We start from the raw sequence: 72,089 nt of genomic DNA, 5'->3' as shown, positions 1-72,089 counted from the left end.
TTCTGTCCGAAACCTGCCGACTCATATTGTCGCAAAGCACTGGCTTGTCGTAAAATTCGTTTTGGACAACCACAAAACGTGCAAATTTTGTCGTAAATGATCTTCTGCACATGCGTATTGCGTTGCCGGGAATTACACCATGGCGACCATGCCACCAAAACACGTGAGCATAAAAGTTCAGAAAAAATTGTTGTAGACTAGTACGCAATTGACGTCGGCCAGGGAGATGTAACGTTTACACAGCATATACGAGAGATTGGTAGTGGCAACCGAGTTTCGCCCAGAGTAATTTGCTTGCACACACAGTCAGCAAGATACATGTACATAATTTTCTGCATCCAAATTTTTGTTGACTCTCTGTTGGTGTTTTTTTTTTCAAGACTGAGCCTCTTATGATTTGTTACATAGTTGAAGTATCACTTTAAAAGCTGTAGTTTGAATGTCAAAGAAGTTAATTTCCAGGTTGCTGTTGACAAACTTATTGTTCATTTTTAATTCAATTATTTGTTTCAATACAACACAGTAAGTTTTTCTATATTATTGTGTTGATGTGTATGCTTTTGGAATAGCTAACGTCTGCCTTATTCTCTTGCCTTTTCAAAATCAAAGATGATGATACCTGTGACAGTAATACAGAACGAGATGTGTACATCAACATGTGCCTCCTACAAATAAAGACTTCTTGTTGTTTTTTTGATACACTGTGTTCTGTGGTTCAATTCGTAATACCAGCTCCGTAGTTCTGTGGTTTTAGCAGGATTTATTTTTTGGCAGGATATTTTTTACCTCGCCCTCTCGCATTAGTTTTGGGGTCTTCAGAGAATGTCATTCATAAAATTAAATCAGTGTGGTCTAAGTTCAGCTGTGTATCCAAGCAACCAGTGGTGTGAATGGGAATGGATAGTGAAATGAAAACATGGTATGAAGAGGTCAATCAGATTCGCATGGTAGTTGGATGATCTCACAACGCATAGTTTCATTGTCTTGATCACCACGACAACGTGAATGCAAACATAATTCATCAGAGAGCTCGACACTTTCAGAGGGAGTGTTCAACTGTGTCAAATTTTACAATGTCGTCAGTACCAGTGTGATTGAATTTGATTCATTCGAGCTAACCTGTGTTGTCAACTTTGTAGATATCAACAGTAACAGTTACAAACATTGACACCACAGTAAGTCATTATTTGTTGATCAAAATCTTTGTCAATGTCAAAAAATCGACCGTATGTGATAAATAAATAATTTTGCTCATTGACAGTCAACGACTTGTGTAACGAAACGCATCTTTCCTGGACCATGCACCCTGACCTCCCAAAGATTGAACGTACTGGCATCAGTGTGAAGCTCAAATGCCACAATAAATGGTGTGTATATTCAGTTTGTGAAATCAATGCAAGTCAGAGGGGCTACCATTTGTCATGGTGATCAAGACAATGGAACTATCCATGGGTAGTGAGATCATCTATCATACCTTACACTCTGCTTCAACTCTTACAGAAGGTTCGACCTGATGCTGTTTCACAACGGATGTCCTACTAATGTCACTTGTAAAACCAATCAATCATTAATTTCATTGTTGCATGTTGCTGTACTCATTATCAGGGCTGGTTACGTGCTCTTATACACGCTTCTAAAAACCGGTTTGAGAAGTGATATTAAAAATAGTAAAAACCAAAGATCACATCGACGAATTGAACTTTAAAATAAAACAAATTGATGTAATAATTTTGGCATGAATACAACGCAATATCACTCTGAAAACATGTTTAAACTTGCTTTTGTTATCCAGCAGACACACAAACACACACGTTTGAAGAGGTAAAGAGAGAACTTTTTCTATTATGTCAATCCTCGTGAATTGTAACTAGTAACTATGATATCCTAATTGTTGTGGGTAAGACTAATACTAGTAGAGGTACAGACAGAAAAGTAAGTTGAAGTGTGGAGTGAAAACATTCTCCATCAAGCGAAGCAATAACTACCATGTTAAATAAACACTGACCACTTCACACCAGACATCTAAATCATCAAAGCTTTCTGAACCACTGAGGAGATCGTAAATTTTACATAACAATACTTAACGCGTACCCAAAGATTTGGACTAGCTGTGGCGGTATTGTTTTATATTTTGCGTGTGTTTTGTTTAAAATGTTGTTGCCATGCCGTGAATATAGTGCCCATACCGTGGATATACATTACCACACTATGCCCTTATGTAGTGATGAAAACACATAAATAATCATATCCAATGTTCATTAGTAAATATATAAAATGAGTAAATCATATAAAATGGGAAATTCAGGCCTCGAAGTTCACGACATTGGCCCAGTTGGACCGGTAAAAAAATGCAAAATAAAATTTTGTTTCACACAAAAAATGTGTTTGTTCTTTTGTAAAATCAAAAACAGTTCAATCCCAGGATTGTTATGTGCTTATTTTGAAAAACAACGCTTGATAAGTCTTGCTATCGCAAAGTTCTGAATATATAAATCATTCCGCATTCATCAATCTGAACTTTCAACCTTCATGTAAGTAAATAGTATTATGTACGCCTGTGCGTAATAATATATTCGCGTGTGCGACCACCTTTCAGTGACTCATTCATTGTTATGTTGAGAGCTTATGTTAATTCATAAAACGTCATTAGTTTATTGAAATTTACAAAAGCGGGTAAAAAGGTGAGAAAGGTCTGTGTTGACGATAATGTATCAACTTGTGTGCAAAAAGGTGATGAACACTGCTCCACTAGTGGAAAAGACATTTAGGTGACTATAATTAAACATTTGGGTTGCTCAGGTAAAATATTTTGTGGGCAGGGTACCTATACCCAGAGTATAACAATAAACTTCGAGGCCTGTAACATAGTGTCGGCCTCATAGTGGCATCCATATTACCTTTTCAGTTAATTAATTGGATTTCACCATGGTTCGCTGACTCCCTTGCACAACTGGAATTGCAAAATGAATTCTGAACACGTAATGGAAACTTATAACATATAGAAAAGCACATAGTGTGCCGAATAGGTGACAACATCTATGCTTAGAAACAGAAACAACGTCATCATATAATTAAAGTGTTTGTGAACTTACCTTTGGTATGGCACATGGTTTCATTGTCATAGAAATAAGAAAAACAGTTGAATAACTTTCAGTGTACTTTTAGTTCTGCTTTAACGCGTTTCCAGACTTGAATTGGGCCAAACCAATAATTTAAATATGAATGAGAGGCTTGACGATACCAGCTAGTCACCACACGTGTTTATGCTCAGATGACATTGTATGAGTGAGAGCTTTCATTTGTTGTGTAGACTGTCGACAGTGCTTGAATAATACCAGCGAGACAGGTGTAGTCGACTTTTCAGAGAGTCTCAGAGGCCGAGGACAGTACTCCCACTTTTCCTCATGTACAAGACAAATGTCATATGGAGGTGCTGCAGGTGGATTCTTATTAAATTGCACACCTCATTTGTAGCATTCATCTTTCAAACTATCTTTCATAAGGCACACAATAAAAGGATTATCATTGTGCCAAATTTGTTGGAACTGAACACAAGTGGAAGTTGCCTGTGGTGATGGTGTAGGTCTATAAGGATACTTGCTCTGTGTGTCTTTCTTGCCATGTTTAGACGTATCAACAGGTTCTACCAGTTTAGTTGTGTTTAAATTAAACAATAACCATTTCAGATGACTTCGACTTTATCAGCCAGACAGATAGAATATGCACATATTTTCTCAGCTTTGTAATGGTATCACCCACAGGTAACATGATCACTGTATTCATGACATATGTAGAAGTTAGATTTCACGCTGCGTGATGCAACACACCACTCACTGCAGTGCTACTTTCGTTTGTACAGCCCCTGCATTGTTAAGAAGATCCTCAGCTGCTTTGCAAACCATTTCAGAAACCTTGACATTGACGTCAATGAACTTGTGGAGATACTCTTTGACATCAACAGTGAGGCTCAACTATTCATACTCTGGCTCTGGTAAAAGGAGTTCAATCTGCTTCTTTGAGTAAACATCATTGAGGCTCATTTGGTTGAACTGGGATACGTAATCTTTCCTTTGCTCTTCATTCCAGTCGAACCAATCAGATTGGTTGACACCAAGATGCTCAGCTATGTCGGCCAACTCATATTCATCGCTTAGACCAATCAGTGCCATCATGAGCTCATGTTGCTGGCGTTTAACAACTGATTCAAACACTTCTGTTGTTACTTCCATTTTTTCTTAGTTTTAATCACTGCTTGGTAAGAAGTAAATTAGTAGTTTCAGACTGATTAGTGTAACATCGCAGTGGAACACCACCATCATCTATCGGCTTCCCTGCCTTCATTCGAGCTGATCTAATCATAGAATGTTTAATCATCTCGTGTGTTTATCCAAGTATATCCAATACTGAGACTGATAACCATCAACATTCAGCTTCAGAATCTCCTTCTCCGTTTCAGCCATTGGGACTTTCAACTCTTTAAGTCTTCGTTTGAAATTCTTCTTATCCACAGCATCCACTATACCTCTTCGGGACTGTCCTTTCTTCCAAATGTCTTCACGAGAAAGAAACTCTGGTCAGCAACATCTTTGATTCCGATTTTTTTAGAAACATATTGCAGTTTGCACGGAAATGGAGAAAACACCTCAAGCCAACAGCCTTTGGAAACTATTCTGCCAGTTCCTGTACTAAGTCTTTCTCTCCATCTGTTAGATAACTTCTCAGTTTTTCTCTCAGCTCTCTTATGAAGAATGTGATACAGCATACAATTTTCTGAAAGGTGGTATAATCTTTGCAGTGGTGTAGTCCAACAGGTCCTAGAAACACTGGTGGTTGGCCCGAAATCTTGATTTTTAACAGCAAGTGCCTGTAAGTGAAGGGGCGAGATTCACATTTCCCAATCATGAATGTTGGATCAACTCAAAGTGGATAGCTTAAAATCTCCTCACTACAAAATCGTTTCATATCAAAAATTTGCTGTTTTGTACCAAGTACCCACATGTCACAAGGATACGTCTTATGCCCCAACACAACAGGATCACCATTTTCATGTTTTACTCATATTCATATTCTTTCAAGTCTTTCACATAGTCACTTGATGTTACATTTTTCACTTTAACCTTCATTTCTCTCAGGGTCTTCCTATTGAGCAATCACCAGGATGTGTTGCTTGAAGTGCTCCTTCAGTTTCATCACGCAGCATCTTATGCACAACAGCAGTGGAGGTCCCTTGTGACAATTATTCCTTTGCCTTAGCAGAAGTGGCCTTTCGTTTACTGTGAAATGTTTTTTTCCCTTTCCCTCCATATGTAGGCACCTCAAAATCTACTGATGTTTCTCCATTATAAATGTGGCATTGTAGAAGTGCGACTGAATTTACAGGTTTTTTATCTTGTCTGTCATATAAAAGGATGACTTTACCAAATGAAATTTCTTTTTGAATTTATGTGAATCGAAATTCATTATCCTTAACAGGGCTGATTTTCGTGTTTGCACTTAGGATATACACTTACAACTCTGTATCAACCTCTTCACACTCCTCCAATCTACAGCCTATAAGCTGGGTATGTATAAATGTCCCATTCATGTCACTTCTTATGTCATCTATACAAGTGAAAGAATTGAGATTCATAAGAAATGCAGCATTCTCTCGACATGTTGGGGGTACCTGCTTACACTTAGATTGTTGATGATTTACTTTCTTTAAAATTTGAACTGCTTCTGTTGGCGTGTACCTCCGACTTTTACCCGTGGAATAGCAGGGAAATTTACTGTCACTATTGCAGTATTTCTGAGAACCAATATCATCATCATCACTGTCGGAGATCAAAATTGCTCCAAAATCTGAAATGAAACATAGCAACAAAATGATTTTTGTAGTTTTAATCACAGCGTGTTCAAAAGCCTACAGACTAAATTCAGACTTGCATTTTGAAGCATTGTTAACCCCTTGGCAGACACTATCAACTTTTGACACCATTGACAAAATAGTTATTTTCATGGCCTGCTCGTTTCCGTGTCAAACCTTTTGATCAAAAAAATAATACTAATGTCAGAATATATCTGCCCGGTCCAAATTACAGAAAATGTGAAAATATTTGCAGCAAATTTTAGTTGGAAAGAATATTTTGCTGTCAAGGGTTAAAGACTCAAATGTCTGCCACATAAACGCCATTGTATTCATTTCTTATATTACTAGTAGGGTACTATAAACTGTCTTAGAAACTAGTCATTGTGAAATAAGCATTCATATTAGGATAGTTAGGATACTCCTGTTGAAAATATTCCAGAAATGCTCATTGGCATATGCTGAGTTTTGTAGGATAAAACCACAGTACCCATAGGTTAACAATTCTAATTACCATATTATCAGCTGATAAAATACAATATTTATCGATATGCATATGTATAGAAGTTAATTGCTACAGGCATGCTCAAGATGTTTGTCAAAAACTGTCAGTCGGCCATCTTTGATCTGATTGTGAAACAAATTGTAATGGACAAGTATATTGACATGCATACCTCATGTACCAAATTTGAATGAAAACTGACAAAGCATATCATGTTTTCAAAAAAACAAGATGGCCTCCAGTCGGCCATCTTCGATCCAATCATTAAATCATTGCATCTGCACAAGTCCCAGATAAGGTACTATGTATGTACAAAGTTTGAAACGAATCAGTCCAGGGATATTCAAGATACAGTTTCGGACGAATAGACGCATGCACAGACAGATGCCCCGTTTTGGACTTCATCCACTAGTCTGGAATAGCATTCATTAAAATTCAAAATGGCCAGCAGTCAGCCATATTTTTTTCATATCAGTAAGTAATTTGGCATGCATATCATCCATTTCCTCGTTTGAAAAAAATTCTCTTTTTACAGTGGCTGGTGCATTTATCTACAAAAAGCAACAAAAATAAAAAAAAATAATTATGTCAATGATTCCATTACTACTTGAATGAGCTAGAGTTTTTGAGCTAGAAATGCTGATCATGAAAGTACTGCCTGTTTCTGACTTTGTCCGAATAGGGAAAATCACACAACATTGATACAAACCTGAGATGCAGGATTTCCTGTGATTTCCAGACCATTATCGGGAGAAAAAGTCAGGTCAATCACTGTACTGTCCAGGTCTTTCCTTCGTTTCATGTCAGTTGACTCTGATTTAATTGTCATTGGTGCGGATGGGTGCATTAAACTAAAGTGCTTAGATATTTCTGACTCACAATCAACATCTTTCTGACATATTGGACACTTCATGTATTTTGAAGGAGAATGCAACAATGCCACATGTGTCATCAGCGTATTCTCATCTCAGAATGATGAACTGCTACAACCTTTCATAGGACATGGATACATCTAAAAACAAAAAAACTCAACAACATACAAGTTTGACATTTAATGATCCTTTAAATTACTTATACATTAGTCAGAACCTACGCATCAAATTTATCACTGCATAAATACTAGTCTTACAATGATTTGTTTGGTTATTTTTTCCTGCCATCAATGTATTGTGCAAAATTGGACTAGACTGTGTATGTAATATATACTTCCAGATCAGAAGAAATTTATAATTATATTCATATGACTGAATAAATGCAGAAAAACATTGAAATCTAAGTTGGCAATACAGTTACCATAGCAACCAGCATCAATTGATCTGAACAAATGGGGAAACCCTTTTATTTATAGTGCTACATAGGTAAAAGTATATCTGGACATAGTCTTCTCTTCATGCGGTAAATGAAAGTACCTGATATGTACACAAGGAAATTAACAAATGACCATGCTTTGTGGCGCTACCACAGGATTATTTATTGGACAGTTTGCCAAACATACGGACAAGTCCTACCTTTAGAAGTATATATGCTTATTTTACAGTGTTAGGGAATCAAAATATACATCAAGCAAAGTACGTTTTTCAAATCGAACGTGAAAGAGCATGTCGATTTTTCAACTCCAATTGGAGCATGTGGCAAAAAAATATTGACGAACATGCTTGTCTTGCATGCATTAATATATTCTTGTCGGATCAGCATCAAAATATACACTGGTATTCAGGGAGGCTGGCATAAATAGTGACACTATAAAATTGGCTTACCTTGAACTTCTTGATGTACCTCTATGTGTGTGTCGGCTCATATGAACGTCTTCTGCTCAAACAGCAAAAAGACGCGCAACGCGCGCATTGATTTACCGGGAAATAATTGTGAGTATCGTCGTCGTCTCGAAGACTCAAAAGTGTCACGACACAGTGGCGAGAGATGTCAGGCTTTTAAAAATCACACATGAAATGACATCCAGCTGAAATGTATGCAGCAAGTATCTAATGATACACAAAATCGCTGCACAATGCAAGAACTACTTTACGTGACCATAGTACATTCACCAAATACGCCCGATACGATCGTTCATATACAAAAATACATTTTACCCACATTTTATTGTTCAAGTCAGTAGATCATTAAGACGTGGATTATGATGTTTCAAATATTTAAAATTATAATATTAATTATATATTATTCTTTGATACTCAGTTTCTGAGGCTCTGAGCCCTGACGTCTGAGGCTCTGAGCCTATGAGGCCCTGACCTCTGAAAAGTCAACCACACCAAGCGAGACACTATCGCAAACTACACAGATGGGAGAGATGTACTTGTCAGCGTGCCGTGTTAGCATTCCTCTTCTAAAAAAGAACTCGTTTCGAGACCAGGACATTCAGTTGTAATTCCCTTAGAGTAAAATGTCTGAGCCTTTCCAATGACTCTTGCTTAATTTGTTGAAATTTCTTCCTGAATGTTTTTATGCAGAGTCGACGCTCTCAGATCACATATTCCGCACGCATACGAACTGACAAGATGTAGATCGATCATCTATGTCACAACAAATTCGATTTCTTCGCATGTCGTAGTTCTGTTGATCCCGCGAAACAGTCTCTTCCAGGTTTCTATATTTTCATTTTGACTGCCACAAACAATACACGATGTTTCCTTGGTTCAAGGCGATTTAATATTTTGCTTTGCTATTTTGGTTGGAGTGACTGTATTCATTGTGTTCATAACGTGAACAACCAACGCGGGTCATTTAGAATAAATTTCCATACATTATGTTAATATAATTTATTTTGTGACGTCAGCATCAACTATGAATTATTCATATCAACTAGAACCCTGCAGACGTGGACAGTCTCTCGGGACTAAAGTCCCTTGCGTGAAATGGTTCGCATTTCTCACAACACGCTTTCGGCGTTCAAATGTCTAGGAAACACAATTACATTAGGCCCGAGGACTTTCGACAGTCTATTCGTTGTGCAAAAATACATCATAAAATGATTGTAATTTGTACACGCTACCGAGTAAAAAATGGTTCTTCATTGTCGTTGTCACTACTACAACTACTGAGTAGCGGCACGTTTCTCTTCTTAGACATCATTTTCCTATTATTATTTGTTATGGCGTTCAAAGCATAATTATCGTGATACTGACGCGTGTACTCGGTTGTACGTACCGCAATGTGAACAGATTAAAACAGCATGACATCCAACGAAAATAACTATCGAAATTATCAGCCCGAAAAGTCCGTATATCAACCAGTCGGCAACCAGTCCGCAACGACTGATGCTGACACTATCATACTCCCCATGAATGCTATGGAATATGTTAGGTTATAACCACTGCGAAATATCGAATACGCGGTAAGTGAGGCCCGAATTAGAGACGATTTTTAAAGGTGTTATTTGATAGCCGTCACGTTGTCGGTCTTGCTGGTGATCACGATATTACGGAACGTGATGTTTTTACACCAGTCACAAACACCGGGACCCCTTCTAGACGATAGTAAAAATGCTGCATATTACGTAAATTAGATACACATTCACGGTTATCGAAAATTAAATTGCTAAGTTCTAAATTACCCGACGTTATCACAATCACATCCAGTAACGTTGGCGAATTATGGGTCACTGTAGACTGGACCCCCTCGTGTATGAGTAGTTCATGAGCTTTCATAATTACAAGATTTGTAAACTTATGATATGGAGGCAGTAAAGCAGGGAATTTCGTAACAAAGTCTAACGGTGCATTGTGTATGCGGCGATCACATCGCAGGATGTCTTCGTTAACCAGAAACAAGTTCAACTGTTGAACAATTGGGGCATGTTTACGATCGCGTATTCGGAGAGAATGTACGACGTCCCTATAATTAGAGCGTTGTAGGTCAGTGGTTCATCTCTTCTCGGCAGACAGTTGCACGTTGTTATAGTTTGGTGACCTCTTTAATTTGTTTACAAATCAAAGTACGTATGCGGTTATTCGTAGTAATTTATCCAGTTTGTTATAGTTATTTATATCCACAACGTATGCCAATATCGTCCAAAACTGGGTCAGAACCAGTATTATTGTCGCCCGTAACAATATTCCGATACGAGGGAATATAATCCAAGCGTAAAATGACTACTTAAGCCCTCCATGGCTCATTTACGGCGGTGTCAAAAGCGTAATGCAATACGAAAAGTGGTTGTTGCAGAATCCTTTTTAACGGCGCGGTGCGGTAAATAGTGTCCGATATCTGGATCGGGGTAATTGACCTCAGAAATGGAACCGCATTGTTTCTGTTCGCTAATAATGTCATCGTATTTTGCGATAAGTTTCGGGGTGAGTTGACGAATCATACTCCGTGTGCGGCGTGTTGTCACGTCATAGTTTGTCGGTAATGGTGGGTGATCTTTTTTCCAAGGTAATTTGGCAGTGTATTTCCCATTATCGATCGAAAGATACGAGTCTGTGTAGGTTTCCAAACAGTTCATCGACTTCCGGGTTGTCTTTTGTTTCAATAAGCTCTCGATCCCACACATTTCGGATATTTGCTTCGTTCTTAGGGTGAATGTCAGGAAGTGTCCCTCTGTTTTGCGATTGAAATCAGGAATAAGAGAACACTTTGGAGGCTCTGAAATATGATTCTCTGTGGTCATGACGTGTAGAATACGAACAACAGTCCACGACTCGGCTCACACCAGACGGGCCGGATAACAAGTCGCCGAATTTTGATGAAACTGCGGTTGGACCAGTCTTGCCATGAATTACTTGTGAACCAACGTATGACAAATATAAGTCGGCCCAAAACATAAAATATGATGAAACTTCATTCTATCATAGCCCAACTAGACTTTTTTTAGATTTTTGAAATCTCATAAAATGTATTTAATAAAGGCGTACAAGAAGCGTGGTGTATTAGAGCTAATCACGTCTGGGGGTACATCACTCTTCAAGCCACAACTGTTTGTCGTTGATGGCAGTATCATGATGCGTGAGTAATTGTACTTAACGAGCAATTTAAAAACAAGCTATATAGGAATTCGGACTTTTTTATATTTTTGCAACTCTTATAGCTAATGCACATTTTAAATTGTAAACGGTTATACACACCATGTACGGATAAATATTATGAGGCAGTTCCCGGAAAACATCAAAATAAATGTAATTTACAATGGGCGTACTCTGCGTACATGACGTGGAAGAACACAAAAATACGCCGCAAACGTAAGTTGGTGTATATTTCTGCATTTACGTTTCTTCCGTCCAACTTAATCAGCGGTTATTTAGAAGTATACGTTATAAACGTTGAAGGAAAATCTGCGTGTTTTTTTTTCAGAAATTGTCGTTGATTTACGTTCAACTGAATGGACAACAAATGTATCATTTCCGGCTGACGGTTACGCTCAGGGCGTAATATGAAGTCAGATGACGCGCCCGGTCACATGATCACATCACTCACGTGACCAATGTTAAAGCAAGTATTGGTCTGGGGAGCTCAAATAACCAGAATATTTTTATATATTTTAATTGTATATATATCAAGTATAAAAGGGAATAGATGTTTTGTCTTAACGTATATATTGATTAATTACGACACCGCGATTATCTGGACTACTACATTTATTTTGTATATCGGTCTTATCAAAGAACCACAAAATGTCAGTACAAAGGATTGGTTCTGCTATTCTAATTAGTCCACCACTGTTCTATCTCCCTTTGTTCTATGTCAAAAATTAACGCTGTTTCGTTAGTCATTACTTTGCACAAAATAACGACAAATGCGCAACCATATCAAGTACGAAGTCTCAGCAAGTAGTGTGAATAGATCTGGTGTCGTGGCCTGGGGTGCGAAAATGAAAGTAGCTTCCCAAGGAAGTAGTTTACACGAACCAGCTCCCTGCACGCACCTAAATCGGGAAAGTAGTGTCACGTGAGTGTATTGGTCGATTGCAAACTCATTTATTTTAGTAAAAACACATCCAGTTGCGTTTTATGTTTGAAAATATTACTCAAACACCTTTTTACCTATCGATTTCTTCGTTCGTTATTTTTTCAAAAAATCTACCCATGCTCGCTGCTAGAATACCCCATTCAGAATTTCCGACCAGAATAAAAAATGCCGACCGGCGCTATGCTATTTGTTCGCAACATAAATGCAAGCAATAGTGCACCATCAAGTAAAGTCTATTGCAAGTACACTAAAACACTTCTTGATACAATTCAAGACAAACAAACTAAACAAGGACAAATGAAGTTGAAATTGTTGGGTCCCACAAGGAAAATAACTCTTAAAGTGATTTAACACAGTATAAGTAAAGAACAGACAACTAAAACAATTTTATTGCTACATACTATAAAGATTTAGACATGCAAATGATTTATTTATAGAATTTAACAATTTTCAAACTTTGGAAAATTTACAATTGTTTGCATACTGGAAAATATTTTCAGTATCACATACAAACATGCCAGTCTTTTGTACCCTAAGCCAAACCTACATATCAAATGAAAATACGAACAACTGGTAGCCTGATTTGGAATCCGTTTATGAATTCTAACAATTATTTTGTTGTCCGTTGCCATGTTAATGGTAAGAATGGATTTGTTGATAACTTTTCCCACATGTAGATGTGAAGAATCTATCAAGTTTGAATAAAGTCGGTTGAGGCTAGCATTTCCAATTACAATGAACTAAAACTTGTATGAAAGCTATTTGAAAACTATTGTTGCATTTTTTACATTTTAAAAGAAATTGCATCAAATTCGCGTTTGTATTCTGTTTAATTTTGAAAAAAAAAACGTATGAAATATGACCAGAATTATCAAGTAGTGTTCTAAAACCGTCACGCATTTTTTAAATCACATTTACAGTCATGAAGTATATTGTGAGTTAAATAATTTGGCTTAAATGAGCCACACAATGTATGCGTTGTCAATGATAATTGCTTAACATAGCCGCAGTCTGTGACAGGTCTTAGGCTATCAAGAATGATCAATATGAAATTACAGATTATTTATTTTCCATATTAAACTTGTTATCCTGCTATCTACTTTAACTTCACTGTTGTCAATTTCAAAGCTATTGACATAAACAAATATTACACTCAATCAATGTTAAGGTAGCGAGAAGGGAAATTTTCACTTTTTTCTTGATTTTTCAAAAATTGATAAAACGGTTACTTTAGACCTTGATACATCACCCCAGGTATACAAAAGATCGAAATTGCAAAATAAGGTTGCTCAAATTAGTGTTTTAAAACACTAGCAGAAAAGACTACAACTGCCGTTTCGTGGATATTTGCATAGTGTTTATCTTTGAAAGGGTTTAAATGATAACACCTTATCTGTATACTCTGTTGTTACACTCGATCAATGTTAATAATACTTCTCGGGGCAAACATTTGAGAGTAGAAGATTTATCTCTTCTTTTACCACGTGTTCAGGCATATGCACAGTCTGCTTCGCAAAGGAGGAATAGTTAAGTTCCCAAACATCAATAAATGTCAACCACAACTCGGATTTAAAGACATTTTTCAATATATCATTGACGCCTCTCAACAAAAAATCGCTATTGCCAAGGTTCTTTTCCCAGCCATCATGTTCCCGCGCATGCGAACCACGAATAATAATCTTTGAACCTGGACATCTTTTTTTATATTCATACAAGTGTTGTTTAATATATCGCAGTCTTTCATCAAATGCAGTCACAGTCCAACGTGTGTAATGAGCCCATGTGCCAAGTACTATTACAGTGTCACACGTTTGAATATTTTCCAAAATCTCGTATTCTAATGGAAAATGTTCTAGTGATAAATTTTGTTTAGTTGAGGCCAACGGGTGGAATAAAAAGAACAGAGTCATACCGTCGATGACAGCTTTTCCCCGCGTCTTCTTGTAAAGGAATTTTTGGATTTTTTTCGGAGTATTTTTATAATGTTCATCCCACGTAACATTATCGCTTGGAATACCAAGTAATTGATATAACTCTATAAACCACTGCCTTGATGTTGAGTCACCAAGAAAATATAACTCACTATATTCATTCAAACACACTCTACTGGACTGTCTGTCAAAACGAGTAGTTTGACAAACCAACGAATGCCAGGTGTTGTTGTTCCAGAAACCAGTAGGCTTGAATTCATCCATATATAATCCGTCACTGCATATTGGAATTTCACTTAATAAAGATTGTAGTCCGAACGATGAGTCTGTTGATAAAGAGCACACCATTGTGAGCATGTGCATGATAAAAAACAAAAGAAAAATTAACATGCATGAAAACAAAACATGATACCAGTTATGATTGTGTTACTTCCCTTGACATTACATATAAATGATAGCGTACAAGTAGCACTACAGTTTTTGTTTACATGTATATCGTTAAACCCTCACGGTTTCTGAACAATACGATTAGTAAACTACAAAATTAACACGCAGATTAGTGATTGATCAGGTAACCCATGTATGTTTAACAGATTTAAACTGTGGATAAGTACAATTCAATATAATATAACACGACCACATGATGTAAGTAGAAAAATGTATATGTATTTCACAGTTGTCTCAGTTCACCAAGTATTATAGAATAATTTAAACACCTTACTTGTTTACATGACTGTCGGGAATGGCGTGTCAACCTAATAGAAGAGCCCCATCAAAATGTAATTTTAACGGGGCAAACTAAAGTGATAAACTAAAGAGATGTATAGTAATCTACTCACTATGTATGATCAAATTACTTGGGTTGCCGTTAATCTTCTGATAGGATCTGTTGATTAATAGTTGAAAATAGAAATCAGCTGAAAGTTGTACAAAGCAAAATTAAGGTTACAATGAAGCCCAATTGCCCATTTTGTCACGCACTTAAATTTTCGCGTGGAGTTTATAATGGAATATGAGTGAAGGAGGTCAATATTCTTGAAAGAGGAACGGTTCTAAATACTTCTCATCTCAAGTTCAAATCAAATCAAGTCAAGTCGTTTGCCTCGGCTTTTAAGTAAATATCCGAGTGGATTAATATGATCATAATTATAAACCAACATTAATGACAGGATATACAGTTCAAGAACACAAAAACACAAATTCACAAAAAACAATAGAGTATAGAGTTCTAAACATGGGTAAACGCATCCTGCTCTGCATTTGTAACCTGAAATATTTTATCCTGAACATCCTGAGTCCTAATCAAATAGTTGTTGTCTGTTAGAAGCCCGAGCTCTTCACAAGTCAATAGGCAAGAACTTATCTGTGATTAGGCGTGTGACAGTGGCATCATAGTTAAGTTTATTACACATGCCAAGTATGAATTTATGCCACAATTATAATATTATTTTGTCAAACACACCACTGATATGGCCCTAGAAAAAATGATGAATATTCGGATAAATCTGATTTAGCTATCTTCATGGAGGATTTCATGGAGTTATATAAACTAACAATTTTCAGTTTATATACAAATAAATTGATTGCAACACACCTGGTGCAATAAATATTAAATACAAATAATAATATATATATAAGCATCCACTCCAATAATTTGTTGCAAGATTTACGAAGTTAAACCAAGACCAGAACTATAGTGCTTTCCATATGACTTGCAGAACATTGTTGTAATCATAATATTATAAGTCAATGCCACTATGAAGCTGTCCTATGATTAATTTCCCTGAAGGCGGATGTTATATATATATTAGGACTGGAAAACTACTTACAGACGCACGGCATAGTGTACAAGTCATCTAAATATGAATTATCGACTGCACTTTGGGTACACAATTAATTTTATCTCATTGGACGGTATATTATATTTCTGGCATATGTAAATACCTGTTAAACATGTCTTCCAGATGTTGCTTATTGTCCAATGATACACTTGCTGTATGAAAAAATTGTAAGTCCCCACATGTCAGATTCACTGGTTTTTCACACAAAATGAGCGTTTTACCAAAATGTAGATTTCTCATGTGTTCACATTGATTTGCCCACGTCCCTTCACGACGCAGGTGACACACACTCGTCTCTTCTAAGCCACCTCTGCTGTAGACACCTTGCCACGTCATTTTTTCCGTTTTTCTGAAAACGTCCATAATGTACAGTGCTGCATCGCGAGTATGAACAAGCTGAATATCAATGAACGCTTCCCCACTCCATGCAGCGAAGAAGTATATACTGTATGTACCGTTGTCATAATCAACTACTTTGCCCATTACACTGGATTTGAGATTTGGATTTAACATCATTGGTTTCCATATATCACCACCAAGAACGCGTTGCCTTCCGTTATCATCTTTGGCATCTATCATGATGTGTATGTGATCAGCAAAGTGGTAATTTGAGATATTTCCTCTGATGCGAAATAAAGAGTTTTTAGCGCTAGTCATTCCCATACTTCCTAGTTCACCCAAGGTAATATTCCATGAAGGATGTTTTAATGCCATTATGTTGCTCGCATCGTTTACAGGGAAACGCCATATTTGGAAATTTGTTTTTGCTGAAAGCGCTTTCAGATTCATGGTCGATAGGTGCTGCAAATGAGAATTACAGACAATAGGTTCATTTCTGTTATATATTATTTTTTATAAAAAATTATTAGTACATTAAATAGACATTATTATATAAAAGTTTAACATTACAGCATCAGCTACACAGTAACATTACAAATGGACTATAAATAGCTTTGTATATTTACTGCTTGAAGTATATAACAAGTATGTAAACATTCATTATTGACGAGGTTTATCAAACGCTTAAATTGTAATCTTCTAAAAAAACCTCTGTCTTATCCACTGAAATTTAATTTTTGTGGCGCAATTTGCAGATCATGGGGTATACATTCATAATGTGCCATTTTAAGAAACAACACTCGCCACAACAATTACCGCGTCTACCGTCAATGTTCATTCGTTACCAGTGTCACTGCGAAATTATCGGTAACTCACAATAACAGATTTGGCGTGGTGGGAGACTGTCAACGCAACGTGCCAATGATATACATTACAGTATAACAGACACATCGATGTGCTAGATTAGTATGGACCTTCAAATCAGTGCTCTAAATTCGTTGTTTTAATTGACCAATAAATACACACGATTAGTAGAGATATGTTCATCTAAATTTGAGCTAGAGTGTGTGCTCGGCAAGAAACATATTGTTGAAAAGGTGGTGTCAAAACTAAACCAATGAATCAGAAAACTGAGTAAGTAAACATTTAATGGGCCTATGGAATAATGCTTAAATTTTAGCTTCACGAATGAAAAATTAAATACAGCAGTTGAAAGAAAAAGAACACATATGCGAAGGGAAGTTCAAATTTAAGCCTTGCAAGTAAAGTTGTTGAATGCAGCAGTTCAACGATACAGTACATACATATGAGTAGGGATGCTTCAATTTAAGACTCAGTAAAATGTTGAATACAGGCAGGCGAAGTACAAAGTTTGCATTTGAATGAAGACTTAAAGTCAAGCTAATCTATATTATGCATGTCAATATGCATTTTCGAAGGAACACTAGAAATAATCATGATGAGGATAGGAAAAAGATATAGAACACATTTAAAACTAATTAACGATTAAACAAGAATACAGGCTGTTGATATAGCTGTTATAACGGGGTAAAAACTGTCTGAATCTTAATGTCTAATTGTCTCCCATTTGAAATAGAAATTGCATGGTACATTGTGATCTGGGTGACTTTGCTTTACCTTCGATTTGTATGGTGAAATGGTTGGGAACTTACAACTGCCAATCGGTGTGATGCATATTGTGACGACATGGTATATCTGTACGGAATACTCGATTGACTAGGATAGAATAACATTTGTGACCTTCGTGAGTTGATATAAGATAAGCAGGTTAAAGTCTTGCTACACACCTGGTGTTTTTCAGTCAATTAAGTATGTTTATAGTGTGATAATTTACTAGTTATTATGGCTTCGTTTGATCTAGAAGTTGAACGATGGCGGACAATTATATTGAAAGCCTATATATATTATAATATCTTATATCTATTGTCAATGAGATCACGCACATAGTTGATTACGGGGAACGATAACGCACACATCACAGTAAAATTCTCAGTGAACTTTAACTTACAAGTAGTTGCATAAAAGAAAGAAAAGAAAGAAATTAAATGGGCTTACATGTATCATTACAAACGTAACTATACAAACAATTCCAATAATGAAAGGCACCATCATCTAAAAAAAATATATCTGATATAACAGGTAAAATAACATTCAATTCACAGTACATACAGTCTGTGTACATGCACTGTTGTTCTGGCCATACAATTCGTTATTAAACAGCTTGGTCTCTCAAACATGACAGTACTGTACCGTTCTCGTGACAATAGTACACTATTTACACTTTGTTTACACCGATCGCAGCTAATCTGAAGTTTCCCGTACATAATTGTTATGTGTGCAGATCAAACATACAATTTGGATGCAAAAGCTCTGGTCGTTGCCTGACAGAAACAAACCAATAATCTCACGAAAATCCGTGACGAGCAATGCTGAATTCGTTATCGTGCAAATAGTGCACTAGCGACATTAAATAAATCAGCTGCCAGTACCAGTGTACTGGCAATGATGGTTATCATTATCGTCTGTGTGTAGTAGAGGAGACTATTTTAAGATATTCACATTTGTGTACAGTTGGTATTTTTATCACACACTGACTGCGGTGACACCAGTGTTTTAGTAGTAAATGCAAGTAATGGTCGCAATAAAAGTCATAACAGTGATGTCGATCGCCACAATGGTGACAAGCTTTGAGATGATAGTCAAACATGTTGATAGCAGCCGCTATAAGCCCTGCAATTTTTCATTTTGTGGAATAAAATTCGTTCTCGAAGGAACTTCGTGTATTTACTTATATTCAAATATAAAACCTAGAGAGTGTTTTGCGTATGTCAACAAGTGTACTGAGCTCCTCTAAGGCTCTTATTGCAATGGCGTAACCAATTTGTATGCAATTAAAAATATTTCGCCCGCCATATTGTTTTTCCCCTGGACAGATGAAAATGCCAAGTCTCTAATGTATCACAAATATGGCACCGAAACTCTGAACAATAGTTGTTTTTTTAAGTTGATGTTCTAAAGAAATGCGCACGCTCTTAGTTATACGTGGTAACGGAAATGTTAGAAAATGAACGTTGAATCGGTGGGAGTGATCGGTTTTAACAACAACAACATCACCTGTAATTGAATAAACGACGCCATATTGTGAACTTACCTTTGGTATGGCACGACGTCCCATTGTTTCTTCTGAAAAATGTATCAATCAGCTATATATATTGTAGCAATGCTTACATAACTAGTGGTTTAATGGCGCGTCCGGTTTGCCTACAGTCTGTTTAAAATAAAATAACTGACATCATATTTAGTAAAAGCACGTAACACGTCAACCCTCATCTATTGCGAGGTAAAGCAAAGTCCAAGTGTTTCCTAGTGACGAATGAACACGATGTGTATTCGTATGTTTCCGGTCAGGTCAAAGCACGATTCTTGCATAAAGCGGCAGTGAGGGCACTGATTCCCGATGCTAGCTAAACTCAAAATTACTCACTAACAGACCGCAATCACTTTACCACGCACATCTTTACGTGTGTCTCAACTTGCGTTTCAGCATCACTCTATGTGATTAGCACCGGGTAGTTACAGATTTTAGCCACTTGCATTGTGGCATTTATTGGTGGATAGCTTGACTCAATACAACCAAAACCAGACTACCTAGAACACTGTTTAATGGTGCCGATTTCCCTACGGCGTTAAAAACCCCTACGGACGCTTAACACACGATATTGCCAAATTAAATTATGCAAAGGAGATCTTGCTTTTTTCACAATTTCGACCAGATAACATTTATATGGGAACATCCAAGATGGCGTCGAGTAACAATGAAGAACAGCTCAGTGACATACAGGTAAAGTTTCACAGTATGGAAGACAAACTAGCCGGACTGGACAAAAGCATGGCTTTCCTGAATTCTTTCTATGAAGATTATAAAAAAAATGTAGTGCCTAATGGACAAAAATGCGTCTATAAGAAAACAGCTCTCTGAAACAAACAGTACAACCGCAGAAATAATATTGTGAAGCGGCGTTCTAGTGGACAAACGCATGGATAAAGACGACATTGTTTTGAAAATCTATGTCAGTCACCGGCTTCCATCCCCAAGGAATGGAAACAATGAAGAACCCCCACCCCCCAAATATAATTGCCAGATTTCCATGTAGAACTGTACGTAATAATATTTACAAATCCGTCTTCCATAGATGAGACGCCAATTATTATCTCAAATAAAAGTAGGAAAAGAACAATATTTTCACGAAACTATAACGAGTCCATAATATGTTTATTAAAACTCACCAGAGGGAAATCCGTGATCGATGCTGCTTTTTCAAGAATTAATGTCGTAAACCATATATAGCTGTGGGCAATATGACATGTGAATTAGTGTGTCTTTGATTTGCTGGTGACGTATTTATTTTCTATTATACAGTAATTGGGTTACAGCAACTACTCAATCATTGGATGTGTATTGGCCACATGGAACGTATCTGTTAATATGTCTAACACCAATGTTGTAGAATTTGAAGCAGACGGCTGTCTTTCAAAACAAATGAAAAATTTAAGTTGAAGTTTTTTTACAAGTATTTTGATGTTGTATAAACCATAGCTCGTTTCGTGTAATTTATAACTTAGAAAGAATTCAATATATATCATGCCATACGTGGCCAAATCTCTCAGTATTGGGTATCCACTTTATTTAAACACAGCAATGCATTGCACCAAATATTGGGCAAAACTTTCAAATCAAACTGCCCAAGAAAGTGTTACGATATGCTTTACATTACCAACATAACTGGGGGTTAGATTAAAGTCAGCCTCGGTAAGGTAAAAACATGCTCATATTAGGTAATCTTGGTCATGCCTGGTGTAAATAAAATATGTAAATATAGGTTATTAACTTTAATCGTTATTTATACTTAAAATGTCACTGAGAAAGTGTGCAGCATGATTTAGTTATTCATTTATTCACAAACTATTTGTACATGTTTTTTCACTGTTTCTGTCATTGGTTATGTAAAGTGAAAAAAACTATGTTGTGGAACAATCAGATTGTCTATGTTTGCTTTGTGACTCAATTGAGGTAACAGACGAGTATCATATTTTATTGATTGGTACTATTGTTTCTCATCTTAGAAGAAATTACATCCCGTTCTTGTGCACCAATGCTCAAACTAAACAAAATTCAAACGAGAACTTGATGTCCTCAAAATATAGTATATGTACTATGTAGTTCAATGATTTGTTAATTCTGTGATATTTATTCTCAGTATGTATGTTTGGGCAGATCGCATTGAAGCAATGTATGAAACAATATACAATCTCTAGTCATATTGTTTACTGGAAGGAAATGGCTGCCACGAGAATTTAGTACAGGATGGGGAACCAAATCCAGAAACAAATAAATCTTTTTGCCTCCGTTTTCGCTCTGGTGGGAGTTTAATAAACATACCATCAATTTGTAATTGTATCGATGGTGTGATATGAGTAAATATAGTACTTTTATTTGTGGTACTATTTAACATCATCAATTTCTGGTACGCAAGTCTATTTTTGGTCCATAGCTTTTCTAGGTCGATTAATCCAAACAACTATAAATAATAACTTCAAGAACACAAAATGTACCATGAATTACTAAAATTCCATCACAAAACTAAAAGACCGACACATCAGCAACAACGTGGACAACGAGTTTTTGTCAAGTAGGGAGTTTCATGTCAATAATCATTAAATCAAATAACCCTGTTGATAAAGATTGTAGCCCACTTAAGTCCAGAATTACAAATTTGATTACGTAAAATTTACCATGGTCTGATACAAAATATATTAGCCAATTATTTCAAGAAAATTCGTTCTTGTAAGACATGCATTACTGAATTGCTACAGTTGAAAAGAGACCAACATTATAAAAAAATATACAGATAAAAGTATTGTCTAATAAGTTGGAAATCGTCAAATGAAAGCTTTATAACTGACTATACACTGAGCCTGTGGCACAACTTGTGGTTTTGACGGGAGGGGCAGTTCTCACAGAGACAAATGTCTCAGTGATGGTTGTTTATACTATAGCAGTGACGGTAAAGATGGCGACAACGTTCTTGGCAAAGGTGGTAGAAATATAAAGATGATGAGTGATGATCCCTAGGATGGCGATAATGATAATGCTGATACTGATGATGATAATAATGACGATAGTGATAGCAGTATTATTGTTTACAATTATAGTGATCATATTTGTGATAATGTTGGCGGAGTGCCTCGTCAGTGTTGGTGTTAATGGTAGTATTCGCATGTAATGCAATATTGACGGCCACATTACTAGTACTGGTTGTGATGACAGTTTACTCAATATTTGTAGTAATTTTGGCGATGGCAGTCACAATAGTATTGTTCATTAATGGTAAAGGTTGTTATGGCAACAATGACAAATGTTCAAGCCATCAGTTGACAACTGAGTCGGGCTTAATGGAATAAAATGCATTATTAGAAAATAAGCGAATTGTAAATATCTCTCGTATGGTACGAAATGTCATTGTTGTTTCAGAGAAATAAAAAAAGTAGTCGATTGAGTGTATATTGTAGCAATGCTCGCACTACAACGCGTCGCCAACGCGTCGCTTATAGTCCGGTTACAGTCCTTTAATATAATTTATAGCAAAATATTTATTATGACTGGCATTTAAAATGTTAATCTTCAGATTTTACAGATCAAAGTCCGTGTGTACCAAGTGACAAATAAATTAGAAGTGCACTGTCAATATGCTTTCGACAAGAGTATGGTGGTTTAGACAAATTATTATTACATCCTTTTCTATTATTATTCATCACATATAGGCCACGCTGCATTGACTATGCAACCCATGTCGGCCATTTGAATAAGCACTATATCTCTTGGCTTTTTGTGATCAGAATTTGGTTTGAGAGTGAGCTACATTTTCTAATGTGGCGCTCAATGCTTGGCCTAATGTGCGCGAAATAGCCTTTCGGAATCGGCTGCTTTTACATTGACGTGCTCTCTCATTTGTCCACCATTTTGGCGAATAAGCCCAATATATCTATTTTTCAATACACTATTTCGGCCCGATTGTAGGCGAATCAGCACTTTTTGTGCAGCTTTTGTTAAGCTGAATGCAAACAATATCGTTTTGTGCCGTGAATATATCCATCCTCTAAAGCATCAGTGTCCGTATGCTGCGTTTCTCGGATATATTATACTGGATTCTCGTTTTTGTTCGCATACATGATTTTAATGTTTGGATTGGCACGGAAGTGACACTGCTCTTTCACAGAAGCCTGAAACTTATAGTCAAAATAGGCAGTTTGGGGCGTCCGAAACTATCTTTCTATTGTAGACAATAGCATCAATATTAATAATCTATGTCGTAATCGTATTTCTTCCCACGACCAGAAACGGGACAAATATTCATCATAGGGAATATGTAGTTGTTGTACATTAAATAGAGTAAAAGTTGAATTTTATTTCTGCACAATATGCCCCTTATGCGGAATATAATGTTTATATATCTACCCGAATAATTTTACCATAGCCCCTACATTTCACACATTTCTAACACTGTACGAGGCAGAAAATATGCATTTATTATTAATGTGTATATTGTAATAAAACGTCCATATATTTCAAAACTACCTTTAATGGTGCGTGTTTTAAAATGATGTGGATGTTTTGAAATATGCGTGTTTAAATTGATCTTTTTGTATTTTCAAAACATCATGACTGTGCGATTTAAATTCTTTCATAATATACGATGTGAGTATAAAAATAACACGTAATATTTTTAAAATGGGCCTCAGAATAACAAAAATGAAGTGTGAAAAAAAAAAACGCGTGCATTATCCTAATTACACACGCGAGGGCCCTATCTTTAAAGGATTTACTGGTGTGTGTATGTGTGTGTGTGTGTAAAAAAACAAACGCGTGCGTTAACCTATTCACGCATGTGGGGGCGCTGTATCCAGCGGTAGCCATTTAACGAGTGGGGTACTTTTATATGTGAATATTCTATGATGTCAAAGTAGGTAAGAATGTGTCGAACACGAACGTTTCATTTGAATTGACGAATACGCTGCTGTCACATAATCATCGGTCCTTGCGTAGCATTACATGTGTTGCACGTTGACCCATATATAGAGGAAATCTTTCTTGAAAGTGATTACAACCCCCAGAAAAGCGTCCGTCTCTTTTTTTATAGTACTACTCAGAATAATATTTCCCTTATTTCATGGTTTAAGTACACGACATTACACTCTACGTAGGATAAACAACTCATACTACGATTGGTGCATTAACCAATTCATATTTCCGCACATTAAGAAACTTTTACTTCTGAAGGCCACACTCTGGCCCTTCAAATATGTATTAAAGGGAGACAGAATATAACCATCAAAAATTAAAAGAAAAAATGTTTTAATCCATCTATCTTTGCTGTTCATCACATCACATCACAAATGGTAGTATTTCATTGAACGTGAATAAAAACAGTAGCAGCAGATATTGTACACTAAAGTCAGCAAAGCCATTTATTTTAAACAAAATATTTAAAAAAACATTTAGTTGCGAAATCACGTGGCCAACATAAATTGAGTTGAAAACTGAGGACAACTGAGGCTTCAGTAAAAAAAACTATTTTCTGTTTAGAAGAAGTTCAATATAGCAGTCAACCACGTGACCACGTGACCAACCAACCAATTATCAAACTTGCTTTACACATAGATGCTGGAAAACAACTTTCGTAAATATGTTCAGTGGTTTTAAAGAAAAACACTTTTAGCCATGTTTTGACGTTTTTTTTGGGGGGTGACGTCACACGACCACTAATGTTTTTATTAGTGAAATAAGTAGCCAATACCCCCAATAAAGCTACAACGATACATTCAAAATGCCTAGGGCTTGAAAAGGGGGCAAAATGCCGACTTCCGGCTTAAATTCAATTCAAAATGGCTACCGAACCAATTGATAAATCACAAGTCTGAAAGTCAGGTAAACCAAGCCAAACCATTCCGTTCAGCGACTTTTGCAAGTAAAACTGGACCAAGAAGTGTATAAGTATGTAACTGAATAAATCGTCATCGTTCAGAGGAGATAACACTGTTAGCTAAAACTTATAAAAGTAAAACTGCGGTAAGGGGTATAATGAATGCGGCCTTTCGGGAAGGACGTAAACCAAGATTTCGTGATGGTAAATTATATATTGATGGACACTCGGACAAGTAGAAAACCTCAGGTTTTTTTGACGCAACAAATTCACCGATGTGATGTACTAATTGATATCCTTTAAATAGTTATTATGAACTGGGCAATGAATCCAAATTTGTTTCATACCTTTCCCTTACGACCTTTTTCTCTTTGATAGATGATCAAACTCTTTAATATATAACAGAACACACTTTTTGAGGGTCCATTGGAACAATTATATTTATTAATATCTATATCTATATTCACATATTATCTTGAGCACATATGCTGCATTTTTTTTTGCAAATTGTAATAACAAAACGAGTCGATTTTTTTTCGTGTTTAATCGTTTTTGTTGTACCCATTTGTTTTTGTATATCGTGTTTTAAATGTCAATGGTCAAATATCTCTCAATGTAAAGGTATTAGAGAAAAACAAAAAAAAAAGTTTTTAAATATGTGCGTAGGCAAAAAGCAGATATTATCTTATTACAGGAAACGTATTGTAATCAGTGTATTGAAAATAGATTGAAATCTGATTGGGAGAAAGAACTATTTCTTTTCACATGGTACAGCCCACAGTGCTGGTACAGCTATAATGCTTAAAAAGAATGATGATCTGAAGATCGGTAGACTGGTTAAGGACGTGCAAGGTAGATATGTTATTTTTGAACTTTGTAAGGGTAATTATTCATTTTTCATCGCTAATGTATATGCCCCAAACGGTAGTAGAGAACAAGGAATATTCTACACGTCTTTCAATTCTATATTGAGCCAGAATTTCCCGCACTCAAATGTAATCATTGCAGGTGATTTTAACGTTCCCCGTGACCCAATTATTGATAAACGTGAACATTCTTTGAACATTAAAGGTCCGGCTAGGAAAGCAGTCCACACTCTTATGAATAATTTAAAATTTATTGACGTATACAGACAGCTAAATCCAACAAACTTTCGTTTTACATGGAGACGGGGAAATTCTGGTTCAAGGATAGATTATTTTTTGATACCAGATCGTTTGCTTAATCTCGTTAAGAACTGTGACATTGTCACCAGTATTCGTACAGATCATAGTATGGTTACAATTACATTTGATACCCTCGACACCTCAAGAGGGCCTGGTTTTTGGAAATTTAACCGCAGCTTTCTGACTGATGAAAACTTTGTTGAAGAAATGAAAGCCCTGATATCTGATGTATTGAAAGAGAGCCAAGGTTTAGCATATAATGCTCAGCACAATTTTGAATATTTGAAAATTAGAGAAAAAAGAATACTTTATAGTAATAACAAGAAAAAAAACAGCTCCTCAGTTTGGAAAATGATCTGAACAAAAAACTTCACAGACTGGAAGAGCAGATCGATGAAATTCTGTACGAAAATATATCTCTCAGAACAGATAAATGGGTATATAATTCGTTCGCGCGTTATTTTGTACCAACAAAGAGAAAAAAGTAATAATTTACTCTGAATCTAGAAAAACGTAATTATAATAAGAAATCTGTTTCAAAACTTAATCATTAAGGTAAAGAAACCACAGACCCCAGAAAAATCATGACAATTTTTCATCAAATTCAGAAGTTAATTTGGACAGTTATGATAACTTCCTAAATGTATCTTTTATTCCGACTCTAAATACTAAGAAACTTAATTTGTGTGAAGATGAAATCACTAAAACGGAATTGTTAGAGGCTTTAAAAATACTCATAAAAATAAAACTCCTGGCAGTGATGGTATTCCACCAGAGTTCTATCTTTTCTTTTAGGAAGATCTTGGCGACTCGATCCTAAATTCGTTAAATTATGCATTTAATGGCTCTTTCTCCGTTACACAAAGACCGGCTGTAGTAACCCTACTACCAAAACCTGAAAAAGACCTACTTCAGATTAGGAACTTGTGGCCTATCTCATTATTGAACACAGATTATAATTAGCAAGTCGTTGCATGGCTAATACAATCGCAAATGTCTCGCCATATAATATCCATGAGGATCAGTCGGCTTTCATTAAGGGTAGGCGGATCACAGACAACATTCGTTTATTAAGTGACATTATTGAATGATGTGAAGAAACCGGAAACAAAGGTGCACTACTGTTTTTAGATTATGCAAAAGCCTTCGACTCGTTAGAGTGGTCCTTTCTTTTAAGAGCCTTACAACTTTTTTTCATTTTGGCCCGTCATTAATTAGATGGGTTAAGAATTTTTGTACAAATATCCAAAGTTGTGTAATCAATAGGGGTACCAGCCCTGGGTGGTTTAATCTGCATAAAGGTGTAAGACAGGGATGCCCCCTGTCAACTGCACTTTTTATCATTTCGATCGAGTTATTAGCTATCCATATTAGAAATAACGATCTTGTTAAAGGTATTATTTTACCCTCTAATAATCAACAAAAATACTCTGCTTATGCTGATGATACAACACTGATTCTTAGAGATAGTTCTTCCATTAAAGTTTCTCTTAAGATTTTGTCAATTTGTTCTAAGTTTAGCGCTTAGCTTAGATAAAACTTGTACTTCTTGAAAGGGGTATGGGAGCTTCCACGGGGCCTATTACTAACAAATAATCCGGTAAGAGTCCTAGGTGCTTATTTGGGCCATAATAAAGTTGAAAATGAAATTAAACTAAATTCTGGGGATAATCTACAAAAAATGAAAAATAAACTAAACATTTTGAAATCATGGGACTATTTAAGGAAAGTGCTTTGGTGCAACACAATTACATTATGAATAATTTATCAGTACCAATCCAAGTAGTTTTCTGTTTAATTTCCTGTGGAAAGGTAAAACGCATCAAGTTAAAAATTTAAATGTGATTGGAGACTATTCACAAGGTGGTGTAAAAATAATGGACCTTGAACTAATGTACAAGTAATTAAAATTATCTTGGATTAACAAAATCATAGACTCACAAGCACCATGGACGCACATACCATACTATTTCTTTAATAAATTGGGCGGATTGAAATTTCGTTTGAACTGTGATTTTTCTGTTGATCGTCTTCCAGTCAATGTTCCTAGCTTTTACAAAGAAATTCGTACATTTTGGGGCAGAATTTAATACGAAATTTTATGATCCGATGAATGACCGGCCTAGCCAATATATTATCTGGAATAATAAAAATATATTCGTGGGAGGAATGTCTGTATTCTACCGCGACTGGGTAAATCGAGGAGTAAAGTTCATGAGCAATTTGGTTGACAATGACGAAATATCCTAACTTACAATCAATTTAAAAGTAAATATAATATGAAAGTCGATTTTCTCATTTACAATAGCACTATAGCTGCTATACCCAGCCGATGGAAAAAGAATTTTAAAAGTGAGACAGAAAGAGAATGTGACATCTAAACGGTCAAAATATAAATGTCAACATTTTTATAACGATCTGAAAAATAATACATTTGAAAAAAAAATCTTCCATAGACACTTTCAACAGAAAGGGATATATGGGACACGTTGACTGGCGGGCAATTTGGTTAAACGTGAAACAAATAACTGTACAAGAAAAAATTGCGCAATTTTCAATATAAAATACTCCATCGTATTCTCGCAACAAATTCATTTCTAAAACTCAACCAAAAGATTGATGATGATGTAATGACTGTGACCAGACAGAGGATTTAGAACACTTGTTGTGGGAATGTACAGAAAGTAGAACATTTTGGGACTATTTCAAAACTTTATGAACAAAAATCACGTTTATAGACAGTGCGTTTGGAAAGAAGGATGTTATTTTCAATACTCGGGAAGGAATTCAATCAAAGGTCTTGTGAAAGCACTTAATACTACTTGGAAAATATTAATTGTACAGAGTAAGATTCAACAATCTCAAACCAAATTTTAATACTTATATCCAGAGTATAAAACAAATAATAGACCTGGAGAAACGTATGCCAAAAACAAACCAACAATATGGAGAGTTTATAGATAAATGGAAGAAAGCTTTATTGTATTTTAAAGAAATCTGATTATTTTCTTAAATGTAATTTTTCTTTATCTGTCAATTATGTATGCACTTATTTTTTTTGATCTTGTGTTTTGTAGTGTTTATATAGTTAAAACAAACTTTATTACATAGTGCAAATTTTATAAGTTACGGTTGAGAATAACTTTGGTATCATTTGGATGAATATTTACCTGGATATTAGCAAAAAAATCGAAATTAAGTATGCAAATGATTATTGATTAAAATTGAAACTCAAAAATCTGGAATGCATACCTCTTAAGAGATTATTAAGTATGCTTATACCAAGTTATTGGTTAATTCTCTTTATCTGACGTCAAATAGCTGTGTACCTCTTGTGACCTTGTGTTTTGTAATGTTTTATATAGTTGAATTAAAAAAAAAAAAAACGTTTTGTTTAATGTTGGAGTAATCTCCTATTTCTGGATTCCAGCATTTCTTTTGTAGTAGTGCAACTTGTTAATCTATTTAAATTTGCACCTGTAGATTAGACATAATTAAATGAAGTGCTATTTTATTAAATAATTCTTCATGCCTAGCCTACCATGCACAAACTACACACAGTGTAATATGTACTTTCATGACGATTGAAACTTCAGCGCGCGATCATCAGATCAATTAAGATAATTGATAGGCCTACACAATGTCATTGTTTGCCAGCACAGACGTAATTGCATCCGCACACCGCATCGTTAACTGCAGCTCATCTCACCGTAAAGCCAACGGAATATATTCATTCGCGTCACTAATTACCGGTTCTTAGCAAATATGTCCATAATATTGTTCAATTGTTCAACAGCTCAGTTCTATAATCTTCGATCGATTGAATAAAGATTTTTCAGTTTGATTGATACACTAAATGTCATGTAAATACACACTTTTTCGCATTAATTGTGGTTATTTGCTTCCGCCGTGTAACGTGTAATTCAATTAGTAGTTTGGTCATCTGCAGCAATTTCCTGACCATTGTAATCGAGGTGTTTTAGTGCATTTGTGCATAAAGGCTAAATAAATAAAAAATTATGTGGCGGAATTATACGTTCCCGATGGTGTTGAATAAATAAATGTTGCATCCAGTGTCCAATTTTTTTTAGTGTGAAATCTTCTGTTAATAACTAAAAATATAATATTGCGTGCGTTGCGTATATACTAATTATAGTGTATGAATTAATCTCATAAAATTGAGAACATCCACCATTAAAGCCTCGCCAGTAAATCAACGCGGCGAGTTTTATTCCTTACACGCCTTTCATGGGTGTTATTATCCTGGCGAGAACAGAAAACAACTTATAATACAAAATTACCTAGTCCTATCTTGGTCTTTTGAATAAAATCGCAACTACTTACAACTGCGCATGAGCGCGGAATTAGTCATGCGTGTAGGTAATCCTCATTCATCTAGCAAATATACATTGAGCGAATATACCTGCGTTTGCTGCTGAAACAACGCTTTTATTAAAAAACAAATAGTATTAAACGTACAATAACGAACATACAATTATGTAAACATGCTTAAATGTTATAATAGTTGTCCACAACCTTTGTGCGATTATTTTTGAAACCAGTTAAAACAAAACAAAACACATTTTCTCGTTAAAAATCCAATAAAAATATTGTCAATTTCTTAATATTTATAGACCCATAGTCAATATCAATATTTTTTCACAAATTTTTGAAATATTGAGATATCCGTTCCATAGGAAACAATCATAACATCTTTCAAAACAGATAAAACATATTTTCACGCCATTTTATTGATAAATTTTCTTCGAACTGAGTACGGTGACCCCATATTGTTATTTATATTTATTTAGGAAAGGTCAACATAAAGAAAATGACATTATTTGTACTGTTATGTGGAATTCCACTTTAATAGATTAAAAGCCCACTTAGTAGACTGTATAAACACATCATTTGTTATAGGATTCGGTAACAACTGTGCACAGTAGTGTTTATTACTGAACGAATTTAAACTGACGTATATAACACACACACGTTTGGAATTGTGTAAAAAAAAAAACGTTTTGATCGCTAAAATTGCTTTGAAAATCTACTACAACGATAATAATTCCAATTTAAATAACTGAGAGCAGTGCTCCGCAAATCAATAGTGGTCTACATAAACGTTTCTGAACTACAATTTTGTGTTTATTTAAATATTTTCGAGTTTGAAACGATGTAATAATAAAATCAGCTCAGAAGCTGACCCATAATTACCTGATAAAAGTTTGACTTAAAACTGCCGCTGACATATCGTAAAATCATATTAAATACCTTCAGGCGTAGAGATGCATAATTCGTATGAAATTAAACTGATTTAAAATTATTAATTTGTATAATAAATGTGTCGATGATAATACTACATATTACGTACATACTTATTATTATCAACAGTTAAAACAACACATACAGTTGAGACCATATCACGTATTTCACATTTTATCAGATGCCCTACAACTACGTAACTTTACATTGTACATAATTTACACAAATTATTTCTGCATGGACTGAGCACATTCGAATTCCGGGCTAGTTGTAAGATATTATTTTAAGGCGATGACAAGAAGGACAAATTCAGATATATCAGTTGATATGATTCGTAGTTACCTGAAATTGCAATTTCTATGCGTCTAACTCGTAGATTGTCACGTGATAAAATTGGTGATCACCCAAATCTTCGTTGTAAGACCCGTTTTGTGTCCCGTGTTTTGTGTTTGTGTTTGAAACCCAACGTTTTTTTGTTTGCCTGTTATTGCAATCGATGCGCGTGCTTGTATCGGCTATTCGTGAATAAACATGACGAAACTCTGATCACCCAACTTTTCGAACAAGTTAATCAGGTGATATCCTTATAGAATACTCCACATATTTATAACTTTTGTCAAAATTTCGTCGAATCGAAATACAAGGTTGAATTAACTTTTATTAAATTACAATGGCAATACAAACTTTTAACGCATACTAGTTAAGTTTACAATGTGTACATGCTGTAGATGATTGTCGATGTATTGAGCAATGTACACGTTAAGACATACGTACAATCCAAAGCAATGCAAATACTTACCTATGTAAATGTATACAAGTATAAATGTCGGTGAAAAAATCGGGTTTACAATACTGGATAGTCGTTTAAAATGATATATCTTACGTTCGGGTAGTTCAATGCTCATTGGGTGGGAGGTGGGTGTTACTTTCATTTGGAAAGCTATATACATGCGGCGGAAAGTGCGGTCCCTACAGCTTCACGATTCATAATAAAAAAACGCTTTTCAAGCCATAATAATGGAAATTTTTGAAGAGAAGGCGGTTCAAACATATATAACTGATATTCAACACGTAAATGTATAATTATGACAATTCCATACTATTTTGCTTGGCATCACTGTGTACTACTGACATAGTACACTTAAAATCACACACGACTCTAAGCGTTGCAAAATTACCCGGATGTATTATTTTTCAGCGGCATTTCACATATACAACCCAACGGCAATTTACATCCGTAATCGTTAAATCCTGGCAAGACAACCGAATATGACAGGCAATCTTCGGAAAACAGTAAATTATTAGGCTGCCCTAGCGCCCAATTGAGTATATTTTCAGCAAGTGCCGTACCGTCAACCCAGATAAATTCGCCTTCTTTCTGTGAAATATACAAGAAAGTGTTCATATCTCTGTATTAATTCATGAATTGGTGATTAACTCTAATGTTCACGCCATGTATACCTGTGTATGTCAGCATTGTATGCTGCATGCACAATTGTTCCATTTTATTCTCGTTTCTGTCTTGACCTGATGCATACATGCCAGTATTTGCTGGCATTATATGTTGCGTGCATAACAGTATTTTCTGTCATTATATGATGCGTGCATACCAGTATTTTCTGTCATTATATGATGCATGCATACCAGTATATTCTGTCATTATATGATGCATACATACCAGTATTTGCTGTCATTATATGATATGCATACAAGTAATTGCTGTCATTATATGATATATGCATACCAGTATTTGCTGTCATTATATGATATATGCATACCATTATTTGCTGTCATTATATGATATATGCATACCAGTATTGGCTGTAATTATATGATGTATGCACACCAGTATTTGCTGTCATTATATGATGTATGCATACCAGTATTTCCTGTCATTATATGATATATGCATACCAGTATTTCCTGTCATTATATGATATATGCATACCAGTATTTTCTGTCATTATATGATATATGCATACCAGTATTTGCTGTCATTATATGATATATGCATACCATTATTTGCTGTCATTATATGATATATGCATACCAGTATTGGCTGTAATTATATGATGTATGCATACCAGTATTTGCTGTCATTATATGATGTATGCATACCAGTATTTGCTGTCATTATATGATATATGCATACCAGTATTTCCTGTCATTATATGATATATGCATACCAGTATTTGCTGTCATTATATGATATATGCATACCATTATTTGCTGTCATTATATGATATATGCATACCAGTATTGGCTGTAATTATATGATGTATGCATACCAGTATTTGCTGTCATTATATGATGTATGCATACCAGTATTTGCTGTAATTATATGATATATGCATACCAGTATTTGCTGTCATTATATGTTATATGCATACCAGTATTGGCTGTAATTATATAATATATGCATACCAGTATTTTCTGTCATTATATGATATATGCATACCAGTATTTGCTGTCATTATATGATATATGCATACCAGTATTTGCTGTCATTATATGATGCATGCATACCAGTATTGGCTGTAATTATATGATATATGCATACCAGTATTTGCTGTCATTATATGATGCGTGCATACCAGTATTAGCTGTCATTATATAATATATGCATACCAGTATTGGCTGTAATTATATGATATATGCATACCAGTATTTGCTGTCATTATATGATATATGCATACCAGTATTAGCTGTCATTATATGATATATGCATACCAGTATTTGCTGTCATTATATGATATATGCATACCAGTATTTTCTGTCATTATATGATGTATGCATACCAGTATTTGCTGTCATTATATGATATATGCATACAAGTATTTGCTGTCATTATATGTTATATGCATACCAGTATTTGCTGTCATTATATGATATATGCATACCAGTATTTGCTGTCATTATATGATATATGCATACCAGTATTTGCTGTCATTATATGATGTATGCATACCAGTATTTGCTGTCATTATATGATATATGCATACAAGTATTTGCTGTCATTATATGTTATATGCATACCAGTATTGGCTGTAATTATATGATATATGCATACCAGTATTTGCTGTCATTATATGATATATGCATACCAGTATTGGCTGTAATTATATGATATCTGCATACCAGTATTTGCTGTCATTATATGATATATGCATACCAGTATTTGCTGTCATTATATGTTATATGCATACCAGTATTGGCTGTAATTATATGATATATGCCTACCAGTATTTGCTGTCATTATATGATATATGCATACCAGTATTAGCTGTCATTATATGATATATGCATACCAGTATTTGCTGTCATTATATGATGCATGCATACCAGTATTAGCTGTCATTATATAATATATGCATACCAGTATTGGCTGTAATTATATGATATATGCATACCAGTATTTGCTGTCATTATATGATATATGCATACCAGTATTAGCTGTCATTATATGATATATGCATACCAGTATTTGCTGTCATTATATGATATATGCATACCAGTATTTGCTGTCATTATATGATGTATGCATACCAGTATTTGCTGTCATTATATGATATATGCATACCAGTATTTTCTGTCATTATATGATATATGCATACCAGTATTTGCTGTCATTATATGATATATGCATACCAGTATTTGCTGTCATTATATGATATATGCATACCAGTATTTGCTGTCATTATATGATATATGCATACCAGTATTTGCTGTCATTATATGTTATATGCATACCAGTATTGGCTGTAATTATATGATATATGCATACCAGTATTTTCTGTCATTATATGATGTATGCATACCAGTATTTGCTGTCATTATATGTTATATGCATACCAGTATTTTCTGTCATTATATGATGCATGCATACCAGTATTTGCTGTCATTATATGTTATATGCATACCAGTATTGGCTGTAATTATATAATATATGCATACCAGTATTTGCTGTCATTATATGATATATGCATACCAGTATTTGCTGTCATTATATGATATATGCATACCAGTATTTGCTGTCATTATATGATGCATGCATACCAGTATTTGCTGTCATTATATGATATATGCATACCAGTATTTGCTGTCATTATATGATATATGCATACCAGTATTTGCTGTCATTATATGTTATATGCATACCAGTATTGGCTGTAATTATATAATATATGCATACCAGTATTTGCTGTCATTATATGATGCATGCATACCAGTATTTGCTGTCATTATATGATATATGCATACCAGTATTTGCTGTCATTATATGATATATGCATACCAGTATTGGCTGTAATTATATGATATATGCATACCAGTATTTGCTGTCATTATATCATATATGCATACCAGTATTTGCTGTCATTATATGATGCATGCATACCAGTATTTGCTGTCATTATATGATATATGCATACCAGTATTTGCTGTCATTATATGATATATGCATACCAGTATTTGCTGTCATTATATGTTATATGCATACCAGTATTGGCTGTAATTATATAATATATGCATACCAGTATTTCCTGTCATTATATGATATATGCATACCAGTATTTCCTGTCATTATATGATATATGCATACCAGTATTTTCTGTCATTATATAATATATACATACCAGTATTTGCTGTCATTATATGATATATGAATACCAGTATTTGCTGTCATTATATGGTATATACATACCAGTATTTTCTGTCATTATATGATGCATGCATACCAGTATTTGCTGTAATTATATGATATATGCATACCAGTATTTGCTGTCATTATATGATGCATGCATACCAGTATTTGCTGTCATTATATGTTATATGCATACCAGTATTGGCTGTAATTATATAATATATGCATACCAGTATTTTCTGTCATTATATGATATATGCATACCAGTATTTGCTGTCATTATATGATGCATGCATACCAGTATTTGCTGTCATTATATGATATATGCATACCAGTATTTGCTGTCATTATATGATATATGCATACCAGTATTTTCTGTCATTATATAATATATGCATACCAGTATTTGCTGTCATTATATGTTATATGCATACCAGTATTGGCTGTAATTATATAATATATGCATACCAGTATTTTCTGTCATTATATGATATATGCATACCAGTATTTGCTGTCATTATATGATGCATGCATACCAGTATTTGCTGTCATTATATGATATATGCATACCAGTATTTTCTGTCATTATATAATATATGCATACCAGTATTTGCTGTCATTATATGATATATGCATACCAGTATTTGCTGTCATTATATGATGTATGCATACCAGTATTTGCTGTCATTATATGATATATGCATACCAGTATTGGCTGTAATTATATGATGTATGCATACAAGTATTTGCTGTCATTATATTATATGTGCATACAAGTATTTTCTTTCATTATATGATGTATGCATACCAGTATTTGCTGTCATTATATGATATGTGCATACAAGTATTTTCTTTCATTATATGATGCATGCATACCAGTATTTGCTGTCATTATATGATGTATGCATACCAGTATTTGCTGTAATTATATGATATATGCATACCAGTATTTGCTGTCATTATATGATGTATGCATACCAGTATTTGCTGTCATTATATGATATATGCATACCAGTATTTGCTGTCATTATATGATATATGCATACCAGTATTTGCTGTCATTATATGATATATGCATACCAGTATTGGCTGTAATTATATGATATATGCATGCCAGTATTTGTTGTCATTATATGATGCATGCATACAAGTATTTGCTGTCATTATATGATATGTGCATACAAGTATTTTCTTTCATTATATGATGCATGCATACCAGTATTGGCTGTCATTATATGATGTATGCATACCAGTATTAGCTGTCATTATATGATATATGCATACCAGTATTTGCTGTCATTATATGATATATGAATACCAGTATTTTCAGTCACTATATGATCCGTGCATACCAGTATTTGCTGTCGTTATATGATATATGCATACCAGTATTTGCTGTCATTATATGATGCATACATTCCAGTATTTGATGTCATTATATGATGCATGCATACCAGTATTGGCTGTCATTATATGATAAATGCATACCAGTATTTGCTGTCATTATATGATGCATGCATACCAGTATTTGCTGTCATTATATGATGCATGCATACCAGTATTTGCCGTACATGTCATTATATGATATATGCATACCAGTATTTGCTGTCATTATATGATATATGCATACCAGTATTTGCTGTCATTATATGATATATGCATACCATTATTTGCTGTCATTATATGATATATGCATACCAGTATTGGCTGTAATTATATGATGTATGCATACCAGTATTTGCTGTCATTATATGATGTATGCATACCAGTATTTGCTGTCATTATATGATATATGCATACCAGTATTTCCTGTCATTATATGATATATGCATACCAGTATTTGCTGTCATTATATGATATATGCATACCATTATTTGCTGTCATTATATGATATATGCATACCAGTATTGGCTGTAATTATATGATATATGCATACCAGTATTTTCTGTCATTATATGATGTATGCATACCAGTATTTGCTGTCATTATATGTTATATGCATACCAGTATTTTCTGTCATTATATGATGCATGCATACCAGTATTTGCTGTCATTATATGTTATATGCATACCAGTATTGGCTGTAATTATATAATATATGCATACCAGTATTTGCTGTCATTATATGATATATGCATACCAGTATTTGCTGTCATTATATGATATATGCATACCAGTATTTGCTGTCATTATATGATGCATGCATACCAGTATTTGCTGTCATTATATGATATATGCATACCAGTATTTGCTGTCATTATATGATATATGCATACCAGTATTTGCTGTCATTATATGTTATATGCATACCAGTATTGGCTGTAATTATATAATATATGCATACCAGTATTTGCTGTCATTATATGATGCATGCATACCAGTATTTGCTGTCATTATATGATATATGCATACCAGTATTTGCTGTCATTATATGATATATGCATACCAGTATTGGCTGTAATTATATGATATATGCATACCAGTATTTGCTGTCATTATATCATATATGCATACCAGTATTTGCTGTCATTATATGATGCATGCATACCAGTATTTGCTGTCATTATATGATATATGCATACCAGTATTTGCTGTCATTATATGATATATGCATACCAGTATTTGCTGTCATTATATGTTATATGCATACCAGTATTGGCTGTAATTATATAATATATGCATACCAGTATTTCCTGTCATTATATGATATATGCATACCAGTATTTCCTGTCATTATATGATATATGCATACCAGTATTTTCTGTCATTATATAATATATACATACCAGTATTTGCTGTCATTATATGATATATGAATACCAGTATTTGCTGTCATTATATGATATATACATACCAGTATTTTCTGTCATTATATGATGCATGCATACCAGTATTTGCTGTAATTATATAATATATGCATACCAGTATTTGCTGTCATTATATGATGCATGCATACCAGTATTTGCTGTCATTATATGTTATATGCATACCAGTATTGGCTGTAATTATATAATATATGCATACCAGTATTTTCTGTCATTATATGATATATGCATACCAGTATTTGCTGTCATTATATGATGCATGCATACCAGTATTTGCTGTCATTATATGATATATGCATACCAGTATTTGCTGTCATTATATGATATATGCATACCAGTATTTTCTGTCATTATATAATATATGCATACCAGTATTTGCTGTCATTATATGTTATATGCATACCAGTATTGGCTGTAATTATATAATATATGCATACCAGTATTTTCTGTCATTATATGATATATGCATACCAATATTTGCTGTCATTATATGATGCATGCATACCAGTATTTGCTGTCATTATATGATATATGCATACCAGTATTTGCTGTCATTATATGATATATGCATACCAGTATTTTCTGTCATTATATAATATATGCATACCAGTATTTGCTGTCATTATATGATATATGCATACCAGTATTTGCTGTCATTATATGATGTATGCATACCAGTATTTGCTGTCATTATATGATATATGCATACCAGTATTGGCTGTAATTATATGATGTATGCATACAAGTATTTGCTGTCATTATATGATATGTGCATACAAGTATTTTCTTTCATTATATGATGTATGCATACCAGTATTTGCTGTCATTATATGATATGTGCATACAAGTATTTTCTTTCATTATATGATGCATGCATACCAGTATTTGCTGTCATTATATGATGTATGCATACCAGTATTTGCTGTAATTATATGATATATGCATACCAGTATTTGCTGTCATTATATGATGTATGCATACCAGTATTTGCTGTCATTATATGATATATGCATACCAGTATTTGCTGTCATTATATGATATATGCATACCAGTATTTGCTGTCATTATATGATATATGCATACCAGTATTGGCTGTAATTATATGATATATGCATGCCAGTATTTGTTGTCATTATATGATGCATGCATACAAGTATTTGCTGTCATTATATGATATGTGCATACAAGTATTTTCTTTCATTATATGATGCATGCATACCAGTATTGGCTGTCATTATATGATGTATGCATACCAGTATTAGCTGTCATTATATGATATATGCATACCAGTATTTGCTGTCATTATATGATATATGAATACCAGTATTTTCAGTCACTATATGATCCGTGCATACCAGTATTTGCTGTCGTTATATGATATATGCATACCAGTATTTGCTGTCATTATATGATGCATACATTCCAGTATTTGATGTCATTATATGATGCATGCATACCAGTATTGGCTGTCATTATATGATAAATGCATACCAGTATTTGCTGTCATTATATGATGCATGCATACCAGTATTTGCTGTCATTATATGATGCATGCATACCAGTATTTGCCGTACATGTCATTATATGATATATGCATACCAGTATTTGCTGTCATTATATCATATATGCATACCAGTATTTGCTGTCATTATATGAAATATGCATACCAGTATTTGCTGTCATTATATGATATATGCATACCATTATTTGCTGTCATTATATGATATATGCATACCAGTATTTGCTGTCATTATATGATGTATGCATACCAGTATTTGCTGTCATTATATGATGCATGCATACCAGTATTTGCTGTCATTATATGATATATGCATACCAGTATTTGCTGTCATTATATGATATATGCATACCAGTATTTGCTGTCATTATATGATATATGCATACAAGTATTGGCTGTCATTATATGATGTATGCATACCAGTATTTGCTGTCATTATATGATATATGCATACCATTATTTGCTGTCATTATATGATATATGCATACCAGTATTTGCTGTCATTATATGATGTATGCATACCAGTATTTGCTGTCATTATATGATGCATGCATACCAGTATTTGCTGTCATTATATGATATATGCATACAAGTATTGGCTGTAATTATATGATGTATGCATACCAGTATTTGCTGTCATTATATGATATATGCATACCATTATTTGCTGTCATTATATGATATATGCATACCAGTATTTGCTGTCATTATATGATGTATGCATACCAGTATTTGCTGTCATTATATGATGCATGGATACCAGTATTTGCTGTCGTTATATGATATATGCATACCAGTATTTGCTGTCATTATATGATGCATGCATACCAGTATTTTCTGTCATTATATAATATATGCATACCAGTATTTGCTGTCATTATATGATATATGCATACCAGTATTTGCTGTCATTATATGATGCATGCATACCAGTATTTTCTGTCATTATATAATATATGCATACCAGTATTTGCTGTCATTATATGATATATGCATACCAGTATTTGCTGTCATTATATGATGCATACATTCCAGTATTTGATGGCATTATATGATGCATGCATACCAGTATTTGCTGTCATTATATGATGCATGCATACCAGTATTTGCTGTCATTATATGATGCATGCGTACCAGTATTTGCTGTCGTTATATGATATATGCATACCAGTATTTGCTGTCATTATATGATGTATGCATACCAGTATTTGCTGTCATTATATGATATATGCATACCAGTATTTGCTGTCATTATATGATGTATGCATACCAGTATTTTCTGTCATTATATGATGCATGCATACCAGTATTTGCTGTCATTATATGATGTATGCATACCAGTATTTGCTGTCATTATATGATATATGCATACCAGTATTTGCTGTCATTATATGATATATGCATACCAGTATTTGCTGTCATTATATGATATATGCATACCAGTATTTGCTGTCATTATATGATGCATGCATACCAGTATTTTCTGTCATTATATAATATATGCATACCAGTATTTGCTGTCATTATATGATATATGCATACCAGTATTTGCTGTCATTATATGATGCATGCATACCAGTATTTTCTGTCATTATATAATATATGCATACCAGTATTTGCTGTCATTATATGATATATGCATACCAGTATTTGCTGTCATTATATGATGCATACATTCCAGTATTTGATGTCATTATATGATGCATGCATACCAGTATTTGCTGTCATTATATGATGCATGCATACCAGTATTTGCTGTCATTATATGATGCATGCATACCAGTATTTGCCGTACATGTCATTATATGATATATGCATACCAGTATTTGCTGTCATTACATCATATATGCATACCAGTATTTGCTGTCATTATATGAAATATGCATACCAGTATTTGCTGTCATTATATGATATATGCATACCATTATTTGCTGTCATTATATGATATATGCATACCAGTATTTGCTGTCATTATATGATGTATGCATACCAGTATTTGCTGTCATTATATGATGCATGCATACCAGTATTTGCTGTCATTATATGATATATGCATACCAGTATTTGCTGTCATTATATGATATATGCATACCAGTATTTGCTGTCGTTATATGATATATTCATACAAGTATTGGCTGTAATTATATGATGTATGCATACCAGTATTTGCTGTCATTATATGATGTATGCATACCAGTATTTTCTGTCATTATATGATGCATGCATACCAGTATTTGCTGTCATTATATGATGTATGCATACCAGTATTTGCTGTCATTATATGATATATGCATACCAGTATTTGCTGTCATTATATGATATATGCATACCAGTATTTGCTGTCATTATATGATATATGCATACCAGTATTTGCTGTCATTATATGATGCATGCATACCAGTATTTTCTGTCATTATATATGCATGCATACCAGTATTTGCTGTCATTATATGTTATATGCATACCAGTATTGGCTGTAATTATATGATGTATGCATACCAGTATGTGCTGTCATTATATGATATATGCATACCAGTATTTTCTGTCATTATATAATATATGCATACCAGTATTTTCTGTCATTATATGATGCATGCATACCAGTATTTGCTGTCATTATATGATGTATGCATACCAGTATTTGCTGTCATTATATGATATATGCATACCAGTATTGGCTGTAATTATATGATGTATGCACACCAGTATTTGCTGTCATTATATGATATATGCATACCAGTATTTGCTGTCATTATATGATATATGCATACCAGTATTTGCTGTCATTATATGATATATGAATACCAGTATTTTCTGTCACTATATGATCCGTGCATACCAGTATTTGCTGTCGTTATATGATATATGCATACCAGTATTTTCTGTCATTATATGATGCATGCATACCAGTATTTGCTGTCATTATATGATGTATGCGTACCAGTATTTGCTGTCATTATATGATATATGCATACCAGTATTTTCTGTCATTATATAATATATGCATACCAGTATTTTCTGTCATTATATGATGCATGCATACCAGTATTTGCTGTCATTATATGATGTATGCATACCAGTATTTGCTGTCATTATATGATATATGCATACCAGTATTGGCTGTAATTATATGATGTATGCACACCAGTATTTGCTGTCATTATATGATATATGCATACCAGTATTTGCTGTCATTATATGATATATGCATACCAGTATTTGCTGTCATTATATGATATATGAATACCAGTATTTTCTGTCACTATATGATCCGTGCATACCAGTATTTGCTGTCGTTATATGATATATGCATACCAGTATTTGCTGTCATTATATGATGCATACATTCCAGTATTTGCTGTCATTATATGATGCATGCATACCAGTATTGGCTGTCATTATATGATAAATGCATACCAGTATTTGCTGTCATTATATGATGCATGCATACCAGTATTTGCTGTCATTATATGATGCATGCATACCAGTATTTGCCGTACATGTCATTATATGATATATGCATACCAGTATTTGCTGTCATTATATCATATATGCATACCAGTATTTGCTGTCATTATATGAAATATGCATACCAGTATTTGCTGTCATTATATGATATATACATACCATTATTTGCTGTCATTATATGATATATGCATACCAGTATTTGCTGTCATTATATGATGTATGCATACCAGTATTTGCTGTCATTATATGATGCATGCATACCAGTATTTGCTGTCATTATATGATATATGCATACCAGTATTTGCTGTCATTATATGATATATGCATACCAGTATTTGCTTTCATTATATGATATATGCATACAAGTATTGGCTGTAATTATATGATATATGCATACCAGTATTTGCTGTCATTATATCATATATGTATACCAGTATTTGCTGTCATTATATCATATATGCATACCAGTATTTGCTGTCATTATATGATATATGCATACCAGTATTTGCTGTCATTATATGATATATGCATACCAGTATTTGCTGTCATTATATGATATATGCATACCAGTATTTGCTGTCATTATATGATATATGCATACCAGTATTTGCTGTCATTATATGATGCATGCATACCAGTATTTTCTGTCATTATATAATATAAGCATACCAGTATTTGCTGTCATTATATGATATATGCATACCAGTATTTGCTGTCATTATATGTTATATGCATACCAGTATTGGCTGTCATTATATGATGTATGCATACCAGTATTTGCTGTCATTATATGATATATGCATACCAGTATTGGCTGTAATTATATGATGTATGCACACCAGTATTTGCTGTCATTATATGATATATGCATACCAGTATTTGCTGTCATTATATGATATATGAATACCAGTATTGGCTGTAATTATATGATATATGCATACCAGTATTTGCTGTCATTATATGATATATGCATACCAGTATTTGCTGTCATTATATGATATATGAATACCAGTATTTTCTGTCACTATATGATCCGTGCATACCAGTATTTGCTGTCGTTATATGATATATGCATACCAGTATTTGCTGTCATTATATGATGCATACATTCCAGTATTTGCTGTCATTATATGATGCATGCATACCAGTATTGGCTGTCATTATATGATAAATGCATACCAGTATTTGCTGTCATTATATGATGCATGCATACCAGTATTTGCTGTCATTATATGATGCATGCATACCAGTATTTGCCGTACATGTCATTATATGATATATGCATACCAGTATTTGCTGTCATTATATCATATATGCATACCAGTATTTGCTGTCATTATATGAAATATGCATACCAGTATTTGCTGTCATTATATGATATATGCATACCATTATTTGCTGTCATTATATGATATATGCATACCAGTATTTGCTGTCATTATATGATGTATACATACCAGTATTTGCTGTCATTATATGATGCATGCATACCAGTATTTGCTGTCATTATATGATATATGCATACCAGTATTTGTTGTCATTATATGATATATGCATACCAGTATTTGCTGTCATTATATGATATATGCATACCAGTATTTGCTGTCATTATATGATGTATGCATACCAGTATTTGCTGTCATTATATGATACATGCATACCAGTATTTGCTGTCATTATATGATATATGCATACCAGTATTTGTTGTCATTATATGATATATGCATACCATTATTTGCTGTCATTATATGATATATGCATACCAGTATTTGCTGTCATTATATGATATATGCATACCAGTATTTGCTGTCATTATATGATATATGCATACCAGTATTTGCTGTCATTATATGATATATGCATACCAGTATTTGCTGTCATTATATGATGCATGCATACCAGTATTTTCTGTCATTATATAATATAAGCATACCAGTATTTGCTGTCATTATATGATATATGCATACCAGTATTTGCTGTCATTATATGTTATATGCATACCAGTATTGGCTGTAATTATATGATGTATGCATACCAGTATTTGCTGTCATTATATGATATATGCATACCAGTATTTGCTGTCATTATATGATATATGCATACCAGTATTTTCTGTCATTATATAATATATACATACCAGTATTTTCTGTCATTATATGATGCATGCATACCAGTATTTGCTGTCATTATATGATGTATGCATACCAGTATTTGCTGTCATTATATGATATATGCATACCAGTATTTGCTGTCATTATATGATATATGCATACCAGTATTGGCTGTAATTATATGATATATGCATACCAGTATTTGCTGTCATTATATGATGCATGCATACCAGTATTTGCTGTCATTATATGATATATGCATGCCAGTATTTGCTGTCATTATATGATACATGCATACGTCCAGTATTTGCTGTCATTATATGATATATGCATACCAGTATTTGCTGTCATTATATGATATATGCATACAAGTATTTACTGTCATTATATGATGCATGTATACCAGTATTGGCTGTCATTATATGATGTATGCATACCAGTATTTGCTGTCATTATATGATATATGAATACCAGTATTTTCTGTCATTATATAATGCGTGCATACCAGTATTTGCTGTCATTATATGATATATGCATACCAGTATTTGCTGTCATTATATGATGCATACATTCCAGTATTTGCTGTCATTATATGATGCATGCATACCAGTATTGGCTGTCATTATATGATAAATGCATACCAGTATTTGCTGTCATTATATGATGTATGCATACCAGTATTTGCTGTCATTATATGATATGCATACCAGTATTTGCTGTCATTATATGAAATATGCATACCAGTATTTGATGTCATTATATGATATATGCATACCAGTATTTGCTGTCATTATATGATATATGCATACGTCCAGTATTTGCTGTCATTATATGATATATGCATACCAGTATTTGCTGTCATTATATGATGTATGCATACCAGTATTTGCTGTCATTATATGATGCATGCATACCAGTATTTGCTGTCGTTATATGATATATGCATACTAGTATTTGCTGTCATTATATGATATATATGCATACCAGTATTGGCTGTCATTATATGATGCATGCATATCAGTATTGGCTGTCATTATATGATGCATGCATACCAGTATTTGCTGTCATTATATGATATATGCATACCTGTATTTTCTGTCATTATATGATATATGCATACCAGTATTTACTGTCATTATATGATGCATGCATACCAGTATTGGCTGTCATTATCTAATGCATACATTCCAGTATGTGCTGTCATTATATGATATATGCATACCAGTATTTGCTGTCATTATATGATGCATGTATACCAGTATTGGCTGTCATTATATGATGTATGCATACCAGTATTTGCTGTCATTATATGATATATGAATACCAGTATTTTCTGTCATTATATGATGCATGCATACCAGTATTTGCTGTCATTATATGATGTATGCATACCAGTATTTGCTGTCATTATATGATATATGCATACCAGTATTGGCTGTAATTATATGATGTATGCACACCAGTATTTGCTGTCATTATATGATATATGCATACCAGTATTTGCTGTCATTATATGATATATGCATACCAGTATTTGCTGTCATTATATGATATATGAATACCAGTATTTTCTGTCACTATATGATCCGTGCATACCAGTATTTGCTGTCGTTATATGATATATGCATACCAGTATTTTCTGTCATTATATGATGCATGCATACCAGTATTTGCTGTCATTATATGATGTATGCGTACCAGTATTTGCTGTCATTATATGATATATGCATACCAGTATTTTCTGTCATTATATAATATATGCATACCAGTATTTTCTGTCATTATATGATGCATGCATACCAGTATTTGCTGTCATTATATGATGTATGCATACCAGTATTTGCTGTCATTATATGATATATGCATACCAGTATTGGCTGTAATTATATGATGTATGCACACCAGTATTTGCTGTCATTATATGATATATGCATACCAGTATTTGCTGTCATTATATGATATATGCATACCAGTATTTGCTGTCATTATATGATATATGAATACCAGTATTTTCTGTCACTATATGATCCGTGCATACCAGTATTTGCTGTCGTTATATGATATATGCATACCAGTATTTGCTGTCATTATATGATGCATACATTCCAGTATTTGCTGTCATTATATGATGCATGCATACCAGTATTGGCTGTCATTATATGATAAATGCATACCAGTATTTGCTGTCATTATATGATGCATGCATACCAGTATTTGCTGTCATTATATGATGCATGCATACCAGTATTTGCCGTACATGTCATTATATGATATATGCATACCAGTATTTGCTGTCATTATATCATATATGCATACCAGTATTTGCTGTCATTATATGAAATATGCATACCAGTATTTGCTGTCATTATATGATATATACATACCATTATTTGCTGTCATTATATGATATATGCATACCAGTATTTGCTGTCATTATATGATGTATGCATACCAGTATTTGCTGTCATTATATGATGCATGCATACCAGTATTTGCTGTCATTATATGATATATGCATACCAGTATTTGCTGTCATTATATGATATATGCATACCAGTATTTGCTTTCATTATATGATATATGCATACAAGTATTGGCTGTAATTATATGATATATGCATACCAGTATTTGCTGTCATTATATCATATATGTATACCAGTATTTGCTGTCATTATATCATATATGCATACCAGTATTTGCTGTCATTATATGATATATGCATACCAGTATTTGCTGTCATTATATGATATATGCATACCAGTATTTGCTGTCATTATATGATATATGCATACCAGTATTTGCTGTCATTATATGATATATGCATACCAGTATTTGCTGTCATTATATGATGCATGCATACCAGTATTTTCTGTCATTATATAATATAAGCATACCAGTATTTGCTGTCATTATATGATATATGCATACCAGTATTTGCTGTCATTATATGTTATATGCATACCAGTATTGGCTGTCATTATATGATGTATGCATACCAGTATTTGCTGTCATTATATGATATATGCATACCAGTATTTGCTGTCATTATATGATGCATGCATACCAGTATTTGCTGTCATTATATGATATATGCATGCCAGTATTTGCTGTCATTATATGATACATGCATACGTCCAGTATTTGCTGTCATTATATGATATATGCATACCAGTATTTGCTGTCATTATATGATATATGCATACAAGTATTTACTGTCATTATATGATGCATGTATACCAGTATTGGCTGTCATTATATGATGTATGCATACCAGTATTTGCTGTCATTATATGATATATGAATACCAGTATTTTCTGTCATTATATAATGCGTGCATACCAGTATTTGCTGTCATTATATGATATATGCATACCAGTATTTGCTGTCATTATATGATGCATACATTCCAGTATTTGCTGTCATTATATGATGCATGCATACCAGTATTGGCTGTCATTATATGATAAATGCATACCAGTATTTGCTGTCATTATATGATGTATGCATACCAGTATTTGCTGTCATTATATGATATGCATACCAGTATTTGCTGTCATTATATGAAATATGCATACCAGTATTTGATGTCATTATATGATATATGCATACCAGTATTTGCTGTCATTATATGATATATGCATACGTCCAGTATTTGCTGTCATTATATGATATATGCATACCAGTATTTGCTGTCATTATATGATGTATGCATACCAGTATTTGCTGTCATTATATGATGCATGCATACCAGTATTTGCTGTCGTTATATGATATATGCATACTAGTATTTGCTGTCATTATATGATATATATGCATACCAGTATTGGCTGTCATTATATGATGCATGCATATCAGTATTGGCTGTCATTATATGATGCATGCATACCAGTATTTGCTGTCATTATATGATATATGCATACCTGTATTTTCTGTCATTATATGATATATGCATACCAGTATTTACTGTCATTATATGATGCATGCATACCAGTATTGGCTGTCATTATCTAATGCATACATTCCAGTATGTGCTGTCATTATATGATATATGCATACCAGTATTTGCTGTCATTATATGATGCATGTATACCAGTATTGGCTGTCATTATATGATGTATGCATACCAGTATTTGCTGTCATTATATGATATATGAATACCAGTATTTTCTGTCATTATATGATGCATGCATACCAGTATTTGCTGTCATTATATGATGTATGCATACCAGTATTTGCTGTCATTATATGATATATGCATACCAGTATTGGCTGTAATTATATGATGTATGCACACCAGTATTTGCTGTCATTATATGATATATGCATACCAGTATTTGCTGTCATTATATGATATATGCATACCAGTATTTGCTGTCATTATATGATATATGAATACCAGTATTTTCTGTCACTATATGATCCGTGCATACCAGTATTTGCTGTCGTTATATGATATATGCATACCAGTATTTTCTGTCATTATATGATGCATGCATACCAGTATTTGCTGTCATTATATGATGTATGCGTACCAGTATTTGCTGTCATTATATGATATATGCATACCAGTATTTTCTGTCATTATATAATATATGCATACCAGTATTTTCTGTCATTATATGATGCATGCATACCAGTATTTGCTGTCATTATATGATGTATGCATACCAGTATTTGCTGTCATTATATGATATATGCATACCAGTATTGGCTGTAATTATATGATGTATGCACACCAGTATTTGCTGTCATTATATGATATATGCATACCAGTATTTGCTGTCATTATATGATATATGCATACCAGTATTTGCTGTCATTATATGATATATGAATACCAGTATTTTCTGTCACTATATGATCCGTGCATACCAGTATTTGCTGTCGTTATATGATATATGCATACCAGTATTTGCTGTCATTATATGATGCATACATTCCAGTATTTGCTGTCATTATATGATGCATGCATACCAGTATTGGCTGTCATTATATGATAAATGCATACCAGTATTTGCTGTCATTATATGATGCATGCATACCAGTATTTGCTGTCATTATATGATGCATGCATACCAGTATTTGCCGTACATGTCATTATATGATATATGCATACCAGTATTTGCTGTCATTATATCATATATGCATACCAGTATTTGCTGTCATTATATGAAATATGCATACCAGTATTTGCTGTCATTATATGATATATACATACCATTATTTGCTGTCATTATATGATATATGCATACCAGTATTTGCTGTCATTATATGATGTATGCATACCAGTATTTGCTGTCATTATATGATGCATGCATACCAGTATTTGCTGTCATTATATGATATATGCATACCAGTATTTGCTGTCATTATATGATATATGCATACCAGTATTTGCTTTCATTATATGATATATGCATACAAGTATTGGCTGTAATTATATGATATATGCATACCAGTATTTGCTGTCATTATATCATATATGTATACCAGTATTTGCTGTCATTATATCATATATGCATACCAGTATTTGCTGTCATTATATGATATATGCATACCAGTATTTGCTGTCATTATATGATATATGCATACCAGTATTTGCTGTCATTATATGATATATGCATACCAGTATTTGCTGTCATTATATGATATATGCATACCAGTATTTGCTGTCATTATATGATGCATGCATACCAGTATTTTCTGTCATTATATAATATAAGCATACCAGTATTTGCTGTCATTATATGATATATGCATACCAGTATTTGCTGTCATTATATGTTATATGCATACCAGTATTGGCTGTCATTATATGATGTATGCATACCAGTATTTGCTGTCATTATATGATATATGCATACCAGTATTGGCTGTAATTATATGATGTATGCACACCAGTATTTGCTGTCATTATATGATATATGCATACCAGTATTTGCTGTAATTATATGATATATGAATACCAGTATTGGCTGTAATTATATGATATATGCATACCAGTATTTGCTGTCATTATATGATATATGCATACCAGTATTTGCTGTCATTATATGATATATGAATACCAGTATTTTCTGTCACTATATGATCCGTGCATACCAGTATTTGCTGTCGTTATATGATATATGCATACCAGTATTTGCTGTCATTATATGATGCATACATTCCAGTATTTGCTGTCATTATATGATGCATGCATACCAGTATTGGCTGTCATTATATGATAAATGCATACCAGTATTTGCTGTCATTATATGATGCATGCATACCAGTATTTGCTGTCATTATATGATGCATGCATACCAGTATTTGCCGTACATGTCATTATATGATATATGCATACCAGTATTTGCTGTCATTATATCATATATGCATACCAGTATTTGCTGTCATTATATGAAATATGCATACCAGTATTTGCTGTCATTATATGATATATGCATACCATTATTTGCTGTCATTATATGATATATGCATACCAGTATTTGCTGTCATTATATGATGTATACATACCAGTATTTGCTGTCATTATATGATGCATGCATACCAGTATTTGCTGTCATTATATGATATATGCATACCAGTATTTGTTGTCATTATATGATATATGCATACCAGTATTTGCTGTCATTATATGATATATGCATACCAGTATTTGCTGTCATTATATGATGTATGCATACCAGTATTTGCTGTCATTATATGATACATGCATACCAGTATTTGCTGTCATTATATGATATATGCATACCAGTATTTGTTGTCATTATATGATATATGCATACCATTATTTGCTGTCATTATATGATATATGCATACCAGTATTTGCTGTCATTATATGATATATGCATACCAGTATTTGCTGTCATTATATGATATATGCATACCAGTATTTGCTGTCATTATATGATATATGCATACCAGTATTTGCTGTCATTATATGATGCATGCATACCAGTATTTTCTGTCATTATATAATATAAGCATACCAGTATTTGCTGTCATTATATGATATATGCATACCAGTATTTGCTGTCATTATATGTTATATGCATACCAGTATTGGCTGTAATTATATGATGTATGCATACCAGTATTTGCTGTCATTATATGATATATGCATACCAGTATTTGCTGTCATTATATGATATATGCATACCAGTATTTTCTGTCATTATATAATATATACATACCAGTATTTTCTGTCATTATATGATGCATGCATACCAGTATTTGCTGTCATTATATGATGTATGCATACCAGTATTTGCTGTCATTATATGATATATGCATACCAGTATTTGCTGTCATTATATGATATATGCATACCAGTATTGGCTGTAATTATATGATATATGCATACCAGTATTTGCTGTCATTATATGATGCATGCATACCAGTATTTGCTGTCATTATATGATATATGCATGCCAGTATTTGCTGTCATTATATGATACATGCATACGTCCAGTATTTGCTGTCATTATATGATATATGCATACCAGTATTTGCTGTCATTATATGATATATGCATACAAGTATTTACTGTCATTATATGATGCATGTATACCAGTATTGGCTGTCATTATATGATGTATGCATACCAGTATTTGCTGTCATTATATGATATATGAATACCAGTATTTTCTGTCATTATATAATGCGTGCATACCAGTATTTGCTGTCATTATATGATATATGCATACCAGTATTTGCTGTCATTATATGATGCATACATTCCAGTATTTGCTGTCATTATATGATGCATGCATACCAGTATTGGCTGTCATTATATGATAAATGCATACCAGTATTTGCTGTCATTATATGATATATGAATACCAGTATTTTCAGTCACTATATGATCCGTGCATACCAGTATTTGCTGTCGTTATATGATATATGCATACCAGTATTTGCTGTCATTATATGATGCATACATTCCAGTATTTGATGTCATTATATGATGCATGCATACCAGTATTGGCTGTCATTATATGATAAATGCATACCAGTATTTGCTGTCATTATATGATGCATGCATACCAGTATTTGCTGTCATTATATGATGCATGCATACCAGTATTTGCCGTACATGTCATTATATGATATATGCATACCAGTATTTGCTGTCATTATATGATATATGCATACCAGTATTTGCTGTCATTATATGATATATGCATACCATTATTTGCTGTCATTATATGATATATGCATACCAGTATTGGCTGTAATTATATGATGTATGCATACCAGTATTTGCTGTCATTATATGATGTATGCATACCAGTATTTGCTGTCATTATATGATATATGCATACCAGTATTTCCTGTCATTATATGATATATGCATACCAGTATTTGCTGTCATTATATGATATATGCATACCATTATTTGCTGTCATTATATGATATATGCATACCAGTATTGGCTGTAATTATATGATATATGCATACCAGTATTTTCTGTCATTATATGATGTATGCATACCAGTATTTGCTGTCATTATATGTTATATGCATACCAGTATTTTCTGTCATTATATGATGCATGCATACCAGTATTTGCTGTCATTATATGTTATATGCATACCAGTATTGGCTGTAATTATATAATATATGCATACCAGTATTTGCTGTCATTATATGATATATGCATACCAGTATTTGCTGTCATTATATGATATATGCATACCAGTATTTGCTGTCATTATATGATGCATGCATACCAGTATTTGCTGTCATTATATGATATATGCATACCAGTATTTGCTGTCATTATATGATATATGCATACCAGTATTTGCTGTCATTATATGTTATATGCATACCAGTATTGGCTGTAATTATATAATATATGCATACCAGTATTTGCTGTCATTATATGATGCATGCATACCAGTATTTGCTGTCATTATATGATATATGCATACCAGTATTTGCTGTCATTATATGATATATGCATACCAGTATTGGCTGTAATTATATGATATATGCATACCAGTATTTGCTGTCATTATATCATATATGCATACCAGTATTTGCTGTCATTATATGATGCATGCATACCAGTATTTGCTGTCATTATATGATATATGCATACCAGTATTTGCTGTCATTATATGATATATGCATACCAGTATTTGCTGTCATTATATGTTATATGCATACCAGTATTGGCTGTAATTATATAATATATGCATACCAGTATTTCCTGTCATTATATGATATATGCATACCAGTATTTCCTGTCATTATATGATATATGCATACCAGTATTTTCTGTCATTATATAATATATACATACCAGTATTTGCTGTCATTATATGATATATGAATACCAGTATTTGCTGTCATTATATGATATATACATACCAGTATTTTCTGTCATTATATGATGCATGCATACCAGTATTTGCTGTAATTATATGATATATGCATACCAGTATTTGCTGTCATTATATGATGCATGCATACCAGTATTTGCTGTCATTATATGTTATATGCATACCAGTATTGGCTGTAATTATATAATATATGCATACCAGTATTTTCTGTCATTATATGATATATGCATACCAGTATTTGCTGTCATTATATGATGCATGCATACCAGTATTTGCTGTCATTATATGATATATGCATACCAGTATTTGCTGTCATTATATGATATATGCATACCAGTATTTTCTGTCATTATATAATATATGCATACCAGTATTTGCTGTCATTATATGTTATATGCATACCAGTATTGGCTGTAATTATATAATATATGCATACCAGTATTTTCTGTCATTATATGATATATGCATACCAATATTTGCTGTCATTATATGATGCATGCATACCAGTATTTGCTGTCATTATATGATATATGCATACCAGTATTTGCTGTCATTATATGATATATGCATACCAGTATTTTCTGTCATTATATAATATATGCATACCAGTATTTGCTGTCATTATATGATATATGCATACCAGTATTTGCTGTCATTATATGATGTATGCATACCAGTATTTGCTGTCATTATATGATATATGCATACCAGTATTGGCTGTAATTATATGATGTATGCATACAAGTATTTGCTGTCATTATATGATATGTGCATACAAGTATTTTCTTTCATTATATGATGTATGCATACCAGTATTTGCTGTCATTATATGATATGTGCATACAAGTATTTTCTTTCATTATATGATGCATGCATACCAGTATTTGCTGTCATTATATGATGTATGCATACCAGTATTTGCTGTAATTATATGATATATGCATACCAGTATTTGCTGTCATTATATGATGTATGCATACCAGTATTTGCTGTCATTATATGATATATGCATACCAGTATTTGCTGTCATTATATGATATATGCATACCAGTATTTGCTGTCATTATATGATATATGCATACCAGTATTGGCTGTAATTATATGATATATGCATGCCAGTATTTGTTGTCATTATATGATGCATGCATACAAGTATTTGCTGTTATTATATGATATGTGCATACAAGTATTTTCTTTCATTATATGATGCATGCATACCAGTATTGGCTGTCATTATATGATGTATGCATACCAGTATTAGCTGTCATTATATGATATATGCATACCAGTATTTGCTGTCATTATATGATATATGAATACCAGTATTTTCAGTCACTATATGATCCGTGCATACCAGTATTTGCTGTCGTTATATGATATATGCATACCAGTATTTGCTGTCATTATATGATGCATACATTCCAGTATTTGATGTCATTATATGATGCATGCATACCAGTATTGGCTGTCATTATATGATAAATGCATACCAGTATTTGCTGTCATTATATGATGCATGCATACCAGTATTTGCTGTCATTATATGATGCATGCATACCAGTATTTGCCGTACATGTCATTATATGATATATGCATACCAGTATTTGCTGTCATTATATCATATATGCATACCAGTATTTGCTGTCATTATATGAAATATGCATACCAGTATTTGCTGTCATTATATGATATATGCATACCATTATTTGCTGTCATTATATGATATATGCATACCAGTATTTGCTGTCATTATATGATGTATGCATACCAGTATTTGCTGTCATTATATGATGCATGCATACCAGTATTTGCTGTCATTATATGATATATGCATACCAGTATTTGCTGTCATTATATGATATATGCATACCAGTATTTGCTGTCATTATATGATATATGCATACAAGTATTGGCTGTAATTATATGATGTATGCATACCAGTATTTGCTGTCATTATATGATATATGCATACCATTATTTGCTGTCATTATATGATATATGCATACCAGTATTTGCTGTCATTATATGATGTATGCATACCAGTATTTGCTGTCATTATATGATGCATGCATACCAGTATTTGCTGTCATTATATGATATATGCATACAAGTATTGGCTGTAATTATATGATGTATGCATACCAGTATTTGCTGTCATTATATGATATATGCATACCATTATTTGCTGTCATTATATGATATATGCATACCAGTATTTGCTGTCATTATATGATGTATGCATACCAGTATTTGCTGTCATTATATGATGCATGCATACCAGTATTTGCTGTCGTTATATGATATATGCATACCAGTATTTGCTGTCATTATATGATGCATGCATACCAGTATTTTCTGTCATTATATAATATATGCATACCAGTATTTGCTGTCATTATATGATATATGCATACCAGTATTTGCTGTCATTATATGATGCATGCATACCAGTATTTTCTGTCATTATATAATATATGCATACCAGTATTTGCTGTCATTATATGATATATGCATACCAGTATTTGCTGTCATTATATGATGCATACATTCCAGTATTTGATGGCATTATATGATGCATGCATACCAGTATTTGCTGTCATTATATGATGCATGCATACCAGTATTTGCTGTCATTATATGATGCATGCGTACCAGTATTTGCTGTCGTTATATGATATATGCATACCAGTATTTGCTGTCATTATATGATGTATGCATACCAGTATTTGCTGTCATTATATGATATATGCATACCAGTATTTGCTGTCATTATATGATGTATGCATACCAGTATTTTCTGTCATTATATGATGCATGCATACCAGTATTTGCTGTCATTATATGATGTATGCATACCAGTATTTGCTGTCATTATATGATATATGCATACCAGTATTTGCTGTCATTATATGATATATGCATACCAGTATTTGCTGTCATTATATGATATATGCATACCAGTATTTGCTGTCATTATATGATGCATGCATACCAGTATTTTCTGTCATTATATAATATATGCATACCAGTATTTGCTGTCATTATATGATATATGCATACCAGTATTTGCTGTCATTATATGATGCATGCATACCAGTATTTTCTGTCATTATATAATATATGCATACCAGTATTTGCTGTCATTATATGATATATGCATACCAGTATTTGCTGTCATTATATGATGCATACATTCCAGTATTTGATGTCATTATATGATGCATGCATACCAGTATTTGCTGTCATTATATGATGCATGCATACCAGTATTTGCTGTCATTATATGATGCATGCATACCAGTATTTGCCGTACATGTCATTATATGATATATGCATACCAGTATTTGCTGTCATTACATCATATATGCATACCAGTATTTGCTGTCATTATATGAAATATGCATACCAGTATTTGCTGTCATTATATGATATATGCATACCATTATTTGCTGTCATTATATGATATATGCATACCAGTATTTGCTGTCATTATATGATGTATGCATACCAGTATTTGCTGTCATTATATGATGCATGCATACCAGTATTTGCTGTCATTATATGATATATGCATACCAGTATTTGCTGTCATTATATGATATATGCATACCAGTATTTGCTGTCGTTATATGATATATTCATACAAGTATTGGCTGTAATTATATGATGTATGCATACCAGTATTTGCTGTCATTATATGATGTATGCATACCAGTATTTTCTGTCATTATATGATGCATGCATACCAGTATTTGCTGTCATTATATGATGTATGCATACCAGTATTTGCTGTCATTATATGATATATGCATACCAGTATTTGCTGTCATTATATGATATATGCATACCAGTATTTGCTGTCATTATATGATATATGCATACCAGTATTTGCTGTCATTATATGATGCATGCATACCAGTATTTTCTGTCATTATATATGCATGCATACCAGTATTTGCTGTCATTATATGTTATATGCATACCAGTATTGGCTGTAATTATATGATGTATGCATACCAGTATGTGCTGTCATTATATGATATATGCATACCAGTATTTTCTGTCATTATATAATATATGCATACCAGTATTTTCTGTCATTATATGATGCATGCATACCAGTATTTGCTGTCATTATATGATGTATGCATACCAGTATTTGCTGTCATTATATGATATATGCATACCAGTATTGGCTGTAATTATATGATGTATGCACACCAGTATTTGCTGTCATTATATGATATATGCATACCAGTATTTGCTGTCATTATATGATATATGCATACCAGTATTTGCTGTCATTATATGATATATGAATACCAGTATTTTCTGTCACTATATGATCCGTGCATACCAGTATTTGCTGTCGTTATATGATATATGCATACCAGTATTTTCTGTCATTATATGATGCATGCATACCAGTATTTGCTGTCATTATATGATGTATGCGTACCAGTATTTGCTGTCATTATATGATATATGCATACCAGTATTTTCTGTCATTATATAATATATGCATACCAGTATTTTCTGTCATTATATGATGCATGCATACCAGTATTTGCTGTCATTATATGATGTATGCATACCAGTATTTGCTGTCATTATATGATATATGCATACCAGTATTGGCTGTAATTATATGATGTATGCACACCAGTATTTGCTGTCATTATATGATATATGCATACCAGTATTTGCTGTCATTATATGATATATGCATACCAGTATTTGCTGTCATTATATGATATATGAATACCAGTATTTTCTGTCACTATATGATCCGTGCATACCAGTATTTGCTGTCGTTATATGATATATGCATACCAGTATTTGCTGTCATTATATGATGCATACATTCCAGTATTTGCTGTCATTATATGATGCATGCATACCAGTATTGGCTGTCATTATATGATAAATGCATACCAGTATTTGCTGTCATTATATGATGCATGCATACCAGTATTTGCTGTCATTATATGATGCATGCATACCAGTATTTGCCGTACATGTCATTATATGATATATGCATACCAGTATTTGCTGTCATTATATCATATATGCATACCAGTATTTGCTGTCATTATATGAAATATGCATACCAGTATTTGCTGTCATTATATGATATATACATACCATTATTTGCTGTCATTATATGATATATGCATACCAGTATTTGCTGTCATTATATGATGTATGCATACCAGTATTTGCTGTCATTATATGATGCATGCATACCAGTATTTGCTGTCATTATATGATATATGCATACCAGTATTTGCTGTCATTATATGATATATGCATACCAGTATTTGCTTTCATTATATGATATATGCATACAAGTATTGGCTGTAATTATATGATATATGCATACCAGTATTTGCTGTCATTATATCATATATGTATACCAGTATTTGCTGTCATTATATCATATATGCATACCAGTATTTGCTGTCATTATATGATATATGCATACCAGTATTTGCTGTCATTATATGATATATGCATACCAGTATTTGCTGTCATTATATGATATATGCATACCAGTATTTGCTGTCATTATATGATATATGCATACCAGTATTTGCTGTCATTATATGATGCATGCATACCAGTATTTTCTGTCATTATATAATATAAGCATACCAGTATTTGCTGTCATTATATGATATATGCATACCAGTATTTGCTGTCATTATATGTTATATGCATACCAGTATTGGCTGTCATTATATGATGTATGCATACCAGTATTTGCTGTCATTATATGATATATGCATACCAGTATTGGCTGTAATTATATGATGTATGCACACCAGTATTTGCTGTCATTATATGATATATGCATACCAGTATTTGCTGTCATTATATGATATATGAATACCAGTATTGGCTGTAATTATATGATATATGCATACCAGTATTTGCTGTCATTATATGATATATGCATACCAGTATTTGCTGTCATTATATGATATATGAATACCAGTATTTTCTGTCACTATATGATCCGTGCATACCAGTATTTGCTGTCGTTATATGATATATGCATACCAGTATTTGCTGTCATTATATGATGCATACATTCCAGTATTTGCTGTCATTATATGATGCATGCATACCAGTATTGGCTGTCATTATATGATAAATGCATACCAGTATTTGCTGTCATTATATGATGCATGCATACCAGTATTTGCTGTCATTATATGATGCATGCATACCAGTATTTGCCGTACATGTCATTATATGATATATGCATACCAGTATTTGCTGTCATTATATCATATATGCATACCAGTATTTGCTGTCATTATATGAAATATGCATACCAGTATTTGCTGTCATTATATGATATATGCATACCATTATTTGCTGTCATTATATGATATATGCATACCAGTATTTGCTGTCATTATATGATGTATACATACCAGTATTTGCTGTCATTATATGATGCATGCATACCAGTATTTGCTGTCATTATATGATATATGCATACCAGTATTTGTTGTCATTATATGATATATGCATACCAGTATTTGCTGTCATTATATGATATATGCATACCAGTATTTGCTGTCATTATATGATGTATGCATACCAGTATTTGCTGTCATTATATGATACATGCATACCAGTATTTGCTGTCATTATATGATATATGCATACCAGTATTTGTTGTCATTATATGATATATGCATACCATTATTTGCTGTCATTATATGATATATGCATACCAGTATTTGCTGTCATTATATGATATATGCATACCAGTATTTGCTGTCATTATATGATATATGCATACCAGTATTTGCTGTCATTATATGATATATGCATACCAGTATTTGCTGTCATTATATGATGCATGCATACCAGTATTTTCTGTCATTATATAATATAAGCATACCAGTATTTGCTGTCATTATATGATATATGCATACCAGTATTTGCTGTCATTATATGTTATATGCATACCAGTATTGGCTGTAATTATATGATGTATGCATACCAGTATTTGCTGTCATTATATGATATATGCATACCAGTATTTGCTGTCATTATATGATATATGCATACCAGTATTTTCTGTCATTATATAATATATACATACCAGTATTTTCTGTCATTATATGATGCATGCATACCAGTATTTGCTGTCATTATATGATGTATGCATACCAGTATTTGCTGTCATTATATGATATATGCATACCAGTATTTGCTGTCATTATATGATATATGCATACCAGTATTGGCTGTAATTATATGATATATGCATACCAGTATTTGCTGTCATTATATGATGCATGCATACCAGTATTTGCTGTCATTATATGATATATGCATGCCAGTATTTGCTGTCATTATATGATACATGCATACGTCCAGTATTTGCTGTCATTATATGATATATGCATACCAGTATTTGCTGTCATTATATGATATATGCATACAAGTATTTACTGTCATTATATGATGCATGTATACCAGTATTGGCTGTCATTATATGATGTATGCATACCAGTATTTGCTGTCATTATATGATATATGAATACCAGTATTTTCTGTCATTATATAATGCGTGCATACCAGTATTTGCTGTCATTATATGATATATGCATACCAGTATTTGCTGTCATTATATGATGCATACATTCCAGTATTTGCTGTCATTATATGATGCATGCATACCAGTATTGGCTGTCATTATATGATAAATGCATACCAGTATTTGCTGTCATTATATGATGTATGCATACCAGTATTTGCTGTCATTATATGATATGCATACCAGTATTTGCTGTCATTATATGAAATATGCATACCAGTATTTGATGTCATTATATGATATATGCATACCAGTATTTGCTGTCATTATATGATATATGCATACGTCCAGTATTTGCTGTCATTATATGATATATGCATACCAGTATTTGCTGTCATTATATGATGTATGCATACCAGTATTTGCTGTCATTATATGATGCATGCATACCAGTATTTGCTGTCGTTATATGATATATGCATACTAGTATTTGCTGTCATTATATGATATATATGCATACCAGTATTGGCTGTCATTATATGATGCATGCATATCAGTATTGGCTGTCATTATATGATGCATGCATACCAGTATTTGCTGTCATTATATGATATATGCATACCTGTATTTTCTGTCATTATATGATATATGCATACCAGTATTTACTGTCATTATATGATGCATGCATACCAGTATTGGCTGTCATTATCTAATGCATACATTCCAGTATGTGCTGTCATTATATGATATATGCATACCAGTATTTGCTGTCATTATATGATGCATGTATACCAGTATTGGCTGTCATTATATGATGTATGCATACCAGTATTTGCTGTCATTATATGATATATGAATACCAGTATTTTCTGTCATTATATGATGCATGCATACCAGTATTTGCTGTCATTATATGATGTATGCATACCAGTATTTGCTGTCATTATATGATATATGCATACCAGTATTGGCTGTAATTATATGATGTATGCACACCAGTATTTGCTGTCATTATATGATATATGCATACCAGTATTTGCTGTCATTATATGATATATGCATACCAGTATTTGCTGTCATTATATGATATATGAATACCAGTATTTTCTGTCACTATATGATCCGTGCATACCAGTATTTGCTGTCGTTATATGATATATGCATACCAGTATTTTCTGTCATTATATGATGCATGCATACCAGTATTTGCTGTCATTATATGATGTATGCGTACCAGTATTTGCTGTCATTATATGATATATGCATACCAGTATTTTCTGTCATTATATAATATATGCATACCAGTATTTTCTGTCATTATATGATGCATGCATACCAGTATTTGCTGTCATTATATGATGTATGCATACCAGTATTTGCTGTCATTATATGATATATGCATACCAGTATTGGCTGTAATTATATGATGTATGCACACCAGTATTTGCTGTCATTATATGATATATGCATACCAGTATTTGCTGTCATTATATGATATATGCATACCAGTATTTGCTGTCATTATATGATATATGAATACCAGTATTTTCTGTCACTATATGATCCGTGCATACCAGTATTTGCTGTCGTTATATGATATATGCATACCAGTATTTGCTGTCATTATATGATGCATACATTCCAGTATTTGCTGTCATTATATGATGCATGCATACCAGTATTGGCTGTCATTATATGATAAATGCATACCAGTATTTGCTGTCATTATATGATGCATGCATACCAGTATTTGCTGTCATTATATGATGCATGCATACCAGTATTTGCCGTACATGTCATTATATGATATATGCATACCAGTATTTGCTGTCATTATATCATATATGCATACCAGTATTTGCTGTCATTATATGAAATATGCATACCAGTATTTGCTGTCATTATATGATATATACATACCATTATTTGCTGTCATTATATGATATATGCATACCAGTATTTGCTGTCATTATATGATGTATGCATACCAGTATTTGCTGTCATTATATGATGCATGCATACCAGTATTTGCTGTCATTATATGATATATGCATACCAGTATTTGCTGTCATTATATGATATATGCATACCAGTATTTGCTTTCATTATATGATATATGCATACAAGTATTGGCTGTAATTATATGATATATGCATACCAGTATTTGCTGTCATTATATCATATATGTATACCAGTATTTGCTGTCATTATATCATATATGCATACCAGTATTTGCTGTCATTATATGATATATGCATACCAGTATTTGCTGTCATTATATGATATATGCATACCAGTATTTGCTGTCATTATATGATATATGCATACCAGTATTTGCTGTCATTATATGATATATGCATACCAGTATTTGCTGTCATTATATGATGCATGCATACCAGTATTTTCTGTCATTATATAATATAAGCATACCAGTATTTGCTGTCATTATATGATATATGCATACCAGTATTTGCTGTCATTATATGTTATATGCATACCAGTATTGGCTGTCATTATATGATGTATGCATACCAGTATTTGCTGTCATTATATGATATATGCATACCAGTATTTGCTGTCATTATATGATGCATGCATACCAGTATTTGCTGTCATTATATGATATATGCATGCCAGTATTTGCTGTCATTATATGATACATGCATACGTCCAGTATTTGCTGTCATTATATGATATATGCATACCAGTATTTGCTGTCATTATATGATATATGCATACAAGTATTTACTGTCATTATATGATGCATGTATACCAGTATTGGCTGTCATTATATGATGTATGCATACCAGTATTTGCTGTCATTATATGATATATGAATACCAGTATTTTCTGTCATTATATAATGCGTGCATACCAGTATTTGCTGTCATTATATGATATATGCATACCAGTATTTGCTGTCATTATATGATGCATACATTCCAGTATTTGCTGTCATTATATGATGCATGCATACCAGTATTGGCTGTCATTATATGATAAATGCATACCAGTATTTGCTGTCATTATATGATGTATGCATACCAGTATTTGCTGTCATTATATGATATGCATACCAGTATTTGCTGTCATTATATGAAATATGCATACCAGTATTTGATGTCATTATATGATATATGCATACCAGTATTTGCTGTCATTATATGATATATGCATACGTCCAGTATTTGCTGTCATTATATGATATATGCATACCAGTATTTGCTGTCATTATATGATGTATGCATACCAGTATTTGCTGTCATTATATGATGCATGCATACCAGTATTTGCTGTCGTTATATGATATATGCATACTAGTATTTGCTGTCATTATATGATATATATGCATACCAGTATTGGCTGTCATTATATGATGCATGCATATCAGTATTGGCTGTCATTATATGATGCATGCATACCAGTATTTGCTGTCATTATATGATATATGCATACCTGTATTTTCTGTCATTATATGATATATGCATACCAGTATTTACTGTCATTATATGATGCATGCATACCAGTATTGGCTGTCATTATCTAATGCATACATTCCAGTATGTGCTGTCATTATATGATATATGCATACCAGTATTTGCTGTCATTATATGATGCATGTATACCAGTATTGGCTGTCATTATATGATGTATGCATACCAGTATTTGCTGTCATTATATGATATATGAATACCAGTATTTTCTGTCATTATATGATGCATGCATACCAGTATTTGCTGTCATTATATGATGTATGCATACCAGTATTTGCTGTCATTATATGATATATGCATACCAGTATTGGCTGTAATTATATGATGTATGCACACCAGTATTTGCTGTCATTATATGATATATGCATACCAGTATTTGCTGTCATTATATGATATATGCATACCAGTATTTGCTGTCATTATATGATATATGAATACCAGTATTTTCTGTCACTATATGATCCGTGCATACCAGTATTTGCTGTCGTTATATGATATATGCATACCAGTATTTTCTGTCATTATATGATGCATGCATACCAGTATTTGCTGTCATTATATGATGTATGCGTACCAGTATTTGCTGTCATTATATGATATATGCATACCAGTATTTTCTGTCATTATATAATATATGCATACCAGTATTTTCTGTCATTATATGATGCATGCATACCAGTATTTGCTGTCATTATATGATGTATGCATACCAGTATTTGCTGTCATTATATGATATATGCATACCAGTATTGGCTGTAATTATATGATGTATGCACACCAGTATTTGCTGTCATTATATGATATATGCATACCAGTATTTGCTGTCATTATATGATATATGCATACCAGTATTTGCTGTCATTATATGATATATGAATACCAGTATTTTCTGTCACTATATGATCCGTGCATACCAGTATTTGCTGTCGTTATATGATATATGCATACCAGTATTTGCTGTCATTATATGATGCATACATTCCAGTATTTGCTGTCATTATATGATGCATGCATACCAGTATTGGCTGTCATTATATGATAAATGCATACCAGTATTTGCTGTCATTATATGATGCATGCATACCAGTATTTGCTGTCATTATATGATGCATGCATACCAGTATTTGCCGTACATGTCATTATATGATATATGCATACCAGTATTTGCTGTCATTATATCATATATGCATACCAGTATTTGCTGTCATTATATGAAATATGCATACCAGTATTTGCTGTCATTATATGATATATACATACCATTATTTGCTGTCATTATATGATATATGCATACCAGTATTTGCTGTCATTATATGATGTATGCATACCAGTATTTGCTGTCATTATATGATGCATGCATACCAGTATTTGCTGTCATTATATGATATATGCATACCAGTATTTGCTGTCATTATATGATATATGCATACCAGTATTTGCTTTCATTATATGATATATGCATACAAGTATTGGCTGTAATTATATGATATATGCATACCAGTATTTGCTGTCATTATATCATATATGTATACCAGTATTTGCTGTCATTATATCATATATGCATACCAGTATTTGCTGTCATTATATGATATATGCATACCAGTATTTGCTGTCATTATATGATATATGCATACCAGTATTTGCTGTCATTATATGATATATGCATACCAGTATTTGCTGTCATTATATGATATATGCATACCAGTATTTGCTGTCATTATATGATGCATGCATACCAGTATTTTCTGTCATTATATAATATAAGCATACCAGTATTTGCTGTCATTATATGATATATGCATACCAGTATTTGCTGTCATTATATGTTATATGCATACCAGTATTGGCTGTCATTATATGATGTATGCATACCAGTATTTGCTGTCATTATATGATATATGCATACCAGTATTGGCTGTAATTATATGATGTATGCACACCAGTATTTGCTGTCATTATATGATATATGCATACCAGTATTTGCTGTCATTATATGATATATGAATACCAGTATTGGCTGTAATTATATGATATATGCATACCAGTATTTGCTGTCATTATATGATATATGCATACCAGTATTTGCTGTCATTATATGATATATGAATACCAGTATTTTCTGTCACTATATGATCCGTGCATACCAGTATTTGCTGTCGTTATATGATATATGCATACCAGTATTTGCTGTCATTATATGATGCATACATTCCAGTATTTGCTGTCATTATATGATGCATGCATACCAGTATTGGCTGTCATTATATGATAAATGCATACCAGTATTTGCTGTCATTATATGATGCATGCATACCAGTATTTGCTGTCATTATATGATGCATGCATACCAGTATTTGCCGTACATGTCATTATATGATATATGCATACCAGTATTTGCTGTCATTATATCATATATGCATACCAGTATTTGCTGTCATTATATGAAATATGCATACCAGTATTTGCTGTCATTATATGATATATGCATACCATTATTTGCTGTCATTATATGATATATGCATACCAGTATTTGCTGTCATTATATGATGTATACATACCAGTATTTGCTGTCATTATATGATGCATGCATACCAGTATTTGCTGTCATTATATGATATATGCATACCAGTATTTGTTGTCATTATATGATATATGCATACCAGTATTTGCTGTCATTATATGATATATGCATACCAGTATTTGCTGTCATTATATGATGTATGCATACCAGTATTTGCTGTCATTATATGATACATGCATACCAGTATTTGCTGTCATTATATGATATATGCATACCAGTATTTGTTGTCATTATATGATATATGCATACCATTATTTGCTGTCATTATATGATATATGCATACCAGTATTTGCTGTCATTATATGATATATGCATACCAGTATTTGCTGTCATTATATGATATATGCATACCAGTATTTGCTGTCATTATATGATATATGCATACCAGTATTTGCTGTCATTATATGATGCATGCATACCAGTATTTTCTGTCATTATATAATATAAGCATACCAGTATTTGCTGTCATTATATGATATATGCATACCAGTATTTGCTGTCATTATATGTTATATGCATACCAGTATTGGCTGTAATTATATGATGTATGCATACCAGTATTTGCTGTCATTATATGATATATGCATACCAGTATTTGCTGTCATTATATGATATATGCATACCAGTATTTTCTGTCATTATATAATATATACATACCAGTATTTTCTGTCATTATATGATGCATGCATACCAGTATTTGCTGTCATTATATGATGTATGCATACCAGTATTTGCTGTCATTATATGATATATGCATACCAGTATTTGCTGTCATTATATGATATATGCATACCAGTATTGGCTGTAATTATATGATATATGCATACCAGTATTTGCTGTCATTATATGATGCATGCATACCAGTATTTGCTGTCATTATATGATATATGCATGCCAGTATTTGCTGTCATTATATGATACATGCATACGTCCAGTATTTGCTGTCATTATATGATATATGCATACCAGTATTTGCTGTCATTATATGATATATGCATACAAGTATTTACTGTCATTATATGATGCATGTATACCAGTATTGGCTGTCATTATATGATGTATGCATACCAGTATTTGCTGTCATTATATGATATATGAATACCAGTATTTTCTGTCATTATATAATGCGTGCATACCAGTATTTGCTGTCATTATATGATATATGCATACCAGTATTTGCTGTCATTATATGATGCATACATTCCAGTATTTGCTGTCATTATATGATGCATGCATACCAGTATTGGCTGTCATTATATGATAAATGCATACCAGTATTTGCTGTCATTATATGATATATGAATACCAGTATTTTCAGTCACTATATGATCCGTGCATACCAGTATTTGCTGTCGTTATATGATATATGCATACCAGTATTTGCTGTCATTATATGATGCATACATTCCAGTATTTGATGTCATTATATGATGCATGCATACCAGTATTGGCTGTCATTATATGATAAATGCATACCAGTATTTGCTGTCATTATATGATGCATGCATACCAGTATTTGCTGTCATTATATGATGCATGCATACCAGTATTTGCCGTACATGTCATTATATGATATATGCATACCAGTATTTGCTGTCATTATATGATATATGCATACCAGTATTTGCTGTCATTATATGATATATGCATACCATTATTTGCTGTCATTATATGATATATGCATACCAGTATTGGCTGTAATTATATGATGTATGCATACCAGTATTTGCTGTCATTATATGATGTATGCATACCAGTATTTGCTGTCATTATATGATATATGCATACCAGTATTTCCTGTCATTATATGATATATGCATACCAGTATTTGCTGTCATTATATGATATATGCATACCATTATTTGCTGTCATTATATGATATATGCATACCAGTATTGGCTGTAATTATATGATATATGCATACCAGTATTTTCTGTCATTATATGATGTATGCATACCAGTATTTGCTGTCATTATATGTTATATGCATACCAGTATTTTCTGTCATTATATGATGCATGCATACCAGTATTTGCTGTCATTATATGTTATATGCATACCAGTATTGGCTGTAATTATATAATATATGCATACCAGTATTTGCTGTCATTATATGATATATGCATACCAGTATTTGCTGTCATTATATGATATATGCATACCAGTATTTGCTGTCATTATATGATGCATGCATACCAGTATTTGCTGTCATTATATGATATATGCATACCAGTATTTGCTGTCATTATATGATATATGCATACCAGTATTTGCTGTCATTATATGTTATATGCATACCAGTATTGGCTGTAATTATATAATATATGCATACCAGTATTTGCTGTCATTATATGATGCATGCATACCAGTATTTGCTGTCATTATATGATATATGCATACCAGTATTTGCTGTCATTATATGATATATGCATACCAGTATTGGCTGTAATTATATGATATATGCATACCAGTATTTGCTGTCATTATATCATATATGCATACCAGTATTTGCTGTCATTATATGATGCATGCATACCAGTATTTGCTGTCATTATATGATATATGCATACCAGTATTTGCTGTCATTATATGATATATGCATACCAGTATTTGCTGTCATTATATGTTATATGCATACCAGTATTGGCTGTAATTATATAATATATGCATACCAGTATTTCCTGTCATTATATGATATATGCATACCAGTATTTCCTGTCATTATATG

The 72,089-nt window shown here is 32.9% G+C and overlaps 2 protein-coding genes across 2 annotated transcripts; both read right to left on the bottom strand.

The window, feature by feature from the left end:
* Positions 1-10,488: 10,488 nt before the first annotated feature.
* On the bottom strand, positions 10,489-10,971 carry LOC102800821 (uncharacterized). Its single transcript, XM_006818531.1, has one exon. The coding sequence runs from the start codon at positions 10,969-10,971 to the stop codon at positions 10,489-10,491; it is 483 nt and encodes a 160-aa protein (XP_006818594.1).
* Positions 10,972-13,077: 2,106 nt separating this feature from the next.
* LOC102805034 (NXPE family member 1-like) lies at positions 13,078-20,452 on the bottom strand. Its single transcript, XM_085505954.1, has 6 exons — positions 20,434-20,452; positions 20,030-20,094; positions 17,934-17,996; positions 16,142-16,839; positions 15,037-15,083; positions 13,078-14,523 (listed from the first exon to the last, which is right to left on the bottom strand). Exons 1-6 carry the CDS (start codon positions 20,450-20,452, stop codon positions 13,691-13,693), a joined length of 1,725 nt encoding a protein of 574 aa, XP_085362080.1. The 3' UTR covers positions 13,078-13,690.
* Between the last annotated feature and the right edge of the window lie 51,637 nt (positions 20,453-72,089).

Source organism: Saccoglossus kowalevskii, chromosome 12, assembly GCF_978046115.1.
Source record: "Saccoglossus kowalevskii chromosome 12, keSacKowa6.1, whole genome shotgun sequence".
In the NCBI taxonomy this organism is placed as follows: Eukaryota; Metazoa; Hemichordata; class Enteropneusta; family Harrimaniidae; genus Saccoglossus; species Saccoglossus kowalevskii.
This window is presented reverse-complemented; position numbering and strand designations above follow the sequence as displayed.

What these genes read in the sequence shown, in the direction of transcription:
- LOC102800821 (XM_006818531.1), bottom strand. Translation starts at nt 10,971, where the DNA reads ATGACCACAGAGAATCATATTTCAGAGCCTCCAAAGTGTTCTCTTATT.
- LOC102805034 (XM_085505954.1), bottom strand. An exon ending in TAGGTAGTCTGGTTTTGGTT is followed by an intron (nt 17,997 to 20,029) that starts GTATTGAGTCAA and finishes AAAGTCACCCAG; the next exon opens with ATCACAATGTACCATGCAAT. An exon ending in AAGTAATTTGATCATACATA is followed by an intron (nt 14,524 to 15,036) that starts GTGAGTAGATTA and finishes CTTTATCAACAG; the next exon opens with ACTCATCGTTCGGACTACAA.